The sequence below is a fragment of the Salvelinus namaycush genome, chromosome 19 (assembly GCF_016432855.1).
Source record: "Salvelinus namaycush isolate Seneca chromosome 19, SaNama_1.0, whole genome shotgun sequence".
NCBI lineage: Eukaryota > Metazoa > Chordata > Actinopteri > Salmoniformes > Salmonidae > Salvelinus > Salvelinus namaycush.
This window is the reverse complement of record NC_052325.1, coordinates 25,506,601-25,578,689: the sequence shown is the minus strand read 5'-3', so window position 1 is coordinate 25,578,689 and position 72,089 is coordinate 25,506,601. Positions and strand designations below refer to the sequence as shown.

Sequence of the window (72,089 nt, the reverse complement as noted above, 5' to 3'; positions counted from 1 at the left end):
TTCAATTGCCCAAATTCCTATTTTCAGCTCAGCCTCTGCTCTTTCCCTATGCTTTGTTCCTTCCTTTTTAAATAAGTGACACTTATTCTTTTCAACTTCACTTTGTATCCCTTCCTTCACTGCTTCCTCTAATTCTTTCTCCATAGTGAGGAGTTGCCCTTTTGATGGGGCCGCCCCACTAAGGTAACCTGCTTGCGTCCATTTTAGCCTCACTTTTTCCCAGATCTTTTTAATGGCTTTATATTGTAGTCTCCCCCCTGCTCTGTCTTCCATTCTCTGATCTAAGTATTCATTGAATTTGTGTTTGGGGACGATAGTCGTGGTCATTTTGTCGTTAAGCTATGTCTGGGTCTATTAATATCTTTGTATACTTTTAGCCCGTCACTGATCGAAACCAGCGATGTATCCTTAGCTCTAACACCCACCACTCTCGTGTCCGACCCGCGTGCACAAAGAATTTTATTACCGTGTATTCGATGAATTATTTTCGTTTTCCAACAATATTTCAGCTATATCTTTTTGGGTCAATATACTAATATATTCACGCGCTCCTGATATAATTGGAATGACAATTATAGGTACTTATATTCAAAAATTATTATTGCTTTTCGCTTATTCAATTAATTAAATACTTTGGCAAAATATTTCAGAACTGTCCTTTTGGTACAATATACTAATGAATTCAAGCACTCCTGATATAATTGGAATGACAATTATGGGATCTTTTATTCGAAAGTTATTATTGCTTTTAACTTTTTCGATTAATTTGAACTTTTTTTCCGATTAATTAAATACTTTGCCAAAACATTTCAAAAATTTCCTTTGGGAGCAATATACTAGTATATTCTAGCGCTTCTAAAATAATTGTCAAATTAATTCTAACCCTTAAGGATTTACCAACAGCACGAGAGGGAAAAATCAGGTCAACTTATCAGCAGAAATAGCTGCTTCACAGCAGCTCACACATTCTGACTCGGCGGTCACTTAAACACAGCCTCAACTTAGCATATGGCTAATTAGTAGCCATCGGTCTCGTGGAACGCTCAACCACCCACATTAATTTGGAGAGTTTCAGGTTTAATACCATTACTCCTAGTTCAAGCTTAGATTTCTCCCCGATGCTCCTAGTGGAAGAATATTTCGACTAGTCCCAGGTTACTAATGCGACTTGAATCCCGAAATGTCAAGCTTAGATTTCTCACCGATGCTCCTAGTGGGGTGCCATTTCCACTAGCCCCAGATTACTAATACGACTTGAACAGATTACATTACATTTCAACACTTAGAGTTTCAGGTTTAATACCATTACTCCTAGTTCAAGCTTAGATTTATCACCGATGCTCCTAGTGGGGTGCCATTTCCACTAGCCCCAGATTACTAATTCGACTTGAACAGCATCAAGCTTAGATTTATCCCCGATACTCCTAGTTGAAGAACAATTCAACTAGTTCCAGATTACTAATTCGACTTGATTTTATACTTCGCAGATATCTTTACACAATGCCTTCGGTTATGGACAGTTTTCACATAAATTTAACAACAATTCACACTCACCCTAGTACTCCTGATCACAATTTAGATATTGGCTATAATACAATATACAGATTTTGATTAAACAGGCATCTGCTTACCTTTTAGTTTCGAGCTCTTTTGATCAGTTTCCTGGGTGAGTTGAATCGCGATTCTCCTTCGAACAGGTCACCTCTCCTTCTGGAATCTTTCTCCCACGCGTCTCCTGTCTGATCAATTTTCTATGGACCGAATTCAAAGATGTCTTTAACCATCCTCTGCTACCAAGTTTTGTTGATAAAACGTTTACTGGAGACAGGAGAACAAGTGGAGACATAGGACAAGGTGGATAATTTTATAATAAGGCCGTTTAATCAAGTGTAAAGATATCAGGCAAAGCGTGCAGCACGGCCCCTTTCTGTCTGATTCTTATGGAATCGTCGGAGAAGAGGACGTTCTAAACAGTACATACAGATTATATAGGCAACTAGCAAAGTAGGTTGATCTTGTAGTCTGGCCTTCCGATTGGTTGATCTGGGTCGTGGGTTGTCCTGTCCGGGCCTGATGTCGACATTCCATTGGCTCTTCCCACAGTCCTTTGTCTTGTGCTCCAACCTTGAGTTGTGTGTGTCTGTGGTTGTCATGGGGGAGGGGAGTTGTGTGTGGGTCTGTGGTTGGTGTCTAATGAGACCAGCATATGTCCAAGAGAAAAGAAGAGTGTGTGTATTTTGTATAAAAGATGGCTTATGTTGAGAAGTTGTTATTACTAGTTTCCAGTATCTAATACAATTTCTTACACTAGTTAGCTAGCTGTCTGGATGTATTCATCATTGTAATTCGAAATGGATTTGTAGATAGCTAGCTAAAGTAGCTAGCTAACAGCCGTGGAAGAGGGTGAAAGGATTAGCTAGCAGTTCCAGCTGTCAGAGAAGGGGGAGTAGGCTACTCTGGCTAGGGCAGGTACCTATGTGGGAGGACATTATGAAAATATTCTCCAGGTGCAGTCCCTAGCTAGAAACTGAGAACAGAGAGATACAGCAACAAAATATTCAGTGCTGTCTAATTTGAGTTTAATGCAGCCTTGTTTCTTTGTGATGTTTTTTGGCCTCAGATACAGACTTCCACGAAACCCTGTCTGCAGATAAAGGGGTCCCAGGAATGTCCTAAGAGAATAAGGGCACATCCTTGTGTACAAAGGAGCATGTGTACCTATGTTAGCAAATTTTGTTTAAAAAAAATACAATTAAAAAGTCACACACAATGTGTAAACATATTACAACTGGAGCAGGCCAACCCTGCTGGCTGTGCAGGCTTTTGTTCCAGCCCAGCACCAACACACTTGATTAAATGTATCAAACCAAATGAGTTGTTAATCAGGTGTGAATAGCTCGGATGGAAAATAAGTCGCTTACCCAGTAGATCATGGATCTGTGCAGCGAGGTCAGCCCCCTCTGGTATTGACTTTTTTTTGTTCACCTGAAATGATACTTTAGTAATAGCTTACTGGTTACTATGATGTCTAACCGTTGCATATGAGTTAGCTTACTTGTACACTTTCAAATTATATGAAATGGTGTTGATTATTTGAAGTTAAGTGTTTAAACTGGTTTTAATTGTTAACTTAAAATTACTATTCAAGATAAACTTGTGTCAATGTTGATTAATCACAGATCACAATCCTGAAATAAAGAAGGGAAGTATTCAGACCCCTTGACTTTTTCCCAATTTCTTTACGTTACAACCTTATTCTAAAATGGATTCAATTAAATTTTTTTCCTTATCAATCTACACACAATACCCCATTATGACAAAGTGAATACTGACTTGTATAGTGGGTGACCTGGCTGTTCTATATATATGACTCTGCGTAATACTATTCTGTATAGAGGGCTTGCAGTTGCGTCACAAATCACCTAGCAACCGCTCCAGGTGCCATGTTGGAAATAGTGTTGATTCTTTAAATTGAAGTGTTTAAACTGGTTTTAATTGTTAAAAATATTATTCAAGATAAACTTGTGCCAATGTTGATTAATCACGGATCACAATCCTGCAATAAAGAATGGAATCTGTTTCAAATTTTTGTGGAAAAAGTCAAGGGGTCTGAATACTTTCCGAATGCACTGAAGTGCCTTCAGAAAGTATTTTGACCCTTTGCAATTTTTTTTACATTACACATTTTACATTTTAGACTTATTCTATAATAGTTTAAATTATATTTTTTCCTCATCAACCCTACACACAATACCCCATTATGACGAAGTGAAAACAGGTTTTTAGAAATGTTTGCAAATGTATAAAAAATAAAACCTTACTTACATAAGTATTCAGACCCTTTGCAATGAGACTCGAAATTGAGCTCAGGTGCTTTCTGTTCCCACTGATCATCCTAGAGATGTTTCTACATCTTGATTGGAGTCCACCTGTGGTAAATTCAATTGATTGGACATGATTTGGAAAGGCACATATCTGTCTATATTACGTCCCACAAATGACAGTGCATGTCAGAGCAAAAACCAAGCCATGAGGTCAAAGGAATTGTCCGTAGAGCTCTGAGACAGGATTGTGTCAGCATCACGTCTGGAGGAAACCTGGCACCATCCCTATGGTGAAGCATGCAGGTGGCAGCATCATGCTGTGGGGATGTTTTTCAGGGGAGACTTTTTCAATGGGATACTAGTTAGGATCGAGGGAAAGATGACCGGAGCAAAGTACAGAGAGATCCTTGATGAAAACCAGCTCCAGAGTGCTCAGGATCTCAGACTGCGCCAAAAGGTTCCCCTTCCAACGAGACAACGACCCTAAGACAAAGCAGGAGTGGCTTCGGGACAAGTCTCTGAATGTCCTTGAGTGGCCCAGCCAGAACCCGATCCAACATCTCTGGAGAGACCTGAAAATAGCTGTGCAGCGACACTCCCTATCCAACCTGACAGAGCTTGAGTGGATCTGTAGAGAAGAATGGGAGAAACTCCCCAAATACAGGTGTGCCAAGCTTGAAGCGTCATACCCAAGAAGAATCAAGGCTATAATCACTGCCAAAGGCGCTTTAACAAAATACTGAGAAAATGGTCTGAAAACGTATGTTTTATACATTTGCAAAAAATTATAAAAAACAGTTTTTGCTTTGTCATTATGGGATATTGTGTGTGATTGATGAGGGGAAAAAACGATTTAATCTATTTTAGAATAAGACTGTAACATAACAAAATGTGGAAAAATTCAAGGGGTCTGAATACTTTCTGAATGCACTGTATGTTCTCAATATAAAAACGATACCAGTAGACAATGTATGAGGTTAATAATTATTCTAGATTTTGTACATGCCTTATGCTGATATTAAATTGTTTAGTGCACATCCAACCCTTGTAATCTATGTGGTGAGATGTCTGGAAGCAGAAGATGATGGATCCTTAGCTTAAACATACACACAACTACCAAGTTCATGCCAGATACTTTTCTCCCAGAAGGTCTGAGTGGCACTTGGAGGTGCCACTGTGATAATGAAGATGGTTTGCCTTCAGACTACCACAACAACTACATTGTCTATGCTAAATGTGTTTACATTGTAAAAGAAAGAAAGAATAGTCAGTCAATAAAACATACATTGTATTCAATGGGGCAAGGCAGAGCAGAGATGACACAAAAGTAACTGAATGTAATCAGATTACGTTACTTAGTTTGGGTAATCCAACAGTTACTTTACTGATTACAATTTTGGACAGGTAACTAGTAACTGTAAAGGATTACATTTAGAAAGTAACCTACCCAACCCTGCCACCAGGAGGCGTCACATGTCAACTGGCAACCCTCTATAGGTAATACTATTCTGTATAGGTAATACTGTTCTGTAGAGGTAATACAATTATGTACGAGGGACAGGCAGGTTAGGATCTGCCTCTTTTTGACGACCACCGAAATGACAACTAGCATTTTAGGGGACAATCTGTACACGCTAAAAGCCAGAGGAACTGGTCAATATCATGTAAAGAGAACTTGATAAACAATTACATCATGGTTGGAAAAAATGACTAATTGTCTTGACATCTTGGGAGTTGCCTTTTGCTTGGGTGGAGGAGTGTGTCTGTGTTAGGTGGGTGACTGACCTCTGTGGGTGGAGGAGTGTGTCTGTGTTAGGTGACTGTCCTCTGTGGGTGGAGGAGTGTGTCTGTGTTAGGTGACTGTCCTCTGTGGGTGGAGGAGTGTGTCTGTGTTAGGTGACTGTCCTCTGTGGGTGGAGGAGTGTGTCTGCATTAGGTGACTGTCCTCTGTGGGTGGAGGAGTGTGTCTGTGTTAGGTGGGTGAGTGTCCTCTGTGGGTGGAGGAGTGTGTCTGCATTAGGTGACTGTCCTCTGAGGGTGGAGGAGTGTGTCTGTGTTAGGTGACTGACCGGTTAGAGCCTCCTAGCTCATTAGTGACCAGGCCTTTGGCCTTTAGCTGGGTACACCCAGTCCTCACACACACACACACACACACACACACACACACACACACACACACACACACACACACACACACACACACACACACACACACACACACACACACACACACACACACACACACGCAAACATACGTTCTCTCTCTCTCTTTCTCTCTCAATCCCTATCTCTCTCTCCATCACTGTCACTTCATTAATCAGCACTTATAGACCTCTCTCAGTTAGCCCAAGGTCATACCCACAAACAGAAATGCAGTTCTATGATTCAGTACTGTTTCAAACACACATGCACACACACATGCACACAATCTCACACGCACACATGCGCAAACACACGCACGCACACAAACACACACAGCTGTCAGAACAACAAACTTGTGGATTTATCATCAAGACAAATGTGTGTTTTCCTGCTCCCACGTCAACCCCACAGCCCCTCAAGACAGAGCGATGGAAATGATAGCATGATTTTGTCTGTGGGTGAGTGGTAACAGAAGGGAACACAGCAGGGATGAGGGAAACAGGCTCTCTCTGTCCTCAGATCTGTCCTCTCATCTCCCTGTAGAGTCGACTAGAGGAGAGACTGGTGGGTAGCAGCTTAATAGACACTGATGATGAAGTAGTGAACCTATATGACAGCACTACCTGGACAGGAGTTTTACTAAGTTTTATAATATGTCAACCTGTTGGTTTACCTGTTGGCACAGAGCTGCAAGGACAGAGTACATAACTACACCTGGGATACTCTTCCGATGAACTGCTTTGAGCTAGAAATGGATAGAGGTTGGATTCATTCACATGAATAACAGTGGTGTTTCACAAACATGGCACGTATTGATGTAAGTATGGTGAATCGATCTATAAATCAGTCTCCTAAAGGACCTCAGCCTCCTCTATTGTTAGTCCATCAGTCCTGACAAACCACAGCGCTCTGTGGAAGACAAAGATCTATCTCTATTACGCTTACAGAACACTAAAACAAGCCTCACCTTTTCTCCTTGGCTGTGTACAGCTAGAGCAAAGTGGCCAGGTCCAGGGAGGGAGAATACAACATTCAAATGAAAGGTCAGACGCCAGTTATTAGACCACACTGTGCTGTCTGTTAATGGTATGGCCTACAGAGAGACACATTGATCAGCAGGCTGTGTGTGTGTGTGTGTGTGTGTGTGTGTGTGTGTGTGTGTGTGTGTGTGTGTGTGTGTGTGTGTGTGTGTGTGTGTGTGTGTGTGTGTGTGTGTGTGTGTGTGTGTGTGTGTGTGTGTGTGTGTGTGTGTGTGTGTGTGTGTGTGTGTGTGTGTTGATAGTGCAGCTTGCAGAGGGAGGCATTGATCAGCCCCTGTCCCCTCTGACAGCCAGGAATACACACTGCTGTTTGTTCTCCTAATTGAGCGGGTTCACCTTGTGGAACACACACACACACACACACACAGACACACAGACACACACACACACACACACACACACACACACACACACACACACACACACACAGACACACAGACACACACACACACACACACACAGACACACAGACGGAAACAGAAACACACATACAGAAACATGCACACACACACACGCGCGCAAACACACCTCTGGAGAGCGCTGACGGATGTAATCTCACGGCACAGTGTGTTTATCTGACCTCAGGCTCAGTCAATCAATGGCAGCACTCCAGCAGAGGGCTCTTTGTGTGTGTGTGTGTGTGTGTGTGTGCGTGTGTGCGTGCGTGTGTGCGTGCGTGTGTGCGAGATGCTGCAGACAAACACAGGCACATGCAGTAGTTAGTTTGCAGAGCATTACCTCTAAAGGGAGATAAACTCATTAAGATTACAACACAATCAGGGTACTATCAACACAGATATAAAGTGTTATACACACTACGTCCATTAGCTCAACTCTTTGCAACTTCATAAACGGCACGGACCTCTTGGTTTAGCAGCTATGGATGTTTGGCTTTGAGTTGTAAGGTCATTGGTTCCTATCACTATCCCACACGTACAGACGCAGAAACACACTCCGCACACACACTTTCGTTACAATATGTTGTAGTCTTTCTGTTCATTTAAAGTCATGAAAGTCCTTGTATCTAGTATAGCTAGAAGCTGTGTGATGAATTACAGTAGTTTCTCCGTGCCTCTGTTTCATACCACCGGGTCAATAACTCATCTTTGATCAGACTCCATGAAGTTCTGATCAAAAACAATATCTGCTTGTGTTCCCCTCACACTCGCTTATGACGACACAGGGTCTGACAACCCATCACAAACACACCCTCACCCAATTCTGTACTTTCATATGCTCTCGTCACACATTCTACTCCTTATACAGGCTGGCTGATCCTAACATCAATCATCTTGTGATTATGCAGTGTTTGGAAGCAACTGGCATGTTGATAAATTAAGCAGTAGAACGATCCTCTAGTGTGTGTAGAGGATCAAATGAGCCACTAGCAGATAAACTACCGCAGCTAGCCATCCTGAGGAAATATGAATGATGCTATTGATCTTGAAGACATACTGTGTGATTATGTGTTGTTTTCAAGGATACAGGGATACTTTATGTATGCTATGTGCATATGTGAATTAAGGATGACTACAGTGCATGTCTATTCAAACATGGACAATCCTATTCCAGATTTGATGGCCTCCCTTCACAATGGACTATCAGTATAAATGTGTCCCATTGAAAAGCTCTAGTCGGTACAACCTCTGTCACAGATCCACAGCACTCCTTAAATGAACCTGTCCGATTCTACATGAGGAAGAATGGAACAAATAGGCCAAATAGCTTATCAGGCCTTTTACTCTGGGAGGGAAGGGCAAGGAGGTCATAAAAAGGGCTTTACACGGCCAGACGGCCTGTACGACACACACACACACACTGCAGGGCTGAGACAGGGCTCTCAGGCTTATTACGATGAACACCCCTGTCCCCCAGACACTTTAATAACCATTCTTTATGTTATAATAACAGTGCCCATTTTGGCATGGAGGGTTTCCATTCCCCCGCCAGTGTCCATCATGCGCTGCACAGATTAAGAGGCTTGTGCAGCCTAATGGCACACAGAGGCAGATTGGCCTCTGCTGGTCCTCTCCTTGGTAATGAGACCATTTTCCCAGAGCGGGCGCCACTCAGGGGGAACTAATCTCAGAGTGGTGTGAAGTGCAGGGCGCAGGGGGGGCAGAGAGAGGCGTCAAGCAGGGAAATGACAGGGAGGATCTGAAGAGGAAGGTTTCTTTACAGATCTCACAGTGAGAGGATGGGACCAAATGACTGCACACTGATCTAAATAGACGCAGGATGACGTTTATTGTCATATATCTTGTCCTGGAGGCAGAACTGAGCGATTTCCCCTTAGATAGGCCAGCTGCAAAGTAAAAATTGCTTGTTGGTCTTAATTTAAGGTTAGGATTAGTTTTAAAATCAGATGTTATGCCTTTGCAGCTGTGCCAGCTAGGGACCACTCTGCATAGCTGCCTTCAGAACAAGATTCATGGGGAAAAACTCTAACCTGCTAAATAGACACTGTCCATCCAGATGATTTGGAGATCTCACTACGGTAGTAGTGCTCCTCTCAAAGGCTAGATAAGGGTTTGTCAATATGAATGATTTACTAAATGCGGAGGCTGTTGGTTTTCCTGAAATGCAGTATAATATGACTGGAAAAGATGAAAACCCAATGATACTGTACTCATGCACACAGGCACTCACACGCACACATGCACACAGGCACTCACACGCACACATGCACACATGCACACAGGCACTCACACACACACATACACACATGCACACACTGCAGTCGATATGCGAACAAAAACATCATAGAGCACTGTTAGCTAAATATTGCAAAACATTAAAAGCTTAATTTCACACAGCACTCCATCAATAGACATTTTGGCAAATGACTCTAATTTATCGGCTTTACTAATACTCAGCAATAATTCTCCAGTATGCCAGTAATTAATAGGAGCTTTTCATCATCCAGATTTCCTCTATTACATTCAGACCACGTTCGTCTTCTGTAGGCCGAGTCCAGGAGTTGGTTTGTCAAATAATCTATTGACCACAATGCATAACGTCATTGATAGGTTTGATTATTAAAGACCAATTAATAGAAAAATGACAAATTGCAAATTATTAAAAGATGTCTCAAAGATGTCTCATGACATGATCAATGGTACTGCTCTATAATCCATGCCTCTGCATACTCACAGACTTGACTGACATACACACATACACTAGGAATTAAGTAATTTTATTTTCAAGAATTAACGGGAGAGCATTACGATATCTCATCATTTATGATTACCACAAACCGCAAAATAATTTATTTTATCACTCTCAACAGAATGAAATACAATGTAGGCCTACACTACTACTCAGGTTTAATACAGGTGACCGGTATCCCAGGACTTCCCGACTAAGCTTCTTCCTTTTCCCAAGAAGAATAATGACTGGTCCCATGAAAAATATGCTGCAAAGAAATACACAATATGCAAATAGCTGAATGAACTGGACGTATGAACTCTCTGGCCTCATTCATACATTAGACCAGTTATCACAACACTGGCAGCCTACTAGCTGACTAAACTCCACTCCATGGTGAAGGAGGTTTCTGATGAACTCCACCAACGGAGTGGAGCAGAGACCAGGCTTTGTGGAATTCAGTTGCGGTAATATCTATTCACCCAAGGTCAATGTTTCACAAAATGTAAATTATGAAATGCAACATTTACTTGGAGCTAACTCTGCAAATAGCACTGCTGGGTGATTTGATAAGTCATAGTCACTCGATCAATAATATAATAATACTCTTAGCAAAGGTGTTTATCTTTCATTTACAATCTGTAGAAACTATGAGAATAGAATGGTTCAGACTTCTGTGAAACATCATAGCACAATAGGAAAGTATATGGCAGCTAGAAATCCAAACTGGACAGTCTTCAGAGATAGATGGGAGGGTTTGAGCATAGCCCAAGGCTGTGACTTAAAGCAAACAAAAGATAACTAATGTAAAATATACTGTCTGTGAAATGTATATAGTATGTGTAAGCTGGAAGTGGAAGGCTAAGTGTTGTTGTCCATTAGTTTACTCTGTTTAAAAAAGAACAAAACATAATAATGCTTCGGTTGTACCTGTCCTTGTCCTCTGTAGTTGAGCACCTTTCTTTGTTTGATGAACTCCATACTTTTTCAATAAATGTTAATCAAATACAACCATCGACTGTTTCCTTGTTGAGATTCAATTGCATTTGAGCTGACTTGCCGTCTTGGAGCAAAAGCAATGAGCAAACAGTTGGTGGTTGTATTTGATTACCGTTTATTAAAAAAGCATGGATTTCAGCAAACAAAGAAAGATGCTCAACTACAGAGGACGGACAAACATAGGTACAAGGTGGACGTTTCATAGTTCATTTTTTTGTAAGTATTGACCTTGAGCGAATTGATGTAGCCGGAGCATAATTGGCGGAGTTTATCAGAAACTTCCTTCACCATGGATTGGAGTTTAGTCAGCTAGCAGCCAACCATATTTAGCGTATTCAATGTAAATTGACCAATAGAAAACATTTACTTTCATGATATCTATAAATTCCATTGTTGACTATAATGTGTAGGTTACACTCGACCACTCAACGCAATTTCTGAAGGCAATCTCCATCTCCCATTCACAAATCTCCAAATTAGCTTTGTGGCATTGGAAGAGGCTCAAAATATAAACTCCAGCTAGGCCTATATTCATTGTTAACAACATGGTTGGTAATGTGTTCAGAAACGCACTAGAGGAAATAGACATTTGCAACATTGATCCAACATTGATCCAACATTGATCCAACATTGATCCATTCATGATGTTACAATAACAAAAGCGAGTGCACGGCTTAACTAGTCAGATTTGCGAGGATTTGATCAACCGCGGCGCTATACATGGTGATGGATCTCCTCGACAAGGTCTATTTGCCTCTGCATTTGTTTCCTGTGACTAAGTCACCACGATAAGTGGGTCATCATAAAGTAAAAACAGCCACAACATTCTGAAATTCCCCTGATTGCCAGGTGCAAGTGGAGAGGAAAGGGCCAACAAAGGTAAGCTAAAATGAATAAAATGTTCACTAGGATGTAGGCTAATAACATAATATTTTAGGCCTACATTTAAACTAGGCTCCATCAACAAAATAGTGTGGTGACTTTGACAGAACTTTGAGCTGATTAAATTGTGACAAGATTCCTGTCCAGATTTCTCAATTTACATTCGTATAATCATGTGAGATGTTTTTAGCTGGTATTATACGCTATTAAATAATATTTCCGGTTTGAACGGGAATACCGGGAATTACAGGGATGGTTTGAATTTTGTCTGGAAGGAAAATTGGTAGATTTTCGGAAAAATATAAAACCCTAATGACTAAAAAAGAGGAGAGGAGGGGAGAGGCCGTGCTCTTTCAGGTGAATTATGTCTCTTGCAGGCCATTGTAGGAGGCAGGGGTCCGTCTGGGTGTGACAGCACTGACACTTAGCAAGCGGACACTCAGGCGCTCCAGTGTATTTTAGAAAACTAATTTCCTGCTTAACAAAAGGTTACGATTTACATTTGGAGATGTGCTTTGATGGAGCATTTATCAATCCTGCCAACAAACAGGAAGCGGAGAGAATAGGGAGGTAGATGGCTCCTAATACAAGCATGGACAGTAGGCCTATATCACAGCAAGGAGATCAGGAGAAATAGACAGACTGATGACCAAATTGTATTCACAACCAAATTGTATTCATAAAACCAGTTAAAGAGACATACAGTATGTGTGACGGTTATAGACAAGACAAGGTTATTCAGTAGGTCTATGCATCCACACACACACATGGAAACACACAGACAGGTGTGTGTTGCTCTGTAGGTGAGTGAAGGACACAGTACCCTGATGTGAACCCAACTCAGCTCAGCGTTGATGAGAAAAGCTGCTCTGGTGAGGAAGCCGTCCCAAATGATCCAGCACACGAGCAGGTGTGAACGAGACAATTAAGAGTTTTAATGAGAAGAAGGTGAGGATGAAGGGAGGAGAGTGGAAAGGGGAACACGGAGTGAGGAGACAGGAGCTGCATACCTGAGATGCCTAACGATATAGATCTTAAGAGCTTCTCTAGTGAATCTGACTCCAGCTCAGCTATGCTCTGTCTCTCACTAGTGTCTTATTTAGGAAGTCAATCACACGGCAAACATTGTTGAAAGTAGAAACAGTTAGGTACCAGGTTCGGTCAACACTACAATGTTAGATTCATAAAAACGTATATTCTGACAGAGCTCTATGAAAACATCCCTTTGTCTGGGTCAGTTTGATTGGATAATCAAGTGCAACCCTCTCTCTCTCTCTCTCTCAACTTTTGTGTTGTATTTTCATTATTGACCATGTCTATTCTCCCCATCACAGAGTGGGCCTAGTTCCGAGGCCAGAGGGATAATTCGATTGGGGAAAGCTGAGAATAAATCTCCCCTCTCCCTAAATACACACCCAGCATTCCAGATTATGCAAATCGGCTCCCCATGGTTCCTTTGAATGTAGACGGAATGGGAGAGTTTACTGTCACCGGGAGGCCTGTAACACTGGGAGGGGAGCTAGAGCTACTGAGATAATCATACAGAGAGTTCATCTAGAGGGCAGAATGGATGAGGAACCTATTGAACCACCAGTGTGATGTCCATTTAATTACATGAGGTTGTAATTAGGAGAAAAGTATCCCTTTACTCCTTCATTTTGTGTCCGAACTTTGATGTACCCAGATCTGTAAAGACTTTAGAGTACTCAGTATGCTTTTTTAGTTAGCAACTCAGCCACACATCCAACTGAACCTAACCACATGAAGACCATCTCCAACATTCTCACCATTAAGAATACTCTACTTTACTAAAGGATTAAGGATTCATTTGGAATTATTAAATTATTAATTTATTTTTCTGTCTCCATTTTCATTACCTTGGTCTCCTAGTGTTAGAACCCACACACAGCTATTATATCTAACAGCTCCAATGTCCTCCTCTCTCTCTCTCTCTCTCTCTCTCTCTCTCTCTCTCTCTCTCTCTCTCTCTCTCTCTCTCTCTCTCTCTCTCTCTGTCTCTGTCTCTGTCTCTGTCTCTGTCTCTGTCTCTGTCTCTCTCTCTCTCTCTCTCTGTCTCTGTCTCTGTCTCTCTCTCTCTCTCTCTCTCTCTCTCTCTCTCTCTCTGTCTCTCTGTCTCTCTCTGTCTCTCTCTGTCTCTCTCTCTCTCTCTCTCTCTCTCTCTCTCTGTCTCTCTCTGTCTCTCTCTGTCTCTCTCTCTCTGTCTCTCTCTCTCTCTCTGTCTCTCTCTCTCTCTCTCTCTCTCTCTCTATCTCTCTCTGTCTTTCTCTCTCTCTCTCTCTCTTTCTAACACTCTCTCTAACACTCTCTCCATCCTCTCCTACTCATATCTTCTCCTCATTCTCACTCTCATCTCTCCCTCATTTCCTCCCAATGTGCAGAGACTATTAAATGAAATCTCTTCCGAGCGTCACTGTACTTCTCTGTGAATGGTCCCACTGCTAAATGTTGTTTATCATGCTCAAGTGCTGGGGATAATGTGGGGTCCAGTCTTAAAATTTAACGCAATTATTCCAAATTGCTGTAGTTAAAACGCGTGCTTAAATTACCAGTGGCAATTTGTATGTTGGAAATGCTCCATTCTCAACGGTTCATTGTTATCTTGTTGTTAGTTGGCTGCATTTACACAGGCAGCCCAATTCTGATCTTTTTTTCCATTAATTGGTCTTTTGACCAATTACATCAGATCTTTCCACATCAGATTTTTTTCAGAACTGATCTGATTGGTCAAAAGACCAATTAGTGAGATACATGATCGCCAACACTTCTGAGAACAGTCCTGATTGTTGTGTGCTGTGTCCCGACGTGCACTTGGCTTATAGAATCACAGAGTGTCAAGCGTATGAGGATGAAACTACAAAACGACAGAAAGAAACACAGATCACACTGGTACTATGAAATGACCCATAGAATAATAGAAGTTTAACTATGCATGAATTCCAAGGAATACAGGAGAGAGAAACAATGAATTATCTCACCATGAAAGTATTATTCATACTGTATGCTTGACAAATAGGAGAGGATTTGTAGAGATGCATACAACCGATATATACAGTAACAGTCAAAAGTTTGGACACACCTAGTCATTCCAGAGTTTTTTATATTTACTTTTCTCTACATTGTAGAAAAATAGTGAAAACATAAAAACTATGAAATAACAAATATGGAATCATGTAGTAACCAAAAAAGTGTTATAAACAAATCAAAATATTTTTTATATTTAACATTCTTCAAAGTTGCCACCCTTTGCCTTGATGGCAGCTTTGCACACTCTTGACATTCTCTCAACCAGTTTCATGAGGTTTGATTTTTGATTTCATTTTATTTGGATCTCTTTTAGTCCTCATTTGGACTAATCTTCCAAGAGTCCATTAAAATACAATTTATAATACGAACACATTTTCACATATAAACATACTGTTACAAACAGACATAATACAGTAACATATTGACCCGATAAATACTCAGTCTAAAAAGGTATTGATTCTTCATCTACTGTAGTCCAACACAACATTTCTATGTATTATATTTAAATGGTTTTAAAGTATTGTATGTATTGAGAGGTTTCTGGTTTGCGCAGTTAAGTTATTACATTTCTTTATCGAAATGTTATTTTTCCTATTTCTCTTTTCTGTCTGTGAACAATCTATTCCTAGTATTTACTGAATGTCTGTCTCTTACCAACTCAATAACTCATTTAAATGTGAATAGAGTTTGGCTGTTTTAAATGGTGTATACAATGAAATAAAATAAGCATGTTTTTTTTCAATTATCTTGTTGATTGATGACCAATCACCTGGAATGCATTTCAATTAACAGGTGTGCCTTGTTTAAACTTAAAAAGTGGAATTTCTTTCCTTCTTATTGCGTTTGAGCCAATCAGTTGTGTTGTGACAAGGTAGGGGTGCTATACAGAAGATAGCCCTATTTGGTAAAATGCCAAGTCCATATTATGGCAAGAACAGCTCAAATAAGCAAAGAGAAACGGCATTCCATCATTACTTTAAGACATGAAGGTCAGTCAATTCGGAAAATGTCAAGAACTTTGAGAGTTTCTTCAAGTGCAGCCACAAGAACCATCAAGCACTATGATGAAACTGGCTCTCATGAGGACCGCCACAGGAAAGGAAGACCCAGAGTTACCTCTGCTGCAGAGGATAAGTTCATTAGAGTTACCAGCCCAGTAAAAGCTTCACAGAGTTTAAGTGACAGACACATCTCAACATCAACTGTTCAGAGGAGACTGTGTGAATCAGACCTTCATGGTTGAATTGCTGCAAAGAAACCACTACTAAAGGACACCAATAACAAGAAGAGAATTGCTTGGGCCAAGAAACACGAGAAAGGTGGTCTGATGAGTCCAAATTTGAGATTTTTGGGTCCAACTGCTGTGTCTTTGTGAGACGCAGAGTAGTGAACGGATGATCTCTGCATGTGTGGTTCTCACTGTGAAGCATGGAGGTGGAGGTGTGATGGTGTGGGGGTGCATTGCTGGTGACACTGTGAGTGATTTGTTTAGAATTCAAGGCACACTTAACCAGCATAGCGACAACAGCATTTTGCAGCGATACCTCATCCCATCTGGTTTGCGCTTAGTGGGACTATCATTTGTTTTTCAACAGCACAATGACTCAACACACCTCCAGGTTGTGTAAGCAAAAGCAGCCAACAAGTGCTCAGCATATGTGGGAACTCCTTCAAGACTGTTGGAAAATAATTCCAGGTGAAGTTGGTTGAGAGAATTCCAAGAGTGTACAAAGCTGTCATCTTTGCTAATTTGAGCTGTTCTTGCCATAATGTGGTATTTTACCAAATAGGGCTATCTTCTGTATACCACCCCCACCTTGTCACAACACAACTGATTGGCTCAAGGAGGAAAGAACATCCACAAATTAACTTTTAACAAGGCACACCTGTTAATTGAAATTCACTCCAGGTGATTAACTCATGAAGCTGGTTCAGAGAACGCCAAGAGTGTGCAAAGCTGTCATCAAAGATGGCTACTATGAAGAATCTCAAATATAAAATAAACTCAGCAAAAAAAGAAACGTCCTCTCACTGTCAACTGCGTTTATTTTCAGCAAACCTAACATGTGTAAATATTTGTATGAATATAACAAGATTCAACAACTGAGACATGAACTGAACAAGTTCCACAGACATGTGACTAACAGAAATTGAATAATGTGTCCCTGAACAAAGGGGGGGTCAAAATAAAAAGTAACAGTTAGTATCTGGTGTGGCCACCAGCTGCATTAAGTACTGCAGTGCATCTCCTCTTCATGGACTGCACCGGATTTGCCAGTTCTTGCTGTGAGATGTTACCCCACTCTTCCACCAAGCCGCCTGCAAGTTCCCAGACATATCTGGGGGAATGGCCTTAGCTCTCACCCTCAGATCCAACAGGTCCCAGACGTGCACAATGGGATTAAGATCCGGGCTCTTTGCTGGCCATGGTAGAACACTGACATTTTTGTCTTGCATGAAATCACGCACATAACGTGCAGTATGGCTGGTGGCATTGTCATGCTGGAGGGTCATGTCAGGATGAGCCTGCAGGAAGGGTACCCACATGAGGGAGGAGGATGTCTTCCCTTTAACGCACAGCATTGAGATTGACTGCAATGACAACCAGCTCAGTCCGATGATGCAGTGACACACCGCCCCAGACCATGACGAACCCTCCACCTCCAATCGATCCCGCTCCAGAGTACAGGCCTCAGTGTAACGCTCATTTCCTTCGATGATAAACGCAAATCTGACCATCCCCCCTGGTGAGACGAAACCGTGACTCGTCAGTGATGAACACTTTTTGCCAGTCCTGTCTGGTCCAGCGACGGTGGGTTTGTGCCCATAGGCGACGTTGTTGCCGGTGATGTCTGGTGAGGACCTGCCTTACAACAGGCCTACAAGCCCTCAGTCCAGCCTCTCTCAGTCTATTGCAGACAGTCTGAACACTGATGGAGGGATTGTGCGTTCTTGGTGTAACTCAGGCAGTTGATGTTGCCATCCTGTACCTGTCCCGCAGGTGTGATGTTCGGATGTACCGATCCTGTGCAGGTGTTGTTACACGTGGTCTGCCACTGCGAGAACAATCAGCTGTCCGTCCTGTCTCCGTGTAGCGCTGTCTTAGGCGTCTCACAGTAGGGACATTGCAATTTATTGCCCTGACTACATCTGCAGTCCTCATGCCTCCTTGCAGCATGCCTAAGGCATGTTCACGCAGATGAGCAGGGACCCTGGGCATCTTTCTTTTGGTCTTTTTCAGAGTCAATAGAAAGGCCTCTTTAGTGTCCTAAGTTTTCATAACTGTGACCTTAATTGCCTACCGTCTGTAAGCTGTTAGTGTCTTAACGACCGTTCCACAGGTGCATGTTCATTAATTGTTTATGGTTCATTGAACAAGCATGGGAAACAGTGTTTAAAACCTTTACAATGAAGATCTGTGAAGTTTTTACGAATAATCTTTGAAAGACAGGATCCTGAAAAAGAGTTCATATTTTCATCTGTTTAATAAAACTTTTTGGGTTATTACATGATTCCATATATGTTATTTCATGGTTTTGATGTCTTCACTATTATTCTACAATGTAGAAAATAGTAAAAATAAAGAAAAACCCTTGAATGAGTAGGTGTGTCCAAACTTTTGAGGTGCTTCCGGGTGCTTTTTTGCAAACTTGAGTCATCGTTTTGTATAACATGGGTCCCAATATGCCTGGCAAAAACCAAACACTGCATGGTTGAAGATCTGATAACATTCAGTATCATGCACAAATAGAGAAAATCTGAAAGGGGGCAAAAACTTTTTCACTGCACAGCTTAATACAGTCATGTACTTTGCCTTTAATTTAATTACTAAACGACAGTGAGTATGTCTCATAGAGGATACAGAGGAGAAACCTGTAATGATGAAACATGATGTTGAAATTTCAGTTATGGGAGTAACTATATATATAAAGCGTGTTCACATATATATATATATATATACAGTTGAAGTCGGAAGTTTACATACACTTAGGTTGGAGTCATTAAAACTAGTTTTTCGACCACTCCACAAATGTATTGTTAACAAACGATAGTTTTGGCAAGTCGGTTAGGACATCTACTTTGTGCATGTGTAACGGCTTTCGTCGGTGGAAGGAGAGGACCAAAGCGCAGCGTGGTTAGTGTTCATCTTAATTTAATAATAATCAAAAAAACAGAACACTTCAAATACAACAACAAAAGTGAAAACCGAAACAGTTCTATCTAGTGCAGACACATAAAGACTGAAAACAACCACCCACCAAAACACAATAGAACATAGGCTACCTAAATATGGTTCCCAATCAGAGACAATGACTAACACCTGCCTCTGATTGAGAACCATATCAGGCCAAACGAGAAACCCCACATAGAAACAGAAAACATAGATAATACCCACCCAACTCACGCCCTGACCACACTAAAACAAAGAAACTACAAAAGAACTATGGTCAGAATGTGACAGCATGACACAAGTCATTTTTCCAACAATTCTTTACAGACAGATTATTTCACTTAGAATTCACTGTATCACAATTCCAGTAGGTCAGAAGTTTACATACACTAAGTTAACTGTGCCTTTAAACAGCTTGGAAAATTCCATAAAAGGATGTCATGGTTTTAGAAGCTAGGCTAATTGAGTCAATTGGAGGTGTACCTGTAGATTTATTTCAAGGCCTACCTTGAAAGGCCTACCAAGCCGAAGAACACCATCCCAACCGTGAAGCACGGGGGTGGCAGCATTATGTTGTGGGGGTGCTTTGCTGCAGCAGGGACTGTTGCACTTCACAAAATAGATGGCACCATGAGGAAGGAAAATTATGTGGATATATTGAAGCAACATCTCAAGACATCAGTCAGGAAGTTAAAGCTTGGTCGCAAATGGGTCTTCCAAATGGACAATGACCCCAAGCATAGTTCCAAAGTTGTGGCAAAATGGCTTAAGGACAACAAAGTCAAGGATTTGAAGTGGTCATCATAAAGCCCTGACCTCAATCCTATAGAAAGGAAGGTCAGAACTGAAAAAGCGTGTGCGAGCAAGGAGGCCTAAAAACCTGACTCAGTTACACCAGCTCTGTCAGGAGGAATGGGCCAAAATTCACCCAATTTATTGTGGGAAGCTTATGGAAGGCTACCCAAAACGTTTTACCCAAGTTAAACAATTTAAAGGCAATGCTACCAAATCCTAATTGAGTGTATGTAAACTTCTGACCCACTGGGAATGTGATGAAAGAAATTAAAGCTGAAATAAATCATTCTCTCTACTATTATTCTGACATTTCACATTCTTAAAATAAAGTGGTGATCCTAACTGACCTAAGACAGGGAATTTTTATTGTGATTAAATGTCAGGAATTGTGAAAATCTGAGTTTAGATGTATTTGGCTAAGGTGTATGTAAACTTCCGACTTCAACTGTATGTTTATATATATAGAGAGAGAGAGAATTGTAGAGAGAGAGAGAGCAAGAGAGAGAGAAAAGATGGAGGAGGAGAGACAATCGAGCAGGAGTGAGAAAGAGAATGAGGGAAAACTTGAGAAAGAGAGGAAGGGAGAGGAGAGAGAGAAAGAGAGAGAGAGAAGGTAGGAAGAGGGCGATCCACTTGAGAGTGAGTGTTATTAATCTGAGTGTCTGCACCTACCCACACTTCTCTACCCACGCTCCTCAGGCGGAAAACCAGGGTTATCAAAGCTGCTATTCCAGATTAAATACCACACCTGTCTATACACGGAGATGAAGGGGGAAAACCAGGGTTATCAAAGCTGCTATTCCAGATGAAATACCACACCTGTCTATACACGGAGATGAAGGGGGAAAACCAGGGTTATCAAAGCTGCTATTCCAGATGAAATACCACACCTGTCTATACACGGAGATGAAGGGGGAAAACCAGGGTTATCAAAGCTGCTATTCCAGATGAAATACCACACCTGTCTATACACGGAGATGAAGGGGGAAAAGTAACAGGAAAATAAGTGAAGAGGGGGAAAGAGAGAGGGGGAGAAAATGGAGGGAGAAAATGGAGAAAGAGAGAAATAAAGAGAGAAAGACTTAGGCCCTGCAGCAAGGATGTCAAAAGAGAGGTGGGAAAAAATCCTGATTCTTAAATTGCCTGTCGTCAATTTTTTTGTGAAATAGAGTAACATAGAGCTGAGTCCTGCTAATCTGGAGGGAAAATCACCTTAAAGTATATTATAACTCCCATAACTGAAGCTTCAACATCATGTTCCATCATTACAGGTTTCTCCGCTGTATCCTCTATGAGACATACTCACTGTCATTTAGTAATTAAATTGAAGGTAAAGTACATGACTGTATTAAGCTGTGAGCAGACTATTATACTTACACTGTATTAGGACAGACTAACGGGTAATGACCTTTGGAATGAGAACAATTCATGAAATATGTTTAAAATATTCACATGAATGTACTGTATCGATGCCAATACTTTTTGATGCATTGTGAAGGCCAATTCAAACCGTTACAGTTACAGTGTAATCTTCATGTGCATGTGCATGTGTGTGTGTGTGTGTGTGTGTGTGTGTGTGTGTGTGTGTGTGTGTGTGTGTGTGTGTGTGTGTGTGTGTGTGTGTGTGTGTGTGTGTGTGTGTGTGTGTGTGTGTGTGTGTGTGTGTGTGTGTGTGTGTGTGTGCATAATCAATCAACTGACGAGTCAGCAAAGCTGTCCGGTGGATCAGAGATGTCTTTGAATGGCTCATAAAAACAACAGCAGCCAGCCAGCTGTGAAATGCTGCTTATGCTAATGAAAACAAGAGCTGCTGCTGCTAGCTGCTAGCTGCCAAAAACATAAGGTGTTGAGAACGCACACTCTACAGAACCATCTATTAGGGGGAGGAAGGGGGGGAGAATTGGAATTTTCTAATACTGCTACTGACTCTGTCTCTCTCTCTCTCCTGTCTGGATAAGTAGTATAGAGTATAGAGTATAGAGTAGGACAGAGTGGTCCAATCACAGTGACTCTTCGCATGTCAGTGAAAGCACTGTGTGACTTCAAATCAAATTGTATTTGTCATGTAAACAACAGGTGACTAACAGTGAAATGCTTACAATGCAGAGAGAAAAATATAGAAAAATAATAACACAAGGAATAAATACACAATGAGTAACGATAACTTGGCTAGATACACAGGGTACCAGTAACAAGTCGATGTGCAAGGGTATGAGGTAATTGAGGAAGATATATACATATAGGTAGAGGAAAAGATCATAAACAGTAGCAACAGCGTATGTGATGTTGGTGGTGGGCAGTAGCAAGCTGTCTGCTTAAGTTTTTAGATGATTGATCTCTGTCAAGGTAGGAGCTTGTTTTTACATATTGTGTATGTTCATTTATTCTGAACATATTTACTTTTATATTCGCTAGCTCGATAGGCAAATGCCGCTGAGTACTACACTGTAAACCAATCAGAACTTGTTTTACTATCCATGTTACTATCTCTGATAATCACATCTGCCAATCAGGTTATCCATATATAAGGTAGTAGACAGCTGGTGACATCTTGAGAGAGATCTGCATCCGACAAACTGCTCTCTGGTAAAGTATTTTTTATACCTTTTTTATTCAACTATTTAGTTATAAAACGTGATACCGTCATTGGCAGCTGTAAAATGAATCCCAACTTAGAACACAGCAACCTTTGCGTGTTTTGTCTAACACTGAACACCAACTACAGATACACATGCTTGTTTGAGCATCTCGAAGACAAAATTCCAAGTAGAATCAGTTTAACAGGTGTCATTATTTTACTATTGTAACATGCAGTGGGAAGAATTCTATTGCCCCTGTCAGGAGCCCAGGCTTTTGCCATAAATGGTAGAGTTTTCATCTGTGGACCACACAAGCTTTAGATTGTATTCTGCTGAGGCACTTGTCTCTCTCTACATTGCTCCGCTACACTGTTGACCAGGGTGGGATCCTTTCTGTATGCCTATGGGGACTGGGCACACAAATGCTGCTAGAGAGAAGGGGGAATACTGAAGCATGAGTTGATGACAGTTCTATAGTCTCCATCAAAGGCCCAGGCTTTTGACATAGATGGTAAAGCTCTCATTTTTGGAATGAAACATTGTAAGATCGTGCCCTCCACGGCAATTGATATACATTGATTGGCAGGTTACACTATATTTAGATGCTTAAAATACTGACTGAGACACCTTTGCTACTTATCTCCGTACTCAATAAATGGTGAAACTAGTTTGAATGTATATGCATGAAATGTACATTATGGAAAACATGTCTCCCACTCAGTTAGCAGAATAATGAACGGTTTGCCAAGATTTGGGCACTGTCAACTTTTAGAAGGTTAGTAGGAAAAATAATAATTTGAACTAAATATACTCACATTCACTGAACATTTAGTATTTGAAACTCATTCAATTCCCAACTGCTTTTTATATAACCCTACAGGTATCATTCTCCATACCTTACTGTATATTGCACAGCATCCAACATTATGTATGCCCACCATGGTATTGGGCAGCTGCTAAATGATAACTTATCTGGTTTAGAAATCAAATTCTTATTGCAGAGCACATTCTACAACTATGTTTTAGAGAAGATTGTACTGCAAGGTATGCTATATGTGTAGGCTACTGTCACGTTCCTGACCTTGTTTTCCTTTTGTATAGTTGTGTTTAGTGGGTCAGGACGTGAGCTGGGTGGGCAGTCTGTGTTGTTTGTTCTATGTTAAGTGTCAGGTTTAATTGACCTTGTATGGCTCTCCATCAGAGGCAGGTGTTTTACGTTTTCCTCTGATTGAGAACCATATATAGGTAGGTTGTTTCACATTGTTTGTTGTGGGTGGTTGTATCTCGTGTCTGTATGTCTACCACACGGGACTGTTTCGTTTGTGTTTCATGTAGTCTGTTCCTGTTCGTGCGTTCTTCGTTTATTGTAAGTTCTCAAGTCCAGGTCTGTCTACATCGTTTATTTGTTTTGGTAATTTGTGAAAGTGTTTTCGTGTTTCGTCTATTCGTTTAAATAAATCATTATGTCATATAACAACGCTGCGCTTTGGTCCAATCCCTACTCCTCCTCTTCGAACGAAGAGGAGGAGAACAACCGTTACAGCTACGCCATATGTATTTTCAAATATGCATTTTAGCATACATGACACACACACACACACACACTTGAAATAAGACATAATCATGCCAAAACATAATTAAACATTGTATTCACTGACAGAGATAAAAAAAAAAAAAAAAAAAAAAAAATTCTCAGGGGGTGGATCAGCTTTAATATTGCTGATAGATTGTTGCAACCATCACTCCTGTGTTCCAATGGCACGTTGTTTTAGCTAATCCAAGTTTATAATTTTAAAAGGCTAATTGATCATTAGAAAACCCCTTTTTCAATTATGTTAGCACAGCTGAAAACTGTTGTCCTGATTAAAGAAGCAATAAAACTGGCCTTCTTTAGACTAAATCAAATCAAACTTTATTTACCACATGCGCCAAATACAAGTGTAGACTTTACCATGAAATGCTTACTTACAAGCCCTTAACCAACAGTGCAGTTGAAGAATAAGAAAATGTTTACCAAGTAGACTAAAATAAAAAGTAATAATAAAAGTAACACAACAAGTATAACAATAACGGGGTTAGATACAGGGGGCACCGGCACCGAGTCAGTGTGCAGGGGTACAGGCTAGTTGAGGTCATCTGTACATCTAGGTGGGGGCAATTATTGTGATTCAACCTATATTGTCCCTAACATCTTTTACTCTCTCACAACAGTCATGGGACACACACACACACACACACACACACACACACACACACACACACACACACACACACACACACACACACACACACACACACACACACACACACACACACACACACACACACACACACACACACACACACTCAACCCCTTTCCCCCACAACATCCATAGACTCTCAGCAGTTGCATCATCCCAGAGCCCAACTCAAGAAAGGTCTTGATTTACGAATGCATATACAGTCGCAACTGTATGAGAAGGCCTGCAAAACTGAACAAAAAATGGGCAGAAATGTGGAGATTTGATTATCCATTGTCACGTCCTAGGTGATAGAGGTCAGATATACCCTCTTACCCTGAAACCCTAAAACACCCACACATGGTCCCCGTAGTGACCATATTCACAAGCATCTCCGTGCAGTCAGACCTTTGATTTTGTGCCACTAGGGTCACAATAATATGCCCCCTCTCTGAATGTCTGAGTGTGACCCCCTCCCCATGGGTTACTGCAGCTAGTGTTGTCAGCACTGCCACTGCCTGGGTGGGGGCACCCCACCGGAATCCCCACCGGCTAGGTACAAGGTCATCAAGGTTCTCATTAGCAGCTTTGAGAATTTCCTTGTATATTATGCTCTCCCTTTAGGGGGCTTTGGCTTTGCAGGACCAACCATGCCAAGCAGGCTCAGAATCTTGAGGGGGCAGTGCTGCTCTTGGTCTCTGACCTCATTTTGGCTGCATACAGACCGCTTACAGCAAGCCCATAAAACAGTTAGGGACTTCTTCTTAGTATCTGGGTCGTTCAGGTGGGTGTTTAGGGTATAGGGTTGTGGACTGTTCCATCAATATAGGACCATAAATAAATAAATTAGATGTATAATTTATTTGAAAAATGTAGTTCCCCATGATAGGACAATAAATAAATAATATGTAATAATTATTAATAATAATAATATGTATAATTCATTATAAAATGTATATCCCTCATCTGCACAAAATTGAAAGCTCTCTCACAGTGAATTCTGACAGAGAGAATTCACTGACAGAGAGATAGCTAATGAAACACAATTGTACCGTCATATACACAAAATTATCTCTTCCCTCGACGGGGATCGATCACCTTCACATTTTTCAGCTTTGGCCCACCACCTAATGAGTCTAAAGAGTTTATGCAAAAAGGATCAATGCAGATAGTCCGGGTAGCTATTTGGTTAACTATTTAAAATTCTTATGGCTTGGGGGTAGAAGCTGTTCAGGGTGCAGATGGAGAAGAGAGAACTGTCAATGACTTGGGTAGGTGGAGTCTTTACAGAAAGAGATGTTCCACTTAACTGTCTGACATTGTTCCTCTTGCTCCTCAATGCCAACGGAGGATTTATTCATTTATTATATATTTATAGGCTTCTCTCTCGGACAAATGATTGATCTATAATTTACGAGGTCTGGGTTTGACCTATTGACCCTGGTCACTGGGAGGGAGGGGGTTCTGCAGGTCTTTACGATGAGCCATATTATAGAATCAAGGGGCTAGCCACTGGAACATGCAGTGACATGCTTAGGTGTGTGTGTGTGTGTGTGTGTGTGTGTGTGTGTGTGTGTGTGTGTGTGTGTGTGTGTGTGTGTGTGTGTGTGTGTGTGTGTGTGTGTGTGTGTGTGGTGTGTGTGTGTGTGTGTGTGTGTGTGTGTGTGTGTGTGTGTGTGTCAGTTTCAAGAGGCAGTCTATTAGGGTTTAAATTGTTTTGCAATAGCAGTCAGATGGAGATGTTTTCTTATTGTTTACACAGATGCAGTGATGCAGAGACTGTTCATCAGAGAGCTGGAAAGGCCTGTGCTGAAACAAGCACAACTCCCCCTGACACAGAGGTCATACAACAACTCTACTGATCTGACCCACACAGAAGACAAGAAAATAACAGTCACCTGTGTTCATCCACATCCCATTGGACATTGCAGTAACAGTACATGGAAATGTATTGTAATGCAATGAGAATACAATGCTAATGAAACATCTATGTGCAGTATATACAGTAGCATTCAATCTAACGGATCATTCAGGAAATACTACATTAACAAAATAACAAGCAGCTGTTTTTGGAAGTTGTGCTCCTCTTCACTTCCCTTGTTGCATCGATGATGTAGCCCCAGGACATTGGATCATTAGGGAAGAAATTGTCAGGAAAGATAGATATTGTCTTTAGAAGGAGCAATTTATTAATGTGTGGTCTCCTGGCCAAGCGCTCCCCCTCACTAAATGGTAATGCCACTGCCTGCCCTTGTGCTGGAGCCTGAATGATGCATGGACAGATCTGAGGCGGAGGTACGGAGGTGTGGAGGTAAGAACACTTTTCCACCTAACTGCCTCCTGAGGTGCGAGTAGATCTAAAGGCCCTCCGCCCACCGCCGCGTGAAACGGACTGGAAACAAGGCTTCATATTCAGCCATTTATGATGTAGAGGAGAAGGGGAGAGGGGAGGAGAGGAGGAGGGGAGAAGAGTGGAGAGACCTTGGGATAGGAATGAAGGGCATCATCCAAGACAAACTCTGCCAGACAGACAGACAGACAGACAGACAGACAGACAGACAGACAGACAGACAGACAGACAGACAGACAGACAGACAGACAGACAGACAGACAGACAGACAGACAGACAGACAGACAGACAGACAGACAGGCACCCCATCTCTCTCTCTCTCTCTCTCTCTCTCTCTCTCTCTCTCTCTCTCTCTCTCTCTCTCTCTCTCTCTCTCTCTCTCTCTCTCTCTCTCTCTCTTTCTTCTGTTTTCTTTATCTGTTTCTCTCTCTGTCTCTCTCTTTCACTCTCACTTTCCCTGTCGCTCTCTTTCTCTCGCTCTCTATCTCTCAGGTGATTGTTAGTATAGAAGTAATAGGTATTATAGCTCCTATGGGAAATACAGTATTATGACTGTTCTCATCACACTCTAGCTCAGAGAAAACGAAGAGAGAATAATACTGCTATTCTTCAGGAGTGAAAGTATTAACCTGATAAGGACAGCAAAGGGAGTTTCCCCACTGGGCAAAAACTAGTTGAATCAACGTTGGTTCCACGTCATTTTAACAAAAAACTGTTATGACGTTGAATCAATGTGGAAAACGTGCAAAAAGTCATCAAAGTAAGGGAATTGAGTCTTATTTTCACAAAACTCTTACCCTAAATGCAATGTCATGGTGACATTTTTTGTTGATTTCATATTGAATTCACGTTTGTTGACAACTCAAATGTAAATCAAGAATAGATGTTCAACTGACGTCTGTGCCCAGTGGGTCCCTGCATGCTCAGCAGAGATACACAAAGACAGGATGCTCGTCTCCAGTTCACACAAGAAACTTCACGGGGCCTCAACAAAGAGCAGTTTCACAGTCCAGCAGCCCCATCTGCAGGCTAAGCACAACACAATGAATATTCACAACGTTCTGCTGGACCTCACAACACATTCAAGAGAGAAACAGAGTGAGAAGAAAGCACAACCACAGAAATATCTTGAAAAACCTAAACCTATAATAAAATGCTAGACACACATGATGCAATCTCATATGCATATAACTGTATGTGTTCCTGTAAATAATCGGATCATTAACAGGTTGTTTGTTTATTTCTACCAGTGACACATCAACCCCTTTCGACAGGTTAGATTATCTAGCCTATACGTATTTCTGAGTGGTCCGAGCACTGTGCCTGGCTGGCTGTCCTCTAAGGGAATCCATCCTGTTGCTACTGGAGGAACAGGACGAGGGCACAGGCTTTTTTCCATCTCAATTAGGGGCCTGACGGCACCATTTAGACCAGGGGGATGAAGGACGACCGGGCATTAGCCATTACAGCCACCCCCGACTGTCACACACACCAGAGGAAGCACACATACACACACACACACACACACACACACACACACACACACACACACACACACACACACACACACACACACACACACACACACACACACACACACACACACACACACACACACACACACACACACACACACACACACACACACACACACACACACACACAGCCCTCCCGCCTATCTATCCCATCCCCAGCTCCTGTCACAGCCAGAGTCATTCCCATACTATAGGTCTGAGGGGCAATGCCACTTACTTGTACAATGACAATTACTACAACATGGCCCTGGAAACCAGCTTTCAGAGGCAATGTCACATCTCTCACTTTTAATAGCTGATTCAGTGATGTATTGTGGTGAGGCTGTAATGTTTTGATGTGGATGTAGGTGGATGGGGATTTGATGTGCTGCATGCAAAGGCTTGTAAATGAATGAGTGTTTTATGTGGATAAGCAAAGATACATAAACACACACACAGACACACACACACACGTACAGTACGTACACACACTGAGGTTACGAAATATTAGGAACACCTTCCTAATATTGAGTTCCACCCCCTTTTGCCCTCAGAACTCAATTCATCGGGGCATGGACTACAAGGTGTCAAAAGCGTTCCACAGGGATGCTGGCCCATGTTGACTCCAATGCTTCCTGCAGTTGTGTCAAGTTGGGTTGTAGACCATTCTTGATACACACAAAAAACTGTTGAGCAGTTATTGACACACTCAAACTGGTGCGCCTGGCACTTACTACCATACCCCGTTCAAAGGCACTTAAATATTTTGTCTTGCCAGTTCAACCTCTGAATGGCACACATACCCAATCCATGTCTCAACTGACTCAAGGCTTAAAAATCCTTCTTTAACCTGTCTCTTCATCTGCACTAATTGAAGTGGATTTAACAAGTGACATCAATAAGGGATCATAGCTGGATTCGTCTGATCAGTCTCTGTCAGTGTACGCACCTACATGTGACCCCTCTGAGAAGTATTGAGATGGTTCTCCCTCTCTGTATATGTTTGTGTAGTGGGGCGGTGTATATAGGTGTACAGTGGTTCTTCCTTTAAAAGTTGTGGCGTACTGCAGCACAACTTGCAGGGTGCCACAGAATTCTATGGCACGTTATTAAAGTGTCAGCCATTGTTGCCAGAATGACACAATTTACCACAATATGCCACCCTCTACCACAAACGGTTGCGCCATAAGCTCCAAACTTGTAAAGGAAGAACCACTGTGTATATATAGGTTTATATAGAGGTGTATAGAGGTGTATATAGAGGTGTAGATATACATTAGCAGAATTGAACATTTTATTTTGTTTACAGAAATGTACCTCTTCATGTGATTGTTTATTTATTCTCTTCTGATCCTGGTCCACAGCAGCAGGGGCTGGAGCACACAGATAAGCACACAGATAGAGCAGAGGCTGGAGTTTGTGTGTTTACTCTGCTTTTAATCTGCTTGTGGACCTTTCTCTCCCCAGGTGAACACAAATCACACAGCCAGAGGGTTTACCTCACTAAATATCTGCATAGGTTATCCAGTGCTTTGAGTCTGAGCGTGTGGTATGGCTGTAAGGTGTATGGGTCAGTGACACAGTTACTGGTTCTGCTGATAGCGGAAAGTACAGTCAGGTGGACTCAGGTGGAATCTGAGGGAGAAGGTCTACTGGGGCCAGAGCTGTATAAAGCCTCCTGTTCCACCCCTACTGTGGAGATGCAACACTCTACACTGGGGACCAATATAGACCTGGGATGCCAGGTGTGTGCACTCACTTGGCAATCAGCCACGTTAACTGTTCAGCAAAGTGCCAGGGAGAAATGCTAACCAGCAGGATTGCAGGTGGCCCTCCAGGACTGTAGCCTCTGAGGACTGCAGCTCTGCACCCTGATCTGAACTATAGCATTAGAGCAGGAAATAACTTTGTCTACTAGACATTTACAGTGAAGATATCCATCAGTACTGCCCTGTAGGAGCCTTAAATGTAGAACTCACTGATGTAGTCTATTCGCAATGGAGTCCAATGGTACTTCAGGGTAGTTACAGCCACAAGCTACTGTATGTCTATGACTTTCAGGTGAACTAAATAAAGAATAACCTCCATCTGTCACTAGTGGACAATGTGCTCCAGGTTTACTGGACACTAAGTGCTTGGGTAAACAGTACTGAAGGATAGGCAACTTCAGTTCTACTTCTGGTTTTACTATAGCTTCTAACAATCTACCAAACATAACATTAACATGGCAGAGAGTCTTTATTGCCAGTTTGGACCTTTAGACTGGAGGGAGACTGAGATGACTGGGTCCATCATAGAAGTACTACATAGGCCTGACTTTCTGGCATACTGTTCTACAGATCACTAACTCTTCTGGAGAAACGGAGATACAGATCACTCACTTCTTTGGAGAAACAGAGATACAGATCACTCACTTCTCTGGAGAAACAGAGATACAGATCACTCACTTCTTTGGAGAAACAGAGATACAGATCACTCACTTCTCTGGAGAAACAGAGATACAGATCACTAACTCTTCTGGAGAAACAGAGATACAAATCACTCACTTCTCTGGAGAAACAGAGATACAGATCACTCACTTCTCTGGAGAAACAGAGATACAGATCACTCACTTCTCTGGAGAAACAGAGATACAGATCACTCACTTCTCTAGAGAAAAAGATACATGGTACATGTTCACTAGGGATTAACCACTTTGTCACGGATTCCTCCGTTATTGCTGCTCATTCCGTGCACCAGTTCCGTAAGTCTACGTCACTGGCCTTTAGGTGTCACTGTCTCATTACGCACACCTGATTCTAATTTCCCTGATTAGTAATTTTTGTATACGTGTTTGTTTAGGGCTTCGTCCCCGTGCCTTTCATGGCATGTTGTATTTTTGGGTGGAGTATTTGGGTGGAGTATTAAAACCCCTTATTATGTATTCCTGCGCCTGTCTCCAATCATTTAAACAACGTGACACGTTCAGTACATCATGATTAACTGTTGTTCTGTTTGATAAAGATCTGCAGTTGATGGCATTTCCTAAAGATGTTTATCACTTTTATTTTCTGCCAGATGATTGAACTTAGCTCACTTCCTCATCCATGCAAGGGGTATTCTGTTGACAGCGGGACGACTCTGGGCCTCCTCTTCAGCAAATTCTCTTGATCTATTTTCCTTTCTCATTTTTTCCTCATTTCATTTCCTCTCCTCCTCTTCCAGCCTCTCCTTCCTCTGCTCCCTCAGTCTCTCCTCCTCTCCCAGCCTCTCCTTCCTCTGCTCCCTCAGTCTCTCCTCCTCTCCCAGCCTCTCCTTCCTCTGCTCCCTCAGTCTCTCCTCCTCTCCCAGCCTCTCCTTCCTCTGCTCCCTCAGTCTCTCCTCCTCTCCCAGCCTCTCCTTCCTCTGCTCCCTCAGTCTCTCCTCCTCTACCAGCCTCTCCTTCCTCTGCTCCCTCAGTCTCTCCTCCTCTCCCAGCCTCTCCTTCCTCTGCTCCCTCAGTCTCTCCTCCTCTCCCAGCCTCTCCTTCCTCTGCTCCATCAGTCTCTCTCCTCTCCCAGCCTCTCCTTCCTCTCCTTCCTCTGCTCCCTCAGTCTCTCCTCCTCTCCCAGCCTCTCCTTCATCTGCTCCCTCAGTCTCTCCTCCTCTCCCAGCCTCTCCTTCCTCTGCTCCCTCAGTCTCTCCTCCTCTCCCAGCCTCTCCTTCCTCTGCTCCCTCAGTCTCTCCTCCTCTCCCAGCCTCTCCTTCCTCTCCTTCCTCTCCTTCCTCTGCTCCCTCAGTCTCTCCTCCTATGTACACACAGACATGCAAAAATATTGATTACAACAGACTGACAGGGAACACACCATAAGTCTGAGTTACAGTAAATACCAGATCAAGGGTCAAATCTCCCCAGACTGGTAGATAGACTCTAGAATGGATTGATGAGAGTATTCCCAGGGTTACAATGTTTGTTTGAATAAGAGTTTGGAGAGTTGGTAGAATCTTGGGGGAGGTGACGCGTCTTTGGCCTTTAGGCCTTTGGTCCTGGGTTCAGGAGAGGCAGTGAATTATATCCTGGCTGTTAGGCAGTGTGGGACCTTGTCCAAAAACAATTCCTATCCACAGGCCCTATGCACTTGTTGAGATCCATTTGATAGGGGTATTCAAAACCCTATCAAAGGGCGAAAGGGACCAAGTAACTACCATGCTGTTTTTCAGAACAGGGCCAGAGAGTGATTCTGTTTTCTACAGCGCCCACATGAAAAAAACACTATAGTATACAATGGTATAAATACTACTAGTAGTATTCACTGTAGTGTTTTTGCTGACTTTACTGTAGTATTCACTAAAGTCTGCAAAAAACACTACAGTGGACACTGTAGTATTTACTGTATTGTTTACTGCAGTATACTGTAGTATTTACAGTTAACTGCAGTATAAATAAGTTAGTAAAAGAAAACAACAGTAATATACTATTGTAATTAATTTAGTGTTTTTGCGAACTGTACTACACTGTAGTATTTACTGTATTGTTTACTGCAGTATACTGTAGTATTTACAGTTAACTGCAGTATAAATAAGTTAGTAAAAGAAAACAACAGTAATATACTATTGTAATTAATGTAGTGTTTTTGCGAACTGTACTACACTGTAGTATTTACTGTAGTGTTTTTGTAGACATTACTGTAGTATTTGCTATAGTATTTTTGTTTTATTATCTTTGACATAGAAGTGGAGGCTTTCTCCTTCAGGAAACCTACTGGAGAAGTGCTAAAAGAACATATTTTCCAAAACCTGTAGGTAGGTAGGTAGGTAGGTAGGTAGGTAGGTAGGTAGGTAGGTAGGTAGGTAGGTAGGTAGGTAGGTAGGTAGGTAGGTAGGTAGGTAGGTAGGTAGGTAGGTAGGTAGGTAGGTAGGTAGGTAGGTAGGTAGGTAGGTAGGTAGGTAGGTAGGTAGGTAGGTAGGTAGGTAGGTAGGTAGGTAGGTAGGTAGGTAGGTAGGTAGGTAGGTAGGTAGGTAGGTAGGTAGGTAGGTAGGTAGGTAGGTAGGTAGGTAGGTAGGTAGGTAGGTAGGTAGGTAGGTAGGTAGGTAGGTAGGTAGGTAGGTAGGTAGGTAGGTAGGTAGGTAGGTAGGTAGGTAGGTAGGTAGGTAGGTAGGTAGGTAGGTAGGTAGGTAGGTAGGTAGGTAGGTAGGTAGGTAGGTAGGTAGGTAGGTAGGTAGGTAGGTAGTCAGGTAGGTAGGTAGGTAGGTAGGTAGGTAGGTAGGTAGGTAGGTAGGTAGGTAGGTAGGTAGGTAGGTAGGTAGGTAGGTAGGTAGGTAGGTAGGTAGGTAGGTAGGTAGGTAGGTAGGTAGGTAGGTAGGTAGGTAGGTAGGTAGGTAGGTAGGTAGGTAGGTAGGTAGGTAGGTAGGTAGGTAGGTAGGTAGGTAGGTAGGTAGGTAGGTAGGTAGGTAGGTAGGTAGGTAGGTAGGTAGGTAGGTAGGTAGGTAGGTAGGTAGGTAGGTAGGTAGGTAGGTAGGTAGGTAGGTAGGTAGGTAGGTAGGTAGGTAGGTAGGTAGGTAGGTAGGTAGGTAGGTAGGTAGGTAGGTAGGTAGGTAGGTAGGTAGGTAGGTAGGTAGGTAGGTAGGTAGGTAGGTAGGTAGGTAGGTAGGTAGGTAGGTAGGTAGGTAGGTAGGTAGGTAGGTAGGTAGGTAGGTAGGTAGGTAGGTAGGTAGGTAGGTAGGTAGGTAGGTAGGTAGGTAGGTAGGTAGGTAGGTAGGTAGGTAGGTAGGTAGGTAGGTAGGTAGGTAGGTAGGTAGGTAGGTAGGTAGGTAGTATTTATTTACTATAGTGAAAAAGTGTATTTGCGGACAGTGCTTTTTTTTGCAGGTAATAGTATGGTATTTACTATAGTATATTACAGTATACTACAACATTCTATAGTAAGTACTACACATGATCGAGTGGTACTACAGTGTGTGGTATAGTATTCTACAGTATACTACAGTTTACTATTGAATTCTATAGTAAGTATAGTAGTATTCTATAGTAAACTGTACTATGTTTTTTATGTGGTTGGCTACAGTAGTACATACCCTCTTTCATTGGCTCATTTCACTGGGCCAGCTCTCTGTCCTCAGTATCAACCTCTCTGATTGTTTGTAAGTTCATCATCTTTGCCCTGCCCCTGGCCTCTCTTCTCTCCCTCCCATCTCTCCTCCTCCCCTCCACGCTGTATCTCCTCAGAAGTAAACACAACATATTTTTTTCTGGATACATTCGACTCCCACACATGGCTAAAGAGACCACATTCTCTACAAGACAACAATCTTAAAGAGACAACATTTCCAAGGCCCTAAAAACAGATACTATTGATGTGACCCATGACTCAGTCTGTTCTTTGTTTATGACGTTCTCCACAGTAAGTAGTATCAAATCAGACATTCTGAGGGCCATTTAATTATAACAGGCATACTGAGAGCACTACTCACGCAGCAGCTTATCTCACTGGGAGGCAGTAATCACCATGGTGCATAGAGAAATGCACATACATTTCATTTGAAAGCATTATACAGTCAAGCTTTTTTTCTCGTCAACTCATCCTCTCATCTTATCCACCTCACCTTTCCCGTTCTAGTATGTCCCCTTCACCTCTCTTCGTCTTTTCTCACCTGTCCTCTTTCTCCAAGCGTGCTATCTCTTCTCTTTTTCTCTTGTCCTCCTCTCTGGCCCTCTTATGTGCTGTATCCATCTGCACATGCTCATTAATAGCCTTATAATCATGGGAGATGTAGTCCAGTAGCCATTCTACTCCCTCGCTGATGGACTTATCCAGGGTCTTCCCTGAGCCAAGCACAGCTAAGCACAACTTCTACAAGAACAACATAAGGGCATGTTTCTGTTACAGAAATTCTGAGCTGGCCTTTAGCCTTCAACAATATATGCTATGGCATGAGACACTTACAAGTTTCTCCAGAGAGAGACGGTGTATCAGCTCCAGCTCCCGCAGAGCCCCAGACAGGTCCTGCTTATTGGCAAGCCTATGAGTGAGAGTGTGAGAAAGAGTGTGAGAAAGAGAGTGAGAGAGAGCGTGAGAGAGAGCGAGAGAGTGAGAGAGAGAGAGAGAAAGAGAGAGAGAGAGAGAGATGGTATCCTTAATGAAATGATCAAATATACAGACAACAAATTCCAATTGGCTATACTAAAACTCTTTAACATCGTCCTTAGCTCTGGCATCTTCCCCAATATTTGGAACCAAGGACTGATCACCCCAATCCACAAAAGTGGAGACAAATTTGACCCCAATAACTACCGTGGAATATGCGTCAACAGTAACCTTGGGGAAATCCTCTGCATTATCATTAACAGCAGACTCGTACATTTCCTCAATGAAAACAATGTACTGAGCAAATGTCAAATTGGCTTTTTACCAAATTACCGTACAACAGACCATGTATTCACCCTACACACCCTAATTGACAACCAAACAAACCAAAACAAAGGCAAAGTCTTCTCATGCTTTGTTGATTTCAAAAAAGCCTTCGACTCAATTTGGCATGAGGGTCTGCTATACAAATTGATGGAAAGTGGTGTTGGGGGTAAAACATACGACATTATAAAATCCATGTACACAAACAACAAGTGTGCGGTTAAAATTGGCAAAAAACACACACATTTCTTCACACAGGGTCGTGGGGTGAGACAGGGATGCAGCTTAAGCCCCACCCTCTTCAACATATATATCAACGAATTGGCGCGGGCACTAGAACAGTCTGCAGCACCCGGTCTCACCCTACTAGAATCCGAAGTCAAATGTCTACTGTTTGCTGATGATCTGGTGCTTCTGTCACCAACCAAGGAGGGCCTACAGCAGCACCTAGATCTTCTGCACAGATTCTGTCAGACCTGGGCCCTGACAGTAAATCTCAGTAAGACCAAAATAATGGTGTTCCAAAAAAGGTCCAGTCACCAGGACCACAAATTCCATCTAGACACCGTTGCCCTAGAGCACACAAAAAACTATACATACCTCGGCCTAAACATCAGCACCACAGGTAACTTCCACAAAGCTGTGAACGATCTGAGAGACAAGGCAAGAAGGGCCTTCTATGCCATCAAAAGGAACATAAATTTCAACATACCAATTAGGATCTGGCTAAAAATACTTGAATCAGTCATAGAGCCCATTGCCCTTTATGGTTGTGAGGTCTGGGGTCCGCTCACCAACCAAGATTTCACAAAATGGGACAAACACCAAATTGAGACTCTGCATGCAGAATTCTGCAAAAATATCCTCCGTGTACAACGTAGAACACCAAATAATGCATGCAGAGCAGAATTAGGCCGATACCCACTAATTATCAAAATCCAGAAAAGAGCCGTTAAATTCTACAACCACCTAAAAGGAAGCGATTCCCAAACCTTCCATAACAAAGCCATCACCTACAGAGAGATGAACCTGGAGAAGAGTCCCCTAAGCAAGCTGGTCCTAGGGCTCTGTTCACAAACACAAACACACCCCACAGAGCCCCAGGACAACAGCACAATTAGACCCAACCAAATCATGAGAAAACAAAAAGATAATTACTTGACACATTGGAAAGAATTAACAAAAAAACAGAGCAAACTAGAATGCTATTTGGCCCTAAACAGAGAGTACACAGTGGCAGAATACCTGACCACTGTGACTGACCCAAACTTAAGGAAAGCTTTGACTATGTACAGACTCAGTGAGCATAGCCTTGCTATTGAGAAAGGCCGCCGTAGGCAGACATGGCTCTCAAGAGAAGACAGGCTATGTGCACACTGCCCACAAAATGAGGTGGAAACTGAGCTGCACTTCCTAACCTCCTGCCCAATGTATGACCATATTAGAGAGACATATTTCCCTCAGATTACACAGATCCACAAAGAATTTGAAAACAAATCCAATTTTGATAAACTCCCATATCTACTGGGAGAAATTCCACAGTGTGCCATCACAGCAGCAAGATTTGTGACCTGTTGCCACAAGAAAAGGGCAACCAGTGAAGAACAAACACCATTGTAAATACAACCCATATTTATGCTTATTTATTTTAACTTGTGTGCTTTAACCATTTGTACATTGTTACAACACTGTATATATATAATATAACATTTGTAATGTCTTTATTGTTTTGAAACTTCTGTATGTGTAATGTTTACTGTTAATTTGTATTGTTTATTTCACTTTTGTATAATATCTACCTCACTTGCTTTGGCAATGTTAACACATGTTTCCCATGCCAATAAAGCCCCTTGAATTGAATTGAATTGAGAGAGAGAGAGAGAGAGAGAGAGAGAGAGAGAGAGAGAGAGAGAGAGAGAGAGAGAGAGAGAGAGAGAGAGAGAGAGAGAGAGAGAGAGAGAGAGAGAGAGAGAGAGAGAGAGAGAGAGAGAGAGAGAGAGAGAGAGAGAGAGAGAGAGAGAGAGAGAGAGAGAGAGATGGGTCAGGTAACGCAAATCAGGTCTCGGTTGTGGGCCGTTATCCACTCTCTCTCTTAGTGCTGACACAGATGAAAATGGCACACCTGACAACACCGATGTCACAATATTATTTTGTTGTCATAACATCTACACATTAGGGAATGAGTCATTCAGCCAGTTAAAGCAGATGAATACCCTTGTTTAGTATTAGCTGGTAATTATAATTCTGCTTTATTTTGTCTTACTGTTGGTTGACATTCCATCCTCCAGCCTGTGCTGGTTATGAATCACATACACATATGGCTTTCATCCAACAAAAACATTCAGTGTTGGTCAGTGTTTTATTTTTGGTAACCATCTTTTTGATGACAACTGTTCAACACTCTAGAAACAGCCATTCTGAGGGTGTAGAGTAGGACCATGCCCATTCCCTCCTAAAACGTTCCTGGATTTTCGGGACTTGTCAAAAACTATTTGCCAGCTATGCTCAGTAAAGCCGCTGGAGTCTGAGAAACACAATAGGGCCAGACCAGGGGCTTAGCTGGCAGGCTGCACCATTACACATAGAAATGTAATGTATAGAGCTAAAACAACTTATTCTATACCTCTCAGAGTCATTGCTGTTCTACACATTACAGCTCTATTTGTTCTGTGATGAGGCTCCCTGTTGTTTGAGCAGCTCCTGGGGTAGAGTAGGAGTTGTCCCTATGTGTTCTCCCTTCTCCCACTGACTTAATAGCCTTCCCTTTCTTCAGATAGGCTAATCAGTTTCTCTCCCATTGGCCACAGAGAGTTCTACTTGAGAGAAAGGGTGTGGCCAGACTGGCTGAACCAGATTTTCTGGGAAGTGAAGTTATTCCTCTGTTATAGCAGTTTTCTGGCTAACTGTTAACATAGAGGAAAACTAACAGAACAGGCACACCTGTGTCCTACAGCTAACAGGTCTTTGAAGTGGAGGGCTAAGAAGATGCCATGAGGATTATGTTCAGGAGGATGGGATATACATGTTGTTAACGTTATGGATACTTTATGGAGAAATCCACTCTCCATGGCTTGGGTCAAGAGGCAGTTACATTCCTGGTCAAGTATAAAGGGTAGTTTCTAAGCCTCAAGGACTACTAACTACAACAAGGTAAATAGAACAACTCACGCCTTCCTGCTTCTAGGAAGGCTTTCCACTAGATGTCAGAGCATTGCTGCAGGGACTTGCTTCCATTCAGCCACAAGAGCATTATTGAGGTTGGGCACTGATGTTAGGTGATTAGGCCTGGTTCGCAGTCGGCATTTCAATTCATCCCAAAGGTGTTCGATGGGGTTGAGGTCAGGCTCTTTGCAGGTCAGTCAAGTTCTTCCACAACGACCTCGCTTTGTGCATGGGGGCCTTGTCATGCTGAAACAGGAAAGGGTCTTCCCCAAACTGTTGCCACAAAGTTGGAAGCATAGGATCATCTACAATGGAATTGTATGCTGTAGCGTTAAGATTTCCCTTCACTTAAACTAAGGGGCCTAGCCCAAACCAGGAAAAAAAACTCCAGACCCTTATTCCTCCTCCACCAAACTTTACAGCCGGCACTATGCATTGGGGTAGGTAGCGTTCTCCTGGCGTTCTCCAAACCCAGATTTGTCCAATGGTGAAGCGTGATTCATCACTTCAGAGTCCAATGGCGGCGAGGTTACAGCAATCCAGCCGACGCTTGGCATTACACATTGTGATCTTAGGCTTGTGTGTGGCTGCTCAGCCATGGAAACCCATTTCATGAAGCTCTCAATGAACAGTTATTGTGCTGAAGTTGCTCCCATAACTCGGTAGTGAGTGTTGCAACCGAGGAGAGATGATTTTTACACGCTGTGCGCTTCAGCTCTCTGCGGCCCCGTTCCATGAACTTGTGTGGCCTACCACTTTGCGGCTGAGCCGTTGTTGATCCTAGATGTTTCCACTTCACAATAACAGCACTTACAGTTGACCGGGGCAGCTCTAGCACGGGAGAAATTTTATGAACTGACTTTGTTGGAAATGTGGCATCCTATGACGGTGCCAAGTTGAAAGTCACTGAGCTCTTCAGTATGGGCCATTCTACTGCCAATGTTTGTCTATGGAGATTGCATGGCTGTGTGCTAGATTTTATACACCTTGTCAGCAACGCTGTGTCTGAAATAGCTGAATTCAAATTTGAAGGGGTGTCCACACTGTATTTTCTTAAGTGTACCGTGGGTATCACCTCCCTTGGATTTTTTCACATTTTGTTGCATTACAAAGTGGGATTGAAATGAATTTAACTGTGTGTAAAAAAAAAAGTATTAATAAAAAATAAAACACTAATATACCTTGATTAAATAAGTTTTGACTCCACTGAGTCGAAATAAACGCTTTTGGCAGCAATTACAGCTTGTGTTGGATGAGCCCAAAACATAAGGCTTTGCGTTTAGGCCAAATAGTTTATTCCTTTGCCATGTTTTTTTTACAGTATTACTTTAGTGCCTTGTTGCATTCAGGATGCATGTTTTAGAATATTTTGATTCTGTATATATGAAATCTTCTTTCACTCTGTCATTTAGGTCGTTATTTTGGAGTTACGACAATGTTGTTGATCCATCCCGTTTTCTCCCTTCACAGCCATTGAACTCTGTAGCTGTTTTAAAATTACCAATGGCCTCATGGTGACATCCCTGAACAGTTTCCTTCCTGTCCTGCAGTGACTGTATCTTTGTTTTGTCTAGTCAGTTGAATATATCATCCACAGCATAATAATTAATTTGACCATGCTTAAAAATAGATATTCAATGTCTGATTTGTTATTGTTACCCATCTACCAATCACTGCCTTTCTTTATGAGACTTTTGAAAAGCTTCCTGGTCTTTGTAGTTGAATCTGTGCTTGAAATTCAATACTTGACTGAGGGACCTTACAGATGTTGTAACGTCAGATTTCCTCCTCTTCGTCTGAAGAGGAGGTGTAGCAGGGATCGGACCAAAGCGCAGCGTCGTTAGTGTTCATCATGACTTTAATTAAGAAAATAAACGTGAACACTACAAAATACGAAAACAACAAATGTGAAAAACCGAAACAGTCCTATCTGGTGCATAGACACAGAGACAGAAGACAACCACCCACAAACCCCAACACAAAACAGGCTACCTAAATATGGTTCCCAATCAGAGACAACGCAAAACACCTGTCTCTGATTGAGAACCATATCAGGCCAAACAAGAAACCCACATAGAAACAGACAACATAAAATGCCTACTCAGCTCACGTCCTGACCAACACTAAAACAACAAAAACACAAAAGAACAATGGTCAGAACGTGACAGTACCCCCCCCCCCCCATCCCCCCCAAGGTGCGGACTCCGGCCGCAAAACCTAAACCTATAGGGGAGGGTCTGGGTGGGCATCTGTCCGCGGTGGCGGCTCTGGCGCAGGACGTGGACCCCACTCCACCATAGTCTTTGTCCGCTTTAGTGTCCTCCTTTGAGCAGCGACCCTCGTCGCCGACCCTGGCCTGGGAACCCTACTAAATGGGCCCACAGGACTGAGGGACACTTCTGGACTGAAAAACGCCTCTGGACTGAAGAAGCAGCTCCGGACTGAGGGGCAGCTCATGACTGAGGGGTAGCTCATGACTGAGGGGTAGCTCATGGCTGAGGGGTAGCTCATGGCTGAGGGGTAGCTCATGACTGAGGGGTAGCTCATGACTGAGGGTTAGCTCATGACTGAGGGGTAGCTCATGACTGAGGGGTAGCTCATGGCTGAGGGGTAGCTCATGACTGAGGGGTAGCTCATGACTGAGGGGTAGCTCATGACTGAGGGGTAGCTCATGACTGAGGGGTAGCTCATGACTGAGGGGTAGCTCATGGCTGAGGGCAGCTCCGGACTGAAGGGCAGCTCCAGACTGAAGGGCAGCTCCAGACTGAAGGGCAGCTCCAGACTGAAGGGCAGCTCATGACTGAAGGGCAGCTCATGACTGAGGGGTAGCTCATGACTGAGGGGTAGCTCATGACTGAGGGGTAGCTCATGGCTGAGGGGTAGCTCATAACTGAGGGGTAGCTCATGACTGAGGGGTAGCTCATGACTGAGGGTAGCTCATGACTGAGGGGTAGCTCATGGCTGAGGGGTAGCTCATGGCTGAGGGGTAGCTCATGGCTGAGGGGTAGCTCATGACTGAGGGGTAGCTCATGACTGAGGGGTAGCTCATGACTGAGGGGTAGCTCATGGCTGAGGGCAGCTCCGGACTGAAGGGCAGCTCATGACTGAAGGGCAGCTCATGACTGAGGGGTAGCTCATGACTGAGGGGTAGCTCATGACTGAGGGGTAGCTCATGACTGAGGGGTAGCTCATGGCTGAGGGGTAGCTCATAACTGAGGGGTAGCTCATGACTGAGGGGTAGCTCATGACTGAGGGGTAGCTCATAACTGAGGGGTAGCTCATGACTGAGGGGTAGCTCATGACTGAGGGGTAGCTCATGACTGAGGGGTAGCTCATGGCTGAGGGCAGCTCCAGACTGAAGGGCAGCTCCAGACTGAAGGGCAGCTCCAGACTGAAGGGCAGCTCATGACTGAAGGGCAGCTCATGACTGAAGGGCAGCTCCGGACTGAATGGCAGCTCCGGACTGAAGGGCAGCTCATGACTGAAGGGCAGCTCCGGACTGAAGGGCAGCTCCGGACTGAAGGGCAGCTCCGGACTGGCGGGCGGCTCTGGCGGCTCCTGATTGGCGGGCGGCTCTGGCGGCTCCTGACTGGCGGGCGGCTCTGGCGGCTCCTGACTGGCGGGCGGCTCTGGCGGCTCCTGACTGGCGGGCGGCTCTGGCGGCTCCTGACTGGCGGGCGGCTCTGGCGGCTCCTGACTGGCGGACGGCTCTGGCGGCTCCTGACTGGCGGACGGCTCTGGCGGCTCCTGACTGACGGACGGCTCTAGCGGCTCAGGACAGACGGGCGGCTCAGATGGCGCTGGACAGACGGGCGGCTCAGATGGCGCTGGACAGACGGGCGGCTCAGATGGCGCTGGACAGACGGGCGGCTCAGATGGCGCTGGGCAGACGGGCGGCTCAGACGGCACTGGGCAGACGGGCAGCTCAGACGGCGCTGGGCAGACGGGCAGCTCAGACGGCGCTGGGCAGACGGGCAGCTCAAACGGCGCTGGGCAGACGGGCAGCGCAGGCGGCGCTGGGCAGACGGCAGACTCTGACCTGCTGAGGCGCACAGTAGGCCTGGTGCGTGGTGCCGGAACTGGTGGTACCGGGCTAAGGACACGCACCTCAAGGCTAGTGCGGGGAGCAGCAACAGGGCGTACAGGGCTCTGGAGATGCACAGGAGGCTAGTTGCGTGGTGCCGGAACTGGTGGTACCGGGCTGGAGACACGCACCACAGGGCGAGTGCGTGGAGGAGGAACAGGGCTCTGGAGACGCACAGGAAGCCTGGTGCGTGGTGTTGGCACTGGTGATACTGGACTGGTGCGAGGAGGTGGCACCGGATATACCGGACCGTGAAGGTGTACTGGAGCTCTTGAGCACTGAGCCTGCCCAACCTTACCTGGCTGAATACTCCCCTTAGCCCGGCCAGTGCGGCGAGGGCTGTGGGCTGTGCTGGCGAACGGGGGACACCATGCGTAAGGCTGGTGCCATATACACCGGCCCAAGGAGACGCACTGGAGACCAGATGCGTTGAGCCGGCTTCATGGCACCTGGCTCGATGCCCACTCTAGCCCGGCCGATACGAGGAGCTGGGATGTACCGCACCGGGCTATGCACACGTACAGGAGACACCGTGTGCTCTTCCGCATAACACGGTGTCTGCCCATACTCTCGCTCTCTGATTGAGAACCATATCAGGCCAAACAAGAAACCCACATAGAAACAGACAACATAGAATGCCCACTCAGCTCACGTCCTGACCAACACTAAAACAACGAAAACACAAAAGAACAATGGTCAGAACGTGACAGATGTTGTATGTATGGGAGACAGAAGAAGGGCTAGTCATTCAAAAATCATGTCAACCCTTATTATTTCACACAGAGTGAATACATGTAATTTATTATATGATTTGTAAGACAATAAACACTCGTGAACTAATTTAGGCTTGCCTAAACAAATGGGGTGAATCATTTTGCAACAACAATATTTGAGTTATTAATTTTTATTAATTTGCTAACATTTGTAGAATTTTCTTTTCACTTTGACATTATGCAGTATTTTGTGTAGATCAATGACAAAAACTCACAACTAAATCCATTTCAATCCCACTTTGTCACGCAACAAAATCCAAATGGGGTGAATACTTATGATACCCACTACATACTAAATTCAAGATTCTCAAGAACACAAAACGATGGGATTCAATGTTAATTAATTTGCAATGAGCTCAGTTGTTTTGACAAAAGAGGACATTTCTTCTTCCAATTCACCTCAACAGAGCAGCTGCATTATGCTGACAAATGAATGTCAACAGTTAGTTCCCTCATAAACTCTGTGACAGTTGAACAGATGGAAATTTGGAAAGCAGTCAGAGAACTTATCAAACCATAACAACATTCAGACAGAGTTTATGCAGGCCCTGGTTTTCAGGCTAAATCTCACATTGCTCTAGAATCGGTTGAGTAATGTCTGAATCATAGAGTTACAATGACCAGAACGGACAAGGCCTTTGCTTGGGCTATGGGAGGTAAAGTCAATGACCGACCATTAAAAGTTGACTTGAATGGAAATGTATGATCTAGTAGTTGTAATTCTACAGTTTTAATTAGTGTGACATCCTGCCTAGAGAAGGTCCGAGGAGGTCTGTTGTGTTAGAATATGCTTTAGCACTGCTGCACTCTAAGCACAGAGAACAATGACCACTCTTACATTCATAAGCCCTGTCTATGAGGAGATTGTAATGGCTACACCACACAAACACATACACACAGCTTTATTTTTCACACACACACACACACAAGCAAAATGTTTTTTCATGGGCTTTCCTTTTTGTAATCCATCCAGTAATTGGATAGTCTGTGATTCCAATACTACATTTCATTCAAAACACACATTCTGTTCACTCCACCCTTCCTAACGGTTCTGGCCCAGCTAGCACCTTTGGTTCCTTCAAAGTTGTGGGAATGTACGTTTTTGGTTTCCCATTGGTTGGGAATGAAGCCATACGTTTCCTGACCGGTAAAACAGATTATTTTTTTTACATTCTGAGAACGGAAGTGAAAATGTCGCCTGTTCAGTGAATGATCATTTTTAGAATGTTTTACTACGGTTCTTTGAAAGTTTTCCTGGTAGGTTTTAATAACATAAAATCTATGTTGTTTGGGGATTTTTGAATAACTTTCTTAAAAACTTTCACTGAATGCTTCAATAAGACTTTTAATAACATTACCAGCTTAGTTTAACTGTTTTGAACTCAAAACACAGATAGGACACATGCAAATGCATGTTCTTAAGCATTATTAATCAAGCGAAGACATGTCTTTTGTATTGTAACCCAGAGTCGGTGAAATTTGAACATATAATCTTCTGGTCTCCATGGAATTAGTCCACCGTGCCACCAGGCTGGAGCAAGCACGCCATGTTATTTATGCATACAAAACTGTTCATTTTTGTCTTTTCAAACAGACCCCATTTCAAAGGAAACAAGCCCTCATTAAGATCAACACACTTAACAAGATGGGGGATAGAGAGAGTTTTGTTGATGCTGAGAACGGAATGTATACTGAACAAAAATATAACCGCAACACGCAACATTTTCATTGATTTTACTGAGACACAGTTCATATGAGGAAATCAGTCGATTGAAATAAATTCATTAGGCCCAAATCTATGTATTTCACATGACTGGGAATACAGATATGCATATGTTGGTCACAGATAACTTAAAAAAGAATAGGCCTCACAATGGGCCTTAGGATCTCGTCACAGTGTTTTTGTGCATTCCAATTGCCATCAATAAAATGCTATTGTGTTCGTTGTCCGTAGCTTATGCCTAGCCATACCATAACCCCACCACCATTATGGAGCACTCTGTTCACAGTGTTGACATCAGCAAACCGCTCGCCCACACAATGCTATATACGTGGTCTGCGGTTGTGAGGCCGGTTGGACGTACTGCCAAATTCTCTAAAACGACCTTGGAGGCAGCTCTGGTGGACATTTCTGCAGTCAGCATTCTAATTGCACGCTCCCTCAAAACTTGAGACATCTGTGGCATTGTGTTGTGTGACAAAACTGCACATTTTAGAGTGGCCTTTTATTGTCTCCAGCACAAGGTGCACCTGTGTAATGATCATGCTGTTTAATAAGATTATTGATATGCCACACCTGTCAGGTGGATGGATTATTAAATCAAACCATGTTTTAACTGTTAAGAAATGTTCCGTTATTCCTTGTGTAGTCTTAACATTCTGTATACTCCCCTTGTCCTGAGGGTCAATGACCCGCCTTCATTAAACCCCAAAAATAAAGCAGCTTAATTAAATTTCTCCCGGGTGGCGCAGTGGTCTAGGGCACTGCATCGCAGTGCTAGCTGCGCCACCAGGGTCTCTGGGTTCGTGCCCAGGCTCTGTCGCAGCCGGCCGCAACCGGGAGGTCCGTGGGGCGACGCACAATTGGCATAGCGTCGTCCGGGTTAGGGAGGGTTTGGCCGGTAGGGATATCCTTGTCTCAGTATGTAAAATGTAATAAAAATGTATGCACTCTACTGTAAGTCGCTCTGGATAAGAGCGTCTACTAAATGACTAAAATGTAATGTAAATGTAATTTTAAACCCCAAATCTATTTTGCACGAAGAAACAACCTGTCATTCATCACAAACTTTGTGAATATCTGGGTTTTCCCTCTTCACAATGCAAAAAGACTGCATTTAATCAGTGGACACCAATCGTTTTTATTACAACACACCTGTCATAATTGTTTTCTTTACTAAAGTAGAGGTTTATTATTATTATTATTATTGCTAAAGGTACTACATAGATGTAAACATACATTTTTTAGAAAGAGATAGCGCTTGTATAGCTTAAGAAAGTAGCAGAAATGTGCTGAATTTAGTTTTGAATGCATTTCTTTGAATGGAAACAATAACAGTCAAAGAATTTTGGCAACATAGTGATATATTCTTATATACTGTACAATGAGGAATTCAACTACAAAATACTAGTCTTCTCCCATTTTTTTTAACCATTGACCCCACCCACAAGGTGTATAAACAACAACAATAATTAAGAATAAAATAAGATAATAGATACAAAACAAAAATGTGAGGAACATAAATCAATCAACTCTAATTAGCACATGTAGGACAGTATGCAAGTGTGTGTGCATGGATTTTGCAGATGTATTTCTCACATGTGCAGCACATAGTATTTGTTTTCCAGTCCTTCTTTGGGGGGAAGAATTGGCATCTCCTCCTCTTGCCTGCCCCAGCTGCAGCCTCAGGTTGATCAGGACAAGATTCAACTCCCTGAACAGCTTTCACAAGCGCTGCAGAGGCTGCTGTGCGGGGGAGGCACTCCCTTTTTGAATGTGTGGGGTTGCAAGTGTCTTTCCCAGCTGCTCCAGGAACACCCTCCTCTTTTTCCGCTGATCAGGTATCCAGGTAGGGTTGATCTTGTTCGATATCACGAAGGCATTGTATGAGGACACTTCAATGATGTTATGGAAGATGACCAGGGCCAGCGGGCAGTCATCCTCCTGCAGCTGTAAGGTCCAATCACCTTGTCCAGGTTGTCCATGCCTTGTTTGTTGTGGTTGTAGTCCAGGATGATGGCTGGCTTCCTGTTCTCATGATCACTGATCTCAGACGTTTTGTGCAGTGTGCTCAGGAGGACCACATTCTTGTTCCTCTTTGGGAGGTAAGAAACTAGAGTGGTGGTGGTGGTGGTGAAGGCAAACTTTGATGCAAAGGCCTCTCTCCCCCTTATTGCGAGGAGTGCAGGGGGGAGCTCAGACTTGTTCTTTCTAACTGTGCCAACCATGGTGATCCTCCTCTTCAGGAGCTGCTGGCTGAGTTCAATCAGTAGCACACATATTCTCAATTTCTTTTTGTGTGTGTGTGTGTCTTTGTGGTTTTTGTGGTGTGTAAATTATTTTATAACTGTCGGGTCAAAGACCCTAAGACAATCTTTGTACCCTGGTGGTGTACAGCTTTCAAGGAAATATGAACAAAGGCGATGTTTCACTTTTTCTAATGTTGGGGTCACTCTAGGAAAAGTAATCAAATTTCAAGTAGAAAAATATAATTTAGGGGGTTTTCTCTGCTGTTAAACATAGTGGCGGGTCAATTTTGACCCTAAAGACAACACAAAGGTTAAAATAACAAAGAAAATAAAAAAATTGTCAAGTTTCTTAAATGTGCTGTGAATGTTCCTAAGTCAAGCAACTATCCTGCACCAATGCCAGAAAGTTGTGTGAAGGCTGTATACTAAATAACATAGGACAACCACGCTCTCACCATGCTCTATGAAACGTAGTTCCCAGAACCTTATGTGCTAGCTGGGGGTCCTCCAAACTATCCAGAACCTTATGTGCTAGCTGGGGGTCCTCCAAACTATCCAGAACCTTATGTGCTAGCTGGGGGTCCTCCAAACTATCCAGAACCTTATGTGCTAGCTGGGGGTCCTCCAAACTATCCAGAACCTTATGTGCTAGCTGGGGGTCCTCCAAACTATCCAGAACCTTATGTGCTAGCTGGGGGTCCTCCAAACTATCCAGAACCTTATGTGCTAGCTGGGGGTCCTCCAAACTATCCAGAACCTTATGTGCTAGCTGGGGGTCCTCCAAACTATCCAGAACCTGCATTAGAAAATAGGAAATGCGGTATATATACGCTTCAGAATAAAGTTATGAAACCTACAAACTGTTATAATAATCATCATTTTCTGCTGTCTACCTGTGTGTGTGTGCGTGTTAATAGGTCACTTCTCTGAGTGCTCTCATTATATCGTTATGTCAGGGAGATGTACTAGTGAAGGGAAATGGCTTGAGGCAAAAACATAAACAAGAGAACTTCTCATGGGAAGCAAAGCTGAAGTAGATTCAGATAAACGTTGTGCCCATCCATCTCTCCCTGCCATCCTAAGCCACAAACACTACTTGTAGCTTAGTGGACCAAAGGGCTTAAGGAATTTCTCAGGTATGTTAATTTTGTCTATGCATTAACTATAGAAGAGCTTCTCAGCTAGTACATAACATTCTGAGAACCATATGTTTCTTAGAGCTTGGTGCGAGTGTGGTTATCCTATGTTATTTTGATTACAACCTTCACACAACTTTCTGGGAAGGGTGCAGGATAGTTGGCTTGGGAACATTCTCAGCACTCTTAAGGAATTATGACAAAATACTTTATTTATTGGTATTTCATTACATTAACAGAAAGTTAAATAAAAATTCAAACATGGTTACATTTAATTTCAATGTTGGTAATATTTTAGGAATGCTCTCAAACTGGTTTGACATTGGGAATGTTCTCAAATAGTTCAGAGAACATTAAGAAACAATGTTCTTCTATGGGATTTTCAGTACTTCAGCATAACCTTTCCTACAGATTTCCTCTTGGTTCTATCAACTTGTTCCAAGAACATTTAAGAAACATTCCATCAAAACCACAATAAAACTTTAGTAACTTTCAGATGACATTCTAAGAATGTTATTTAAAAACATATAGGCCAATTTTCCATTCTCAGCATCAACAAAACTCTCTCTATCCTAGATCTTGTTAAGTACGTTCAGGGGAGTTGGGCGCGCCCACTAGTTGGCCACACCTGATCTTAATGAGTGTTTGTTTCCTTTGAAATGGGGTCTGTTTGAATAGACTAAAATGAACAGCTTTGTATGCTTAAAAAAACATGGTATGCTAGCTCCATCTTGGTGGCATAGTAGACTTATTCCATGGATAAAAACAGAAGGTTAAAGGTTTGAATCTCACTGATGCTGTGTCTTGTCACAAAAAAAAAAAATTTGCGTGATAAATGGCTAAGGAAATACATTTCCACGTGTCCTATCTGTGCTTCAAAAAAGTTAACCCCAAATAAGCTAACAGTGTTTTTGAAAGTTTCAAGGAAGTTATTAAAACATGTCTAAATAACCTCAGGGCATTAATAAAACCTGAGACGTTCTCAGAACCTCCCTGCAACCTACAAATAAGCATTCCCAGTGGATGCAACATTTTCACTTCTTTTCTCATAATGTTTAAAAAACGTTCAATTTTACTGTTCAGGAAACTTATGGATTTGTTCCCACAACCAATGTGAAACCAAAAACATACGTTCCCACTTCCAAGAAACCAAATGTGCTAGCAGGGTTGTGATGCTAAAAACAAACAAAGTGAAGATAGACGCGATTCCAGTTCAAAGTGGATACACCAATGTACATATTTACATCATACGAGCTTGAGTTCCTCATTGTAATGATGATTCATTGGGATGAACAAGAAAGGAAAGGTCACCTGGTAAAAAGTGTTGACTGAAACGGCTTTGTTCAAAACAGTGTTTTGGTCTTCTCTTTAGGCATACCAACAATATTTGGAAAAACTATAAACAGTGCATTCGGAAAGTATTCAGACCCCTTGACTTTTTCCACATTTTGCTACGTTATAGCCTTATTCTAAAATTGAGAAGGCTCTGTTCTGTGGTGATAACTTTACCAAAAGGCCTCAACTGACAGGTTCTGCTGTCCTCCTGAGGGAACTCCACTCTGACCATGAGGGACCGTCTGGAGGAGCTGCGTCAGAGGGCCCAGGAGTTCCGGGAGGCAAGAAACAAGGCAGATGAGACCCCATTCCCTGAGGAAGACGCTGACCCAGATGACCCAGCATGGGTTAGTGTCGCCACTCCACAGCAGGCTGTGGTGTTTGAGGAGGAACCAGTCCTGGACAACTTCCTGTCCGAGGCTCAGCATATCCGCGGTGACATCACTGAGCTCGAAACCGAGGTGAGTGATCTTACATATTCCTCCTAAGAGTGGTATACACCATTCGATCCTCAAAGCCTGCACCTTAGTTGGACTGCAACTTAATGTCCATGATAATACTGTGGTGAATTCCGGAGGTGGAAGGATGCTCTATAAATCCCTGTTGTTCATTTATATTTTGACTGAATCCTCTTCTCCTTCTCCCCAGGTGAAGAAGTTTAGCCAGCATCAAAGGAGCCTGGTGGCAACCATGCGTCGTTTCAGTGTGATGAAAAAGGAGAGCAGTGTGACGAGGGACATCAAGCTGCAGGCAGAGCGCATCCACAGACGGCTGGACGCCCTCTCCAAGAAGGCACAGAGTTTAGAAGACATGCAGGGACTGGCTACAGCCACTACACGCATCCAACGCTCCCAACACGCAGCGCTACACAGACAATTCCAGCAGGTCACTCTCCAAAAGTTATTATAACCTTTTATTTCAATGGTGTTTTTCTGATGTGTACAATGACACATACACGTTAGCGTAAAAATATTGGTTAGCTTTAGTTTACACATGGTAGCCTTCTTGAATATCCACTAGCACTAGCTAAGCTAACAGTGAACAGAAATGTCTGCTTCTAGTCTAAAGTATTTTTTCCTCTTTTATCACTCCTAGGTGATGCGTTTGTACAACGACTCCATTCTCAGTAAACAGGAGCGGTGTAAACACTTCATCATCCGTCAGCTGGAGGTGTCTGGTCGCGACGTCACCGAGGAGGAAGTGGACGAAATGGTTGCTGCGGGGAAGTGGGAGGTGTTTAACCAGAACCTCCTCAACAATGAACGCATCACACGCTCTAAGCTGTCTGAGATCGAGCAGAGACACAAGGTAAGCGTGATGACATTAACATAGAAAAGTTTTGATGTGTACGAGAATGCGAGACTATGTTATCTAAGCAAAGAGAAGACTTTGAAATCCCTCAGTAAGGGAGATCTAAAGTGGGCCTCGTATGTCTGTGACAGACAAACACTAATATTGGCTCTAATTTAGACCAATTTCACTGTCCATTCAGACAACTCCTTGACTAACGTTCAGTCCTAATCTTTTCTGTAACTACTATAGGAGCTGGTGAATCTGGAGAGCAACATGAAAGAGCTGAGAGATCTGTTCATGGATGTCTTTATGTTGGTGGAGGAGCAGGGAGACTACATAGACCACATCCAGACCAGCGTAGAGAAGACACAGGACTATGTCACTGTCAGTAACGAGAAGTTTAAAATGGCTGCCAGATACAGGAAAAAGAACCCTTTGAGGAGGCTGTGCTGCTGTTGCTGCCCCTGGTGGTGATGCACATAGAGGAGAGACTGGAGACTGGAGATGCCCCTGGAGGTTTTTCAGATGGGGAGAGGAAGAATTCTGGAGAGTCTACAGGTGGCATTTCACTTATAAGAATCTTCAGAGGAGACCGCGTGAATCAGGCCTTCGTGGTCGAATTGCTGCAAAGAAACCACTACTAAAGGAAATCAATAAGAATAAGAGAATTGCTTGGGCAAAGAAACACGAGCAATGGACATTAGACCAGTGGAAATCTGTCCATTGGTCTGATGAGTCCAAATTTGAGATTTTTGTTTCCAACCGCCATGTCTTTGTGAGACTCAGAGTAAGTGAACAGATGATCTCCGCATGTGTGGTTTGTGGTTCCCACCATGAAGCTTGGAGGGGGAGGTGTGATGGTGTGTGGGTGTTTTGCTGGTGACACTGTCAGTGATTTATGTAGAATTCAAGGCACACTTAACCAGCATGACTACCATAGCATTCTGCAGCGATACGCCATCCCATCTGGTGTGCGCTTAGTGGGACTATCATTTGTTTTTCAGGTGACCTGGCCTCCACAATCACCTGACCTCCACCCAATTGAGATGGTTTGGGATGAGTTGGAAAAAGCAGCAAACAAGTGCTCAGCATATGTGGAAACTCCTTCAAAACGGTTGGAAAAGCATTCCAGGTGAAGCTGGTTGAGAGAATGCCAAGAGTGTACAAAGCTGTCATCAAGGCAAAGGGTGGCTACTTTGAAGAATCTAAAATATAAATATTTGTCTAACACCTTTTTGGTTACTACATGACTCCATATGTCATATTTCATGGTTTTGATGTCTTCACTATTATTCTACAATTTAAAAAAATAGTCAAAATAAAGAAAAACCCTTGAATGAATGGGTGTGTTCAAACGTTTGACTGGTACTGTACATATGAATGCATTTACCTGTGAGTTTCACTTCAAATCAGGCAGGCTCAATGGACAATCTGTTATATTTCAAAATCTCATTGTGGATTACGTTATTTCACTGTGGTTATATGTTTGCTAACTTTTTATTTTGTTAAGGCCATTTAACATTTCAGAAGATGGCTTTCAGACAAAGACATCAAGATTAAAACTCTCTGACTGTGAACAAACATCCTGTATTAGGTGAAACTATGACACATTTCAATGTGTCACTGTGCTTTGTCATAGCAGCAGCAGTGTGGGAGTGTTCTTCATTAAATACCAATATGTCTCACAGTGAACACAGGGGAAATTCCCGGTCACAAGTATATGGCCAAGTATGGGGGACACGTTTGTGTGTGTATGTTTGTCAAGTCCTCAAGAATAGTAAAACAACTCAAATTCAGAGAGGTGGAGATATTTTGACAGTCCTCACTTGTAAAAAAGCTATTTTAGGCTTAGGGGTTAGGGTTAGAATTAGGGTTTGGGATAAAATTAGGGTTAGAGGTTAGGTTTAAGTTTAGGGTTAAGCGTTAGGTTTAGGGTTAGGGATTAAGGTTAGGGTTAAGGTTAAGGTTAGGTTGAGGGTTAGGGTTAGGGTAAATGGGATTTTGAATGGGAATCAATTGTTGATCCCCAAAATTCCTCACAAGTATAGTGTGTGTGTGTGTGTGTGTGTGTGTGTGTGTGTGTGTGTGTGTGTGTGTGTGTGTGTGTGTGTGTGTGTGTGTGTGTGTGTGTGTGTGTGTGTGTGTGTGTGTGTGTGTGTGTGTGTTCGTGCGCACGCACGCGTCAACAGTGGACCCAGGTGTCTGATGTCAGAGTCTACACAGAGTCCAGGGTGTTCATGGACCTGACTGGTAACACAGGTTTAAGTGATATCATAGAACAGGATGTGTCTAGATACACACTGCAGGGCACAGGGAGGATATCAACACACACTGCAGGGCACAGGGAGGATATCAACACATGTAGAAAGCTAGGTCAGCTCTAACACAGCTGAACAGGACACACAGTGGAAGGTATTCCAACCCCTTGACTTTTTCCACATTTTATTACGTTACAGCCTTATTCTAAAATTAATTATATTGTTTTTCTTCCTCATCAGTCTACACACAATACACCATAATGACAAAGTGAAAACAGGTTTTTAGATTTTTTTGCAAATGTATTAGAAATAAAAAAAACTTTACAAAAAATCTGACCATTTTACTCAGTACTTTGTTGAAGCTCCTTTGGCAGCGATTACAGCCTCGAGTCTTCTTGGGTATGACGGTATAAGTTTGGCACACTTGTATTTGGGGAGTTTCTCCCATTCTTCCCTGCCGATTTTCTCAAGCTCTGTCAGGTTGGATTGGGAGCGTCGCTGCACAGCTATTTGCAGGTCATCAAACCATATAATCTTGTTTCTCAATCTTGTTTCTCTCTTTTCTGGTCTGAGAGTCCTTTAGGTGCCTTTTGGCAAACTCCAAGCTGGCTGTCGTGTGCTTTTTACTGAGGAATAGCTTCCGTCTGGCCACTCTACCAAATAGGCCTGATTGGTGGAGTGCTGCAGAGATGGTTGTACTTCTAGAAGGTTCTCCCATCTCAACAGAGGAACTCTTGAGCTCTGTCAGAGTGACCATCGGGTTCTTGGTCACTTCCGTGACCAAGGCCCTTCTCTCCCGATTGCTCAGTTTGGTCAGGCGGCCAGCTCTAGGAAGAATCTTGATGGTTCCAAACTTCTTCCATTTAAGAATGATGGAGGCCACTGTGTTCTTGGGAACCTTCAATGCTGCAAAACATTTTTGGTACCCTTCCCCAGATCTGTGCCTCGGCACAATCCTGTCTCGGAGTCCTAAGGACAATTCCTTCGACCTTATGGCTTGGTTTTTTCTCTGGCATGCACTGTCAACTGTAGGATCTTATATAGACAGGTATGTGCCTTTCCAAATCATGTCCAATCAATTGAATTTACCACAGGTGGACTCCAATCAAGTTGTAGAAACATCTCAAGGACATCTCACCCTTCTCTGGTCTACGTATGCTTACTTAGCCACTTTCCACCACCATCCCCTATTCACCATTAGGAGTACATTAAACTGTTTCGGAGTAACAACCCTGCCACCAAGTGGTTACAGGGAGAAGTACAACAGGAAGCACAACATTTTGTTCACATCTGAAAGTTCTGTATCAAATAGTACAGCAAAATCTTGTTTATCCCTGGTTGAGTTACTCACAGTAGGACAGGCTTGCCAGCGATGTGGGGGTGCTGTAGGACGTCAGTGATGGCGACCCTGGTGTCTTGGAGGCGTTTGACGTCGCTGGAATCGACCACGAACACCAGACCATGGGACTGGGTGTAGTAGCTCCCCAACATAGCCTTGCCCAGCCACCCTGTCCCCCCAACCAAGTCATGAAAGGTCACCTTACACCCCCCCCCCCCCCCCCCCCCCCCCAAACACAGCTCAGCCACAGACACTCCATCCACAAGGGTCTGGTCACACAGGTTCTCTGTGTGAAAGAGCAGAAATTACACTCACTAATACTCTTCAAGATCATAAGTTAAATAACTGTTACATGTCAAACTTATTTTGAAGTTACTGTCTGTCTTTGTGTATCAGGGATCAGTCAGTCTGTGAAGTTGTAAGAGGTTCCTCCGTAACGTCTGAGGAAAATCAAAGTGTGTCTGAGAGAACAACCAGCTGTGGTCAGTCCAGTTATCTGTCATTGTTGTGTGTTATAGCCTGTGCTAAATCAGACTGGATGAAGCCCAGATCTCAGGAGCTGTGGTAGACTGAAGCAGACGACACAACAGTCTTTAGTCTCTTGTCACAGCTGTTAAAGGGATAGATCACCCAAATACCAAAGACTGAAGTTTTCATACCCGTCAGACTGTTATTATTGGCTGAAAAATCTCAACTGTAAGCCTATGCGAGAATAAAGTTGATGTTACTGTATGAGAGAGAGGCTCACCTCCCTGTAGATATGTGATTATAGTGGTCTTCCCTGTGTCGTCCAGACCCACCACCACCAGTCACTTTCCTGCTGGAAAAAAAATAACAACACAATGAAAGTTAGGTTTATAGTACACAGGTAGACAGCACGGTTGTGACTAAAGGCAGTACAGATTCAAGCAAAAGTGACTTTTTGTGACAGGTTAGTAGAGCATTTTGGCTAACCCTAATCCTTTTCTTAACCTTAGTCTTAGTATCCTAAATTCTGCTAACCTGCTACGAATATGTCACTTCCGGTCATAGCTGTACTCCCTCTACTCAGAACCAGACAGCACAGGAAGACTAATGTGTCACCTCTACTCACCTAACAGGTTCTCTGCACCAGTCACAACAGAGCATCCTGACCAAATATCTCCTGACTAGCTATTATAGTCAAACTGGGGAAAGATGCTCATTTAATGAGACAGATAGACTGTAATGGTGGTCATTGTCTCTATGCCATTCTACAGGGCGTGTTGTGTGATTGCACTTTCAACACATAGAAATCCAAATATTCATAGAACTGAGGAGTCCATTGTTGTGGTGTTTTAGAATGTGAAGTGTCACTCACAAAGTTCCAAAATGTGTTAGAGAGAGACTTTTTCTCCCCCACATGTTTTATTACCTTCTCTAATCACTGTCCTCTTCTCTGGTTCAGCTGTGGTAGAGTACAGAGAGAGAATATAACAGCAGGTGGCACTGCTGTCAAATAATTGTGTAAAGTGGAGAGACGAGCAAGAATGGACAACTAACTACCAGGGTCAAAGATGCATTACTCTATTGTTTGTATTTTGTATTTGAATTATGACCTACCTACTGAAACCACATTAGATTCATATATTTTAGTCAGCACAAATGACATACCGGTTCGATGTTGCTGCTTCATTACAACTCAATGATTATTTTGTGACTTGAGTTGCATGTTGATCATGTTGATTAATTTACAACATGATAATAAACCCAGCCTGCTGAGCTGTCATGGCTCGGTTGAAAATCACATCACCATGAACACTAGATATATTAACACTGACGTCTGTTAATAAAACATGTCTCTGTGGAGGCCTTCCTCAGTGACCTAGTCGCGGTTTGGGGCGGTTGGAGGGGTACAGTGAGACCCCCTACAGGTTAATCCTGTCTTTAATGAGACAGAAAGGCACACACACACACACTTACCACTGGGCCTCTGCATTCATCAGCTCTGATAGACAACACTGACAGCAGCAGAACATCAGATTCATCCAGCCATCCCACTGTGAAGGTAGCATATATTTACTGTCCTGTAGGGGAGAGTGGGGTAAGTTGAGCCATTTCTTACATTCAGCATCACTCTTTCAAGTTAAATATATAGTTTTCTTTCTAACAAAGATATCTACATATATTCCAGGATGTTGTGTATCCCTGGAAATAATCAGAATTCATGTAAACATCACAGTTTTGAAAACATACCTTGTCCAAAAAAAGGGGTTTCTTGGCACACCTTACCCTGGGTATGGGGTAAGTTGAGCCGCGGGGCAGGGTAAGTTAAGCCACCTACACATTTCTGTACTGAACAAAATATTGCCACTCCCTTTTAAAAACATGTTCATCTTTATTTTCCAAACACAATTCAACACAATCACATTTGCTCTTTTAACACCTCACAAACACTTTTAACATAGGCCAGGCCCTTCTGTCACCTCATATCCCAGTGATAATGCCTTGCATTACACCTGGGAGAAAACATTTCAATTTGCTAAACTTGCCATTGCCTCAACCATTAGCTTAACTTACCCCAACGCAAACACTTTGACTATATATACTTTGCCCACACAGCTACAAGGATGCACTTTCATACTAGGTTTAGGACCTCATATTGAAGCTCATAGACCCCAACTGATATATAGAACTATTATCTACTTTGATTAATATACAAGCATTATGAAACTTCGAACACAATAAATTCATTTGACTTGGTGAAAAAATATTTTTGGGGGGCCTAACTTGCTTACCACTTTTTCCATGTAAAACATTTATTCAAAAGCCCGGTCATCCCACTGATCCTTAAATTATTGACGGTATTATTTAGCATAATGACATCAATACCAGATACATATGTTTCCATCAGCTGTACCTCGAGTCAGCAATATAGCATTTTGTCATAAGTGAAATTCACTTTTCATCTTTATGACATTTTTGTCCTTTGGAAAATAGTTTACAAGCTATTGGAAGTCATTAAAATGATTGCATTGCCCTTGTTATGCAAGGACAATACAGGTAACAGGTAATCTGATCGAGTCTCCCTGATATACTATACTCTACACTATCATCTAGTTCAACACAAAGTGATTACTGGGCACTCCGGCTGTATAATTCTATTTCTTCTGATTACTCTACAGGGCCAAGCTGCAGTCATACTGATGGGGGAATGCTTTCAGCACACATTCGGCTTCTACCACAATCATAATGGAAACGTTGCACAATGTGTTTACTATGTAGGTAGATCAAAACGCTCTCGTGAAAGGTCATCCTCTTTCATATCTCTCTGTGTGTGTTATGTGTGTTGCGTGTGTGTGTCCTTTCATTCATCCTTTTATCTGTCCATCCACCCGTCCTTCTGCCTGTTGGCCCGTCCACCTGTGCTTTCTGTAACATGATATCTAATCAATTGTTCTATAATATCAGGCCGGTCTGCTTTGTACCAGAGGGAATGCTGAGAAATGTTATTTTGCAGACTCATTTTAGATTAAAGAGATTTTGAAAAGAATGGAGAGTCGAATTAAAAGACAGAAATTGGCCGCTTTTAGGGACATATTATAGCTCACATTATCGCAGTAAAATGTATTCATATTATTACATTACATTATTACATTATTACAATGCTTTGACATCACTGTAGAATATTCTCAGTAGTTGAAATGGCCAGCGATCAAAGCTGTCATGTGATAACGGAGTGGAGTACCTCTTCCTAAAGTCACCTCTGATCCAAGAAACCTCCTGAAACTCTGCCATTCTCTCATTAGACCGAAAACGCACTCTGAGAGCTTGGACACTTGGCCAGTGTCTGTCTGTGCGTGTGTGGATCATCAATGAGGTATGCTGCACCTGGAACAAAACAAACGTTTTCCCAGCCACAGGAAACACACACACACCCCGTGATGTGACTGTCCCAGTGTGACTTTGCGATTCACAGATTTACATATGACAGCCTCTCTTTGAACTGAGGCAGGTCGGAAGACTTCTACATCTGAATCTATCCAATATTTATTTACTATCGCTGCTCATTAGGGGAACAAGGGGAGGACAAAAGGAGAGACTACACTGTGTGACTACAGGATGTCTGTCTGAAAGAGAGAGATGTGACTCACTAGTTGTCATATGTGTGATTATTCCTCCAGTCTCAGAATGAAGTGAAGGAAGAAGGTTTTCTCAGTGCAAATAGAGGGCAAATAGGTTAAATGTGTGATGTATAAGCAGGGAGTTAGGAAACAGGTGCAGAAGGTGAGTTTAATAATCATCATCCTTACAAGCAAAAAGAAGAGACGAAAAGAAAAGCGTACTGAACGTAACCAAAACCTATACTGCCTAATGACTGAGACTTACTGAGGGCCATGTGAAGGGAGAGTAATCAGGGTGGAGATGAAGTCCAGGTGTGTTTAACGATGGGTAGCAGGTGTGCACAATGATGGTTGCCAGGTGTGCACAATGTGGGTTGCCAGGACCGGTGGTTAGTGGACCGTTGGTTAGTAAACCGTTGACGTCGAGTGCCGGAACGGGGACGGGGGTGTAGATGTGACAAAATGTCAAGTTTGAAAGTTTATTCGCCATGTGCACAGGATACAACAGGTGTAAAACAGTACAGTGAAATTCTTACATTGAGTCCTCTTTCCCAACAACGCAGTGGTAATAATAATATAGATAGATAATAATAGAAAATATAGTAATAAAATTGAATTAAAATGAAAACACCACAAGAACTACGATGTGAGTTAGAAACACAAGAATGCAAGTATATACAGGTCAGTGCCAGTACCATATTCAATGTGAAGGGGTACTAGAGTGGTTGAGGTGGGTTTATACATAAAAAGTGACTTGTAGTAGGATATATACGGTACCAGTCAAAAGTTTGGACACACCTACCCATTCAAGGGTTTTTCTTAATTTTTTACAATTTTCTACATTGTAGAATAATAGTGAAGGCATCAAACCTATGAAATAACACATATGGAACATGTAGTAACCAAAAAAGTGTAATAACAATCAAAATACATTTTTTCTAAGTAGACACCCTTAGCCTTGATGACAGCTTTGCACACCAGCTTAATTGAGGTAGTCACCTGGAATGCATTTCAATTAACAACAGGTGTGCCTTGTTAATTTGTGTAATTTCTTTCCTTCTTAATGCGTTCATGCGTTTGAGGCAATCAGTTGTGTTGTGACAAGTCAGGGGTGGTTTACAGAAGATAGCCCTATTTGGTAAAAGACCAAATCCATATTATGGCAAGAACAGGCCAAATAAGCAAAGAGAAATGACAGTCCATCATTACTTGAAGACATGAAGGTCAGTCAATTCGGAAAATGTTGAGAACTTTGAAAGTTTCCTCAAGTGCAGTCGCAAGAACCATTAAGCGCTATGATGACACTGGCTCTCATGAGGACCACCACTGGAAAGGAAGACCCAGAGTTACCTCTGCTGAAGAGGTAACCGCCGTGTCTTTGTGAGACGCAGAGAAGGTGAACGGATTATCTCCGCAAGTGTGGAACCCACCGTGAAGCATGGAGGAGGAGGTGTGATGGGGTGGTGGTGCCTGGCATCCACAATCACCCAACCTTAACTCAATTGAGATGGTTTGGGGTCAGTTGGACCACAGAGTGAAGAAAAAGCTGACAAAAAAGTGCTCAGCATCTGTGGGAACACCTTCAAGACTGTTGGAAAGCATTCCTCATGAAGCTGGTTGAGAGAATGCCAAATGTGTGCAAAGCTGTCATCAAGGCAAAGGGTGTCTACTTTGAAAAATCTCAAATATAAAATATTTTTTGATTTGTTTAACACTTTTTTGGTTACTACATGATTACATATGTGTTATTTCATAGTTTTGATGTCTTCACTATTATTATACAATGCAGAAAATAGTAAAAATAAAGAACAAACCTTGAATGAGTAGGTGTGTCCAAACTTTTGACTGATAATGTGTATATATATATATACATATACAGTGGGGAGAACAAGTATTTGATACACTGCCGATTTTGCAGGTTTTCCTACTTACAAAGCATGTAGAGGTCTGTAGTTTTTATCATAGGTACACTTCAACTGTGAGAGACGGAATCTCAAACAAAAATCCAGAAAATCACATTGTATGATATTTAAGTAATTCATTTGCATTTTATTGCATGACATAAGTATTTGATCACCTACCAACCAGTAAGAATTTCGGACGCTTGGCCCCAGTGATGTACTGTGCCGTATGCACTACCCTCTGTAGTGCCTTGCGGTCGGAGGCCGAGCAGTTGCCATACCAGGCAGTGATGCAACCAGTCAGGATTTTCTCAATGGTGCAGCTGTAGAAACTTTTGAGGATCTGAGGACCCATGCCAACTCTTTTCTCCTGAGGGGGAATAGGTTTTGTCGTGCCCTCTTCACGACTGTCTTGGTGTGCTTGGACCATGTTAGTTTGTTGGTGATGTGGACACCAAGGAACTTGAAGCTTTCAACCTGCTCCATTGCAGCCCTGTCAATGAGAATGGGGGTGTGCTCGGTCCTCTTTTTCCTGTAGTCAACAATCATCTCCTTTGTCTTGATCAGGTTGAGGGAGAGGTTGTTGTCCTGGCACCACACGGCCAGGTCTCTGACCTCCTCCCTGTAGGCTGTCTTGTCGTTGTCGGCGATCAGGCCTACCACTGTTGTGTCATTGGCAAACTTAATGATGGTGTTGGAGTCATGCCTGGCCATGCAGTCATGAGTGAATATGATGTACAGGAGGGGACTGAGAACACACCCCTGAGGGCCCCTGTGTTGAGGATCAGTGTGGCGGATGTGTTGTTACCTACCCTTACCACCTGGGGGCGGCCCATCAGGAAGTCCAGGATCCAGTTGCAGAGGGAGGTGTTTAGTCCCAGGGTCCTTAGCTTATTGATGAGCTTTGAGGGGACTATGGTGCTGTACGCTGAACTGTAGTCAATGAATAGCATTCTCACATAAGTGTTCCTTTTGTCCGGGTGGGAAAGGGCAGTGTGGAGTGCAATAGAGATTGCATCATCTGTGGATATGTTGGGGCGGTATGCAAATTAGAGTGGGTCTAGGGTTTCTGGGATAATGGTGTTGATGTGAGCCATGACCAGTCTTTCAAAGCACTTCATGGCTACAGATGTGAGTGCCACGGGTCGGTAGTCATTTAGACAGGTTACCTTAGTGTTCTTGGGCACAGGCACTATGGTGGTCTGCTTAAAACATGTTGGTATTACAGACTCGGACAGGGAGAGTTTGAAAATGTCAGTGAAGACACTTGCCAGTTGCTCGCAGTACACGTTCTGGTAATCCGTCTGGCCCTGCGGCCTTGTGAATGTTGACCTGTTTAAAGGTCTTACTCACATCGGCTTTAGAGATTGTGATCACACAGTCTTCCAGAACAGCTGGTGCTCTCATGCATGTTTCAGTGTTATTTTCCTAAAAGCGAGCATAGAAGTAGTTTAGCTCATCTGGTAGGCTCGTGTCACTGGGCAGCTCTCGGCTGTGCTTCCCTTGGTAGTCTGTAATGGTTTACAAGCCCTGCCACCTCCGACGAGCGTCAGAGCCGGTGTTGTACAATTCGATCTTCATCCTGTATTGATGCTTTGCCTGTTTGGCGGTTCGTAGGAGGGCATAGCGGGATTTCTTATAAGCTTCCGGGCTAGAGTCCCTCTCCTTGAAAGCGGTAGCTCTAGCCTTTCGCTCAGTGCGGATGTTGCCTGTAATCCATGGCTTCTGGTTGGGGTATATACATACGGTCACTGTGAGGATGTCATCGATGCACTAATTGATAAAGCCAATGACTGATGTGGTGTACTCCTTAATGCCATCGGAGGAATCCCGGAACATATTCCAGTCTGTGCTAGCAAAACAGTCCTGTAGCTTAGCATCTGCTTCATCTGACCACTTTTTTATTGACCTAGTCACTGGTGCTTCCTGATTTAATTTTAGCTTGTAAGCCGAAATCAGGAAGATAGAATTATGGTCAGATTTGCCAAATGGAGGGTGAGGGATATCTTTGTACGCGTCTCTGTGTGTGGAGTAAAGGTGGTCCAGAGTTTTTTCCCTCTGGTTGCACATTTAACATGCTGATAGAAATTTGGTAAAACGGATTTAAGTTTCCCTGTATTAAAGTCCCCGGCTACTAGGAGCGCCGCCTCTGGGTGAGCGTTTTCTTGTTTGCTTATGGCGGAATACAGCTCATTTAATGCTTTCTTAGTGCCAGCCTCAGTCTGTGGTGGTATGTATTCCGTTACGAGAAATACAGATGAAAACTCTCTAGGTAGATAGTTTGGTCTACAGCTTATCATGAGATACTCTACCTCAGGCGAGCAATAACTCAAGATTTCCTTAGATATTGTGCACCAGCTGTTATATACAAAATACCTTATCCGCCGTCCCTTGTCTAACTAGACGCCACAGTTCTATCTTGCTGGTACAGCGTATAACCAGCCAGCTGTATGTTGATAGTGTCGTCATTCAGCCACGACTCTGTGAAGCATAAGATATAACAGTTTTGAATGTACCGTTGGTAGTTTAATCTTCCGCATAGGTCATCGATTTAATTCTCCAAAGATTGTATGTTTGCTAGCAGAATGGAAGGAAGTGGGGGTTTATTCGATCGCCTACAAATTCTCAGAAGGCAGCCTACCCTCTGGTCCCCTTTTCTCCGCCTTCTCTTCACACAAATCATGGGGATCTGGGCCTGTTCCCGAGAAAGCAGTATAACGTTCGCGTCGGGCTCATCAGACTCGTTAAAAAAGAGAAAAAAGGATTCTGCCAGTCCGTGGTGAGTAATCGCAGTCCTGATGTCCAGAAGTTATTTTCGGTCATAAGAGACGGTAGCGGCAACATTATGTACAAAATAAGTTTAAAAAAAAGTTACAAACAACGCAAATAAATGAACAAAAAAACACAATCGTTAGGGGACACGTAAAACGTCAGCCTTCTTCTCCGGCACCAATGTTACACACGATATGGTGAAAACAATGTAGGCTGTGTGTAGCAGTTAAGGTATGAAAGGTTTTCTCACCTCAAATCAAATGTTATTGGTCACATACACATGGTTAGCAGATGTTAATGTGTGTGTAGCGAAATGCTTGTGCTTCTAGTTCCGAACATGCAGTAATATCTAACAAGTAATCTAACAATTTCACAACAACTACATTATACACACACAAGTGTAAGGAATTAATAAGAATATGTACATATAAATATATGGATGAGCGATGGCATAACGGCATAGGCAAGATGCAGTAGATGGTATAGAGTACAGTATATACATATGCGATGAGTAACGTAGGGTATGTAAACATTATATAAAGTGGCATTGTTTAAAGTGACTAGTGATACATTTATTACATCCAATTTTTAATTATTAAAGTGGCCAGAGATTTGAGTCAGTTTGCTGGCAGCAGCCACTCAATGTTAGTGATGGCTGTTTAACAGTCTGATGGCCTTGAGATAGAAGCTGTTTTTCAGTCTCTCGGTCCCAGCTTTGATGCACCTGTACTGACCTCGCCTTCTGGATGATAGCGGGGTGAACAGGCAGTGACTCGGGTGGTTGTTGTCCTTGATGATCTTTTTGGCCTTCCTGTGACATCAGGTGCTGTAGGTGTCCTGGTCACAGACAGCTGTTGTATTGTGCATTGAAGTCCACAAGTGAAGGAAAAAGGTGAGAGGAGGAGAGAGTGTAGATGCGAGAAGGAATTATACATACAACAAGCAAAGTCATCATGCGGTTTATGGGTGCGTTTGTAAATTCACTCTGGATATCTACTCCGATTTAAGAGAACTCTCGTCTGAGTGTGCCAGAGCACAGAATAACTGATGAATTTACGAACGCTCAACACCCATTGAATATGACCGGTGTCAGTAAACGTCAGCAAAAAAACTGAATTATGTTGTCGCTAGCAGCACAGTTACAGTCTCCAACTCTCTAGATAACATGAAAACAGCCTAACCAGCTCTGCTAGGTCGAGTAAAATGGTCAGAGGGAGGTGTTCTTTAATTTGTGTCTGGAAGTAGCTAGCATGTTAGCCAACGTTAGCCAGTTAACTTGGGTGGTCCGAACGCTCGGATCAACCCTACTGCTCGGCCAGAGCGCCCAGTATGTGCTCTGAATTTACGAACAGACAATCTGACAACACTCAGAATGCACTCTGAGCGCACTCTGGCACTCCAGAAGGAATCTCCAAACACACCCTATATGTGGCTGCTAGTTCTGTTTGCGTGTGATCAGGGGTGTATTATTTTATCAGATTCTGTTGAGAAACGTTACTTAAACAGAAGCTAATGGAAGGAAACGGGGATAAACATACCTGAATTTGTCCAATAGAAACTATTGTTTGCAACTGTTGGACTAATGATTACAACCTAGATCAGCTAGATGCAGGCAAGAGTGCGCAAGGTGGTATTGAATGTGTCACAGGGTGAATGGAATGTGAATGACAGTCATCCAAAACGCTGTATTAAAAATAAGGCCATGCTCATAAAAAAAACGTGTCCTCCATCTTATAGGGCACCGACCACCACTGGTGTGTGTGTATGTGTGTTGGGGTGTCAATGTAAGTATGTGTGAGTGTGTGGGTATAGAGTCAGTGCAAGAGAGATACAATGCAGGTAGTCCATGTAGCCATTTCATTAGCTATTTAGTAGTCTTGTTTAGTAGTCTTATGGCTTTGGGCAGAAGACTTGGTGCACTAATACCGCTTGCCGTGTGGTAGCAGAGAGAACAGTCTATGGCTTGGGTGGTTGGAGTCATTTTTGGGCCTTCCTCTGACACCACCTGGTATAGAGGTCCTGGACGGCAGGGAGCTCGGCAACTGCTTTGTCAGATGCCAAGCAGTTGCCATACCAAGCGGTGACCCAGACAGTCAATATGCTCTCAGTGGTGCAGCTGTAGAACTTTTTAAGGATCTGAGGGCCCATGCCAAATCTTTTTGGAGCCTCCTGAGGGGGAAGAGGTACTGTTGTGCCCTCTTCACTACTGGGTGAAAGCTAAAGCACATTTATTGCAGCGATTTTCACCGAAAATGGATTGTAAAAAAAACAAAAATGCAAAACAATTACTCCAATAAAATATATATTTTTTTTTTTACACTCCCAAAGACCCAACTTCGGCAGACAAGTTTCAAATTCTTGCTGAAGTTTCTAGCCACAAGCATAAACTAGCTAGCTGGGAAGGGCTCATCAGGGCGACTGGCTGAACTGATTTCCACTCGACTCTCGCTGCGTGACAAACATCATCAATTGGGGCACCAGGCGTGTCTGTATAGCCTCTACCTTCTCAGGACGATCACGGGTGATGTCACGCTCGCCCCCTGGTGGACATTCGCCGAACGTCACGCCTCGCTATTAGGTTTTATAATTAGATTAACTGGTATGTGAGTCCTCTTTAGAGCGGGCCGAGGAGTAACATGTTGAGTGTTGTGGGGAAGACCAAACTCAACCAGTCTAGGTTTCTAAGCCACGTTATCTTTATGATAAATATAGGCCTGCCTACTATTGACTCTGGGAGCAACCATCTATCTACGGCTATGCTAATGTATGGGTTCTTTGCCTCATCTCATATCTATGAAGATTGTCCTCTTGGTGCCAGTCAGTATGTTGAGTATTTAGTGGAGTAGAGTAGAGAGAGATGGGCCTGGACTTGCCTCTGAAAATGACTCCTGACACATCTCTGCCAACACCCCTCACTGAGCCTCAGAATGGTTATGGAAAAGACTAATCAGGAATAAATCCAGTTTCACCCATGTGGCAAAGATATTCTATTTACAACACATTCTATGGCCTTTTATCCAGTTAATGAGATTTCAAATAAATGTGAAGTGAACTGCATTTAGATTGCTATTCAGCCTGGGACTGAGTAGATCCATTCCTCCTCATGACAGAATATCTATTATGGAACAAAAGGGCTTCATTGAATCGTAAGGTTCTTTGGAGAAGCAATAAGAGACAGGTCCTGGTGAGGAAGCAGGGACAGAGACGTTCCATCTAGGAAAAATGGCGAGAGAGTGAGAGTGGAGAGGAAAGATAGCGTGAGTGTGAGAGGTTCTGAGAGCAGGAGGAGGAGGAGGCGGAGGGGGAGAGAACGAGGAGCGGAGACAAGGTTTCTGTGCATACTCTCACACACAGTGAGACCTGTGTCTCTGCCGTTGGGTCAAATAGGAAACGCACACACACACACACACAAAGCGGTCCATGTTGTCCCTGCCAGTGTGCCAAAGTGAGATGTGAGTTGACAGTATAGTGTGACAAATCTCTCAAACCAGCCCTGGGAAGACTAGAGGAATACCAATAAGGTTCAAATCAGGACAAGATCGAAGATGAGAGGAGAGGAGAGCAAGGAGGTGGGATGGAGGAGAGGAGGGATCCTGGAGCCTCCAGGGGCCCTGGGACGATCACACAGAGACAGGCTGGGATTGAGGGCCCATGTGAGTCTGCAGGGTCTGGAGTATGGAGGTTTAGAGTGGGGCAGGGGGCTGACAGAGAATGCTGTTGTCAATGTTTCATATTCTTTAATGATAATTGCAAAGAACCTCTCCTCCTGTCCATCCTGTCCCCCTTCTCCTGTCCAACCTGTACCTCTCATCTCCTTCTTTTCCTCTCCTCTCCCCCTCTCCGTCCTGTCCCTCTCCTCCTGTCCATCCTGTCCCTCTCCTCCTGTCCATCCTGTCCCTCTCCTCCTGTCCATCCTGTCCCTCTTCTCCTGTCCAACCTGCAACTCTCTTCTTTCTCTTCCTCTCCTCTCCTCCTCTCCGTCCTGTCCCTCTCCTCCTGTCCATCCTGTCCCTCTCCTTCTGTCCATCCTGTCCTTCTCCTCCTGTCCAACCTGTACTTCTCGTCTCCTTATCTTCCTCTCCTCTCCTCCTCTCCTCCTCTCCTCCTCTCCGTCCTGTCCCTCTCCTCCTGTCCATCCTGTCCCTCTCCTCCTTCTCCTCCTCTTCCTGGAGACGACCCTATGCCCTCCTCTGGCAAAGTACTCTCCCCTCCTGTTTCTCCCTGTCTACCTGTGAATAGGCACAGGGGTGCTGTTGTAAATGTGTGTGTGTGTGTGTGTGTGTGTGTGTGTGTGTGTGTGTGTGTGTGTGTGCGTGAGAGAGAGAGAGAGAGAGAGAGAGAGAGAGAGAGAGAGAGAGAGAGAGAGAGAGAGAGAGAGAGAGAGAGAGAGAGGAGGCACAGGGGTGCTGTTATGTGTCTGCCCAGGTTCAAGAGACTGATGGAAGCTGGCTTCCACGGATGAAACTGATACCAACAGATTCCACTGAGGCCTGAGGACGACTGGGGCTGTGACATTTTGATGTGTGTCTGTGTCTGTTTGTGTGTGTGGTGTACTGGTGTTGTGTGAGTGTGTGCGCGCGTGCATGCAAGCGTGCGTTTGATGTCGCAGCTGCCACAGTTGTACTTCTTAAGTTTCGTATTGGAGTAGCAACCATAAATACTGGCTGGACACTAGAACATTGGGACAGCTGGTTTTCCCATGCGGGGACATTCTTCACCTAATGGTTTTAGGGTCTTTAGTTGTTCTGTCTGAAGAAGACTACTGGTGACAAACAGGTAAGAGAGGAGAGTGGGGAGAGAAGAGAGGATCCCGAATCTATCACTCAGTGGCATTCAGGGGCATGCGCGACTTGCAATGTGGAAAAGGCATCTGTCTGAGCATGGTGACTGTATTCTAGTTCTCTTTAGGTTTATGAAAAGCTCTCTGAAATAATATTGTTCCATTTTATTTCTCCTATCTACAGTATAAAACTCCTGCAAACTGTTTGCTAGGTTTATGGCACAGTCTACTAGTTCTTTTCAGTTCTAACACATCTTCTTTTTTTCACCTTTATTTAACCAGGTAGGCCAGTTGAGAACAAATTCTCATTTACAACTGCGACCTGGCTAAGATAAAGCAAAGCAGTGCGACAAAAACAACACAGAGTTACACATGGAATAAACAAACATACAGTCAATAATACAATAGAAAAGTCTATATACAGTGTGGGCAAATGTAGTAAGATTGGTGAGGTAAGGCAATAAATAGGTCATAGTGCCGAAATATTTACAATTGAGCAATTAAACACTGGAGTGATAGATGTGCAGAAGATGAATGTGCAAGTAGAGATACTGGGGTGCAAAGGAGAAGAAAAAAATAACAATATGGGAATGAGGTATTTGGGTGGGCTATTTACAGATGGGCTACAGTTGAAGTCGGAAGTTTACATACACCTTAGCCAAATACATTTAAACTCAGTTTTTCACAATTCCTGACATTTAATCCGACTAGAAATTCTCTGTTTTAGGTCAGTTAGGATCACCACTTTATTTTAAGAATGTGAAATGCCAGAATAATAGTAGAGAGAATGATTTATTTCAGCTTTTATTTCTTTCATCACATTCCCAGTGGGTCAGAAGTTTACATACACTCAATTAGTATTTTGTAGCGTTGCCTTTAAATTGTTTAACTTGGGTCAAACGTTTCGGGTAGCCTTCCACAAGCTTCCCACAATAAGCTGGGTGAATTTTGGCCCATCCCTCCTGACAGAGCTGGTATAACTGAGTCAGGTTTGTAGCCCTCCTTGCTCACACACACTTTTTCAGTTCTGCCCAAAAATGTTCTATAGGATTGAGGTCAGGGTTTTGTGATGGCCACTCCAATACCTTGACTTTGTTGTCCTTAAGCCATTTTGCCACAACTTCGGAAGTATGCTTGGGGTCATTGTCCATTTGGAAGACCCATTTGCAACCAAGCTTTAACTTCCTGACTGATGTCTTGAGATGTTGCTTCAATATATCCAAATCATTTTCCTTCCTCATGATGCCATCTATTTTGTGAAGGGCACCAGTCCCTCCTGCAGAAAAGCACCCCCATAACATGATGCTGCCACCCCCGTGCTTCACGGTTGAGATGGTGTTCTTCGGCTTGCAAGCCTCCTCCTTTTTCCTCCAAACATGACAATGGTCATTATGGCCAAACAGTTCTATTTTTGTTTCATCAGACCAGAGGACATTTCTCCAAAAAGTATGATCTTTGTCCCCATGTGCAGTTGCAAACCGTAGTCTGGCTTTTTTATGGTGGTTTTGGAGCAGTGGCTTCTTTCTTGCTGAGCGGCCTTTCAGGTTATGTCGATATAGGACTCATTTTACTGTGGATATAGATACTTTTGTACTTGTTCCTCCAGCATCTTCACAAGGTCCTTTGCTGTTGTTCTGGGATTGATTTGCACTTTTTGCACCAAAGTATGTTCATCTCTAGGAGACAGAACGCGTCTCCTTCCTGAGGGGTGATGACGGCTGCGTGGTCCCATGGTGTTTATACTTGCGTACTATTGTTTGTACAGATGAACGTGGTACTTTCAGGCGTTTGGGAATTGCTCCCAAGGATGAACCAGACTTGTGGACATCTACAATTCTTTTCTGATGTCTTGGCTGATGTCTTTAGATTTTCCCATGATGTCAAGCGAAGAGGCACTGAGTTTTTAGGTAGGCCTTGAAATATATCCACAGGTACACCTCTAATTGACTCAAATGATGCCAATTAGCCTACCAGAAGCTTCTAAAGCCATGACATCATTTTCGGGAATTTTCCAAGATGTTTAAAGGCACAGTCAACTTAGTGTATGTCAACTTCTGACCCACTGGAATTGTGATACAGTGAATTATAAGTGAAATAATCTGTCTGTAAACAATTGTTGGAAAAAATACTTGTGTCATGCACAAAGTAGATGTCCTAACCGACTTGCCAAAACTATAGTTTGTTAACAATACATTTGTGGAGTGGTTAGAAAAAAAGTTTTAATGACTCCAACCTAAGTGTATGTAACCTTCAGACTACAACTGTATGTACAGGTGCAATGATCGGTAAACTGCTCTGACAGCTGATGCTTCAGTTCTTCTGATTAGTTGAATCATACGTGTTTCAGCAGGGCTGGAGAAAAAACCAGCACGCCCAATATCTCGCCAGAAGAAGTTTTGGCCACCTTTGGCCTTAAAAGCTGATCCAGTACCTGCGGCTGTGCAGTGGTGCAGAGCGGGAGGGAGGGGGTGTTGGGTGGGTTAAGGTGTGATTTCTCTGGCTGTTGTTAAATGGTGTGTGATGATGCAGTCACACCTACTCCCCTCCTCTCATCAACACTGTCACACCTGGTCTGGGGACACACAGGTGACAGATGGACCAACAGTAAAGCGTTTGAACCATTTCCATTACAGCTCAGAGTAGACTATAATGGCATATCCCCCTGAGTCTGCTAGAATGGTCAACAATGATGAAATGCCGGGAAAGTCAGGAAAGAGGATTGTGTCTTTTGTCTCTTTTGGGATTTTTCCATGAGGATTGTGTCTCCTTCCATGCTACTTTGGTCTGCTTTGTGTGTTTTGTTTGGGTGGATTTTGTCTGCTGTTTTGCTTTCATCAGCAGCCAGCATCAGACATTCACACCAAGAGAGAGGGGGGGGGGTTAAGGCGGAGAACTGCTGTAGATAGAGCTGTAGTTCTCCTAAACAAGGGTCTGATTTACATGTCTGGGCCTCTTCTTCTCTCATCTCCTCTCCTCCAGGCCCCAGGCCTTCTCTCCATCCCCCTGGGTGTCTCTGACAGTCAGCTCCTGTGACATCTGTTTGCCAACAACTCCCAGGCAAACACTGATCACTCACTCCTCTACTGTCCAAATATTTCTGAATGTTTCATATCAAACCTGAATCATTCTAA

The 72,089-nt window shown here is 43.1% G+C and overlaps 2 protein-coding genes across 2 annotated transcripts; one reads left to right on the top strand and one right to left on the bottom strand.

Annotated features, from left to right (window-relative positions):
• Window positions 1-32,414: 32,414 nt before the first annotated feature.
• On the bottom strand, window positions 32,415-55,575 carry LOC120063951 (ADP-ribosylation factor-like protein 13B; the record flags this gene model as incomplete). Its single annotated transcript, XM_039014262.1, is given in 4 exon segments — window positions 32,415-32,466; window positions 35,317-35,543; window positions 35,604-35,685; window positions 55,436-55,575. Coding segments are annotated over 4 exon segments (501 nt in total), but the record flags the coding sequence as incomplete, so codon positions are not given.
• LOC120063768 (syntaxin-19-like) lies at window positions 50,736-52,317 on the top strand. The gene is made up of 4 exons (XM_039014062.1): window positions 50,736-50,994; window positions 51,182-51,418; window positions 51,629-51,841; window positions 52,076-52,317. The coding sequence occupies exons 1-4, from the start codon at window positions 50,764-50,766 to the stop codon at window positions 52,298-52,300; spliced, it is 906 nt and encodes a 301-aa protein (XP_038869990.1). The 5' UTR covers window positions 50,736-50,763; the 3' UTR covers window positions 52,301-52,317.
• Window positions 55,576-72,089: the final 16,514 nt, after the last annotated feature.

Coding starts and splice junctions, on each gene's coding strand:
- LOC120063768 (XM_039014062.1), top strand. CDS start 50,764: ATGAGGGACCGTCTGGAGGAGCTGCGTCAGAGGGCCCAGGAGTTCCGG. Junction 51,419..51,628: donor TACACAGACAATTCCAGCAG/GTCACTCTCCAA, acceptor TATCACTCCTAG/GTGATGCGTTTGTACAACGA. Junction 51,842..52,075: donor AGATCGAGCAGAGACACAAG/GTAAGCGTGATG, acceptor TAACTACTATAG/GAGCTGGTGAATCTGGAGAG.